The sequence below is a fragment of the Suncus etruscus genome, chromosome 10 (assembly GCF_024139225.1).
Source record: "Suncus etruscus isolate mSunEtr1 chromosome 10, mSunEtr1.pri.cur, whole genome shotgun sequence".
Lineage (NCBI taxonomy): Eukaryota > Metazoa > Chordata > Mammalia > Eulipotyphla > Soricidae > Suncus > Suncus etruscus.
Genome location: NC_064857.1, coordinates 111,492,342 through 111,564,430, shown reverse-complemented (window position 1 = coordinate 111,564,430; position 72,089 = coordinate 111,492,342). Strand labels below are relative to the sequence as shown.

Genomic DNA, 72,089 nt, shown 5'->3' with positions numbered 1-72,089 from the left:
GGCTGGGCTTGGAAGGATTATTGTCTGTGAACTTTGCCCCTGATTTGGTAGGGCCTGTGGGGGAGGCCCTGTGGGTGTTTCCCTGCATCTTGTATGTGTGCCCTTGAGGAGCTGAATTTATAAGGAACCGGTAATTTCTTTTGATATGCCCCTGTTTTCCACAATGGTAGCAGGCGATTTGCCTCCTGGGGATAGTGTTGAAACCTTTACTTAGGTTATTATCAAAAAGGTTTCCAAATCTGCAATCTTTTGCTCAGTGGCGACCCTTTTTGCATTTTGGGCAAAAACCTGGTTTACGAAAAGTGCCCTGTCCCCGAGGGGAGTAAGGCATCATTCCCTTGGTAACTGGGAAGGTTTGTAATGAGTCTAAGTGGGGTGGGGGTTGGGGTTCCCCATAGACATTCCGACAGGCATAAAGGAAATCATTTACATCTGCCTTTTTATTTAATGTATTCAATAGTAATCTACAGGCCAAATTTACATTATGATAAGCCAAAGATTTTAGTAGGAGGTTTCTCATCTCATCTTCAACTTATAACTTCAGAGCATCTTTAATCTTACCTACAAACTCTGCATATGACTCATAAGGGCCTTGGGTAATTTTTTAAAAAGTTTCCTCTACCAATGCTGTTAGAATCAATTTTTTCCCATGATGACAATGCAATATCCCTAATTAAATTTAAGATTTCTTTAGGTAAAGCTGCTTGTGTCTGAATATTTGCAAATTGATTTTCTGCCATCAATAATTCATATGATAGAGTAACACCTGCCACTTGTTTTTTCATATCATCCGGGATATATAATTTGGCTTTTACACCCTCTGAATAGTACATTTCCCATTCAGTTCGCTGTTTAGATGACAGGCATATTTCAGTGATTCTTTTAAAATCATACATAGTCCAAGATGAGTTATGACTCCAAAGTCTTAGTAACTCCACACTGTATGGTGATTTTGGACCATACTCTTCACATGCTTTTTTAAACCAATCTAATTCTTCCATCTGATAGGGTACATAGTTAGAAACATTTACCCTGTGTAAAGGGAATGAGGCCAGATTAGCAAAATTACTCTGAATAGAGCTCTGAGGCCATGCGTGTGGTTCATCATCTGAATCTGCACTGTTGTTCAATTCAATTTTGTGAATAGAATCAGGCCTCACTTGTGGAGTTAACACTGGAGGTTGATCATTGTCTGAGTCACTAGAGTCATGCGATTCGCTAGAATCAGGCTTAACTTTCTGAGTTGTTTTTCTTCCAGCAAAAAAATCCTATATTGTTGATGGTGGGGCTGGATTCATCAGCCTGCAACTTGGTCTGAATTTTTGTCAGAAAGATTTCCTTATTATCCACACTGGTTTTAGCCTCACCATTTCTACACTTCCTATTTCCTAAATACCAGCCAATAACTCTGCTCACAGTAACAATGTGAGCCAACACAGAAATTCCACAAACTATAATGGCTGGAGACAATGTAATTTTCATGTAAAATATAGACCACAACCATCCAACTGCAGTGATTTTCCTTAGATCAAAACCAATTAGTTTTGGGGCCGGGCGGTGGCGCTAAAGGTAAGGTGCCTGCCTTGCCTGCGCTAGCCTTGGACGGACCGCGGTTCGATCCCCCGGTGTCCCATATGGTCCCCCAAGCCAGGAGCAACTTCTGAGCACATAGCCAGGAGTAACCCCTGAGCGTTACCGGGTGTGGCCCAAAAAAAAAAAAAAAACAATTAGTTTTAAACAAAATGGAATAATCCACTTGTATAATAGAGAACCAATGCATAAGCAAAAAGGTGGCAGAATCCACATGACTAACCACAGAAACCATTTAATGGTCAGCAGAGGAAATTTCCAATGAAGTATTTCACTTACAGTTATTGAGGGTCCAGGTTCAGCCTGTCCGGGTGCCATTATGTTGCAAGTCAGCCCCTGAAGAGGTTGACTGATGGAGGGATGGAGGATGAGGTCTTTCCCCTCCAGCTCGGATCACGCATCTGCCACCCTGTTTAGCCGGTGGTTCTGAGGTGAAGCAGTGGGTAAACAGCTTGCAGACAGTCTGGCTTGTGGAAATATTAGCTTTATTCGGTGGACAAGACTGAAGTCCAAAGCCTCAGCATCAGTTCCAGCCAAAAGCCCCTCGCCTTCCACAGACCCCTGTTTTTATTCTCCAGAATCAGGTACCACCCAATAGTGGGGTCAGATACCACCCAATGGTGGAATCAGAATCAGGTACCACCCTATGGTGGAAGCAGAATCAGGTGCCACCCTAGGGTGGGGGCAGAATGCCAGGTCACACCCTAGCGTAGGGCACAATCATGGATCAGGGTAGGGTCAGTAACATAATAATCCCATAAAATGTTTACATACACAACATGTCCTATGTGCATTGGAGAAAATTATTATCTAGTTTTCTGGGTATGAAGAGCTCTATGTATCTTCTTAGCTACTCTCTTCTATTTCTTTCTTCAGAGCCAAAATATATTTGTTAACTTTTAGATTGGTTGACTTATCAATGGGTGTTAAGGTTGTGTTGAAAGCTGTGTTGCTATTGATGTCTTTCTTCAAGTTTATCAACAGTAGTTTTAAGTATTTTACTGGCCCATCATTGGGTGCATATATGTTTAAATTTTTTGTCACACCTGGTGGCACTCAAGGGTTACTCCTGGCTTTGTGCTCAGAAATTGCCCCTGGCTTGGGGGATTATATGGGATGCCAGGTATCAAATCCATATCCATCTTAGGCCAGCCACATGCAAGGCAAACACCTTACCACTGTGCTACTGTTCCGACCCTACATATGTTTAGAACTGTGATTTATTCTTGGTGTACATACCCTTGATTAGTAAGAAATGTCTATCTGTCTTTTATCATTTTTAAGCCTAAATTCTGTGTCATCTGATATTAGTATAGCCATCCAAGCCTCTTTAAAGGAGTTGTTTGCTTTAATGATTGTTCTTTAACCATTAACTTTGAATTTATTTTTTCTCTGACTATTCAGATGTATTTCTTGCAGGCAGAATAATGTTGGGTTCTATTTTTTGATTCGTTTTGCCACTCTATCTCTTAATTGTTTCAATCCACTGATGTTGAGAAAGATGATTGTAGTGGGACATTCTTTATTTAGGAGTGCCGTCTTTATCTAGGAGTTTTGTGTATTTGTAAGGTCTGTCTTGTTTTAAAGTAAACCAGTCAGTTCTTCTTTTGACTTTGTAAAGTTTCTGAGATTTTGTTTATTAGTGAAGCTGTTTCATTCAAACCTGAATGAAAGTTTGACTGGGTGAATTATTATTGGTGGAGCATTTATTTCATTGAGTTTTGTTGCTATATACCACTACAGCCTTAGTACCTTGAGGATTGCTCTGTAAGTCTTAAGGATGCTCATTGTATGCAATTTCCATTTTTGGTCTTGCTGCCCTCAATATTCTATTCCTATTTGTAGTATTCATCATTGTGACTAAGAATACTACAAATAGGGGTAGAATATCTAAAAAGCTATATAAATTTTTGGTACTTGTCGGATCTTCAGAGCTACCATCTTCATTTTCTATGTGATGGAGGCCTGCGTTGTTTCCTCATTGCCATGGTTGCAGTGTGGTGTTTTCTACATCCTGTGCTGTGGTTCATTGACTAGGAGAAGGGCAAGGCCATGGAGTGGAGTGAAGCGATCACACTCAGATTTTGTCCCTCTGGGCAGGGCCTGGCTCACCTTATCAGCGAGGTCCCAAACACTATTTGTTCCTTTTAAAATACATTAAGTTGGGAACAGAGAGATAGTATGGAGGTAAGGCATTTGCCTTGTATGCAGAAGGACAGTGGTTCGAATTCCTGCATTCCATATGGTCCCCCAAACCTGCCAGGAGCTATTTCTGAGTAGAGAGCCAGGAGGAACCCCTGAGCGCTGCTGGGTGTGACCCAAAAACTAATATATATATTGGGGCTGGAGTGATAGCATAGCAGGTAGGGTGTTTGCCTTGCAAGTAACCTATCTGGGTTCAAATCCCAAGTATCCTATTGGTCCCCTGAGCCTGCCAGAAGTGATTTCTGAGTACAGAATCAGGATTAACTCCTGAGCACTGCCAAGTATGACCCAAAAACATACATACAAAAAACATGCATACAAAAACAACAACAACAACAAAAAGTCACCTAACTCTGAGCTAAGGATATAGCTCTGCATACTCATGGCCCAGAGTTAACACTGGCATTGGGTATATCTGAATACTGTTGAGTGTGATTCTGCTGATCATCAAAACAGCACCACTGGGCCTGAATACAGAAGTATAAGGTCTACACCACTGAGAACTCCCTCTCAGAACCCTTAAGCACTGCTAGGGAGTCTGCACACAAAAAATACCTTTCCTCAATTTTTTAGTGACAAATTTAGTACTTTTGATAAATGAGTTAAAAAGAGAAAAAAAAGAAACAGGAACTAGCGATGTATACATCAACTGAGTTTATTAAAATATGCTTAATAAGTAAATAATCATTTACCATCTTTAATAAGTAAATAATCATTTTCTAATTAAAGTAATGCATAACTCAGCACTGATTGGCTCAAGGTCACTACTCGGTGAATATTTATTGCTTATATAAAAACATTTTTTATCTAACAATTGGCAAAGAATTAAAATTTTGAGCTTGCTGTATTGACAAGGGCTCACAAATATAACTGTATACTTCTGTAGAGTGTATGTGTCTGACAAGAAATGAGTTTCAGAAATATTTGAAATGTCCACATAGATTGCACAAGCACTTAATACTTAACTTTTTGATTTAAGGATTAAATTAAGGATGTGTATGAAGTTGTATCTATATTCAGCAGTCTGGGCATCTTAAGCTACAGTTTAAATGTACATGTATAAAATGGATTTCCTGTTTGGTTATAGAAGTTCACTAAGGATTAGAAAAGGGCTTTTTCGTTGTCAAAGGAAACATTCATTTCCGATTGCTGCTACAATAAATTTCCACACACTAGGGGCTTAATACCATGATTTTCTTTTAAATCTTCCAGAAATCAAATTCCAAGAATGGGTCTCACTAGATACTACTAAGGAATCAACAAAGCTGTTTTTTTTTTTTTCTAAAAACCCTAGGAATAAATCCACTCTCTAAAACCTCCCACATGGAATACCAGCATTCCACTTTTCATGGTCTGCAATCTCTTCTTCAGTCTTCAAAGACTGTTACATAGCATCTTTAAATGTCTCTGATTCAGGGGCTACAGAGATAAATGGTATCAGTTGCCTGCTTTGTTTACATCCACCCCTGGCTTAATCTCCAGAACTGCATATTGTTTCCTGCAACACCACCAGGGATCACTCCTGAGCCACCCAGAAGTAACTCCTCAGTACCCAGAGTGTACTAGAAGAAGTTACAATAATAAATAAAATCTAATTCTAATATCATCTCTATCTTCCTCTTCCACTTATAGAGTCATCTCCAGAATTATTTCCTAATTAGGAGGATAGCACTTATTTATGAGTCTTAATTCTTCCTTGCTATAGCATATTTATATATATAAATATATATATGGGAATTAAAATGTTCCCTTTTTTCACCTATCGAAGACAAGATTAAAACTGTAGATTGGGGCCAGAGAGATATTATGATATTATAGATATTTGACTTAAATGCAGCCAACCAGGGTTCAATCCCTAGTGTAATATGTGGATCTGAGCACTATCAGGAGTAATTTCTGAGCACCACCAGTTGTGTCAACAACAACAAAAAAAAAGACAAAGACAAAAACCTGTGATATTATTTCTAAGCAAATAATAATCCTTTCAACCTACAGGGGTCGAGGGTCTTAGAAAAGGGAAACAAACAAGAAACCAGATTTCTCAGCATATTTGAAGATACCTTCAAGATCATTATCAGGGTCATTGAAATCAGATTGCTCACAGATTGCAAATATTAAGCTATGCAAGTGGCCTACCAGAGACTGGTGGATATTTGTTCTTCAAACTCTATGCTACTCTAGTGTGAGAGACCAGAGCTACAGTTTGTAGGAATTCTGAGGAATAAAGTTGAGGGAACAAAATGCAACCCCAACATCTATGCAGCCAAAGTAAGGTGAATGCTGTGAAGCCAAACCTATGGCAGAGATCAAGTCACAACTGGAATGGAGGTAACTCAGAATTTGAACATTCAGCATACTGAGCTCCTGCACTCACTATGTGACTCTTTGATTGTGCTTTCATGATATTTTCAGGTTTCTCTGGAATAAAACAATGGATTTGGCCAATGTTGTATTTCTCAAAGGAGAAATTAAAATCACACCATTGGTTTGCCTTATTTTTATTCTCCTACAAATTGATGAATCTCATTAGCTAGAAGATGGAACTCTGGCCCTCTGCCCAATAGTAATCTTAATGTGGAATAGTATTTGAAGTACTGACTAGGGTTTACTCATAAAACATTTTTGTTGCTTGAGTGCATACAGACTTGAAGTGGATGAAAACACACATCTGAATTCATACCACTCACATTTTCAAGAAATTTTATACTACACTATTTACCCTTTCATCTAGCAATTGTCGTACATTTTCTTTCCTTGAAAAATGGAAGGAAACAGTACTATCAGTGATGCATGAATGTTCCATATTTCCCACTGAATCATAGGAAACAAAAGATTTCTATGTTCTATTATGAAAGCTAATGACCTTTCCTGATTCTGAAAGAATGACTGAATGAGTACAATAAAATAAAATATAGCTAACTTTATACTAAAATACTATCTAAACGCATATCCTGCTTTTTCTTTCAGGACATGATATGAATTACTTCACTATATTTTAAAACAGTGCAAAGGGAGGAAAGCTATCATGCAAGAAAAGAAAACAAATAACAACTTAAGACTTCTTTTAAAAGAATAATGTGAATCCTTTCTACGTGTGTCCTGGCATTCTCCATATCCAATCATTACCATTTCTGCAGGCCAACATCCATATCCATAATTAAGCTCACCATGGTTTAAACCTTGAAACCATGCAGCTCTACTCATCTTTACAAGATGCACATCTAAACAGTCAGGGTGAACACAGGCTCAAAATCAAAGGTTAGCAAACAGTCTGACAAGCAAAACTTCTCTTAGAAAGACCTGGTGATTGTACTTAATATCAGACAACATTGTTTTAAAATATTGATGACTACTAGAAATGGGGATGGTCATTTTTAAGGATCAATAAATAAATACATCAAGAACTCACATATGCACCTAAGGGTGGAAAACAAAGTATTTCCAACTGCCAAAATTAGCCTGAAGAAAGGTATTGACAACAGAATAATATGTATGAAACTTGAACACACCTCTCTCAATGCTGGATAGATTAACTAAGCAAAAATTCATCAAGAAAACTCACCTTAAAGAAGAAAATTGGGATTTTCTGTTTTCCTTCATGAGACAGCCAAGAAAGGCACCAGTGAACATATCTTCAGGGCTCATCACAAGTTAGACTGGCTCCAACCATGAAAGGTAGAGGCTGATTCCTTTCATGTTCTTGGGCACAAAAGGGACAGTATAAAAGGCCACTGCTTTGCTCCCTGCCTAGTTTCCTGCAGCCAAGAAAGGCCCCAGTGAACATAATCTTTTCAGGGCTCATCACAAGGTAGGTTGTCTCTGCCCATGAAGGGTGGAGGGTGATTCCTGCCATGTGCTTGGGCACAAAAGAAACAGATGTCCTTCTTCTCTTCTGGTCCCAGTTTCTTCCTGCATTCCAAACATACCCAGAATGGGCAGTATAAAACATGGGTAATATAAAATTAATAACTAATATAAAATAATGTAATGTATAAAAGTCATGGGTGTGGGTGTACCTATTTTAAACCCTGATTCCCACCCATTTCTGGGAGGGGTCTTGGGAACCGGATAGTAGGTGTAACCTTACCTGCAAAACCCTCCCATTCCTGGGAGGGGTCTGGGAAATGTTAGATAAGGCTTGGACCAAGGGAATTCAGCCCTTTTGGCTTTTTGCCTTTTTGGCTCCTTGCCCTTTCTGCGCTGCTGTGCGCTCTGGCTTCTGGGTTTCTGTGTTCTGGTCTTTGACCAGCATGGAGCCCAAAGGGAAGATGGCTAACAGGAAATAAGATACAGGGCTAGCAAAATATTGCTGTGCTTGAAAGGTTATGAATAGGCCACACACACGTGGTGGCTAGGGCTTGAATAAAGTTGTTGCTTCCTGACGCCTGACTGTGAGTGAGTGATTTCACCTGGGCCTGGGACTCGCCGACTGCATGGAGGTTGCAGAGCCACGTGGACTGAAATGGCATGGAGAGAAATCCACCGCCATCCAGCCCCATCGTTAATTATTTAATGCAACAATGGGTAATGTAAAATAATTCTCAAGGCAATTAAATGTTTAAATTAAAGCAATGTCATATATGTCTCATCCAGGGTTCAAGGTAATAGATGATGAAGCTGGTAGAGTGAACACTCAATTCCTATTTATTGAGTGCTTGAAAAACAATTTTTATCTCTCAAAATGACTCAAACTTTTAAAATTCCCAGAATCATGGGCTGGAGTGATAACACAAAGGTAGGGCATTTGACTTGCATGCTGCTGACCCAGAACATACACAAGTTATATCCCTAACATCCCATACAGTCCCCCAAGCCTACCAGGACTGACTTCTGAGTGAAGAGCCAGGAGTAACTCCTGAGTACGTCCAGGTATGGCACCAAAACAAACAAAACCAAAAAACTTTCCAGAATCAAACCAAATAAAATAATAGTGCTCTCTATACTTTTGCTTTAATTTTGAATTTTTTGAGAATGGCTATATAGTCTCAAAATTTTCCTTATACTATAAGTCAGTAAATTTTCAACCTAAACATTTAGCCAAAGTTTTAGTTTTTGAATCCTGTATGAAACAGGTTGCAACAAGAAGAAATGAGTGTTCTTGTTTATTTGTTATTTCCTAATGTTTAAGAGGAAGAATTTTTTTACTTTTCCCCTTAGGACATTAACATCATGCCTTTGTCCTAGGGCACTGGTTATTAGCACTGGTTGCTTTTAGAGTCATCTAGAATTTGAAAATACAGCCAGATGCTAGCTCCACAAATTCTTCCTATTCTTTTTTACTAGCATTGCCTTTCCACTCCACGTTTCAGGCTCTAGCCAAGCAGAGATCAGCCACCAATTACAAAGTAAGTCAAAGAGATGTAATCAATGGGGCATGTAAAATAAACATGGCATTACAAACTTGAAAGTTGCTAAAGCACAAACAAGCTTATGGCCATTTTACAAAATATACAAAGTTTGAATCATTGCGTTATAAACTTAAAAACTAAAATTATATATATATTACATTTTAATATATATTATTTTGGCTTTTGAGCCACACCTGGTGGCGCTCAGGGGTTACTCCTGGCTACGTGCTCAGAATTTGCTCCTGGCTTGGGTGATCATATGGGACGCTGGGGGATCGAACTGTGGTTCATCCTAGGTTAGCACATGCAAGGTACATGCCCTACCACTTGCATCACCGCTCTGGCTCTTACATTTCAATATTTTAAGAATAATACAATACAAAGAACTAGATTATTTCTTGCAAATTAAATGTTCTAGAGCATCCATTTTGTTTGATTTGGAATACTTTATTAAAAAGATTACTAAAATTCCACATGCCCTGTCGCTAATTCTAATCACCTATGTGGCTCAACTGAAATTCCAGTTAAAAATTGGTGAATGAGATAGTAATAGTGATACAGTCTAAGAACAAAAGAGACACTTCAGCTAAATATTTTTCCCCTAACAAATAATCAAGAAAACAAACGCCAACTTTTCTTTATGAATTCGGTGACAAAATCCTTGAGATTTGAGGCAAGAACCACAAGTTTCTAATAAGCTAAAATAAATGAAGCCAGACAAAAGTATTTTGAGGTTCAATTATTTCTCCCTTCCTATACCTGCAAAATAATCCAGTTAGTAGGAATAATTCTCCTAAATTTGAACACAGGCTAAGGTAAAGAAGAAAAACTTCCTTCCACCTGGCCTCTAGTCCAAAACCCTTGACTATTTGTGGGGGTGAGAATAAAGCTGGCCCTGCATGAAGGAATCACTGTGGAAAAACAAATATTTGATTTCAACAGAAGAAGCCTGCTCTCAAGGCCTAAACACTGCACCACAAGGTATGTAAACCATGTTCTGGAATGCTGGATATGATGCATGCCAGGCTAAGGAAACAACACACACCTCAACGTGGATGGGGCAGATATAGACACAAACATAGGAAGAGAATCTTTCCCCAGAAAGCAAATTTCTGCAAATAAAATCATGTTCAATAAGCCTGCATTTGTTTTATCGATAAAACTTATCCAACTTTGCACCAAGGTACAGAACTTATTCACCTATTCATTTATTATTTTCTACTAAGAAGTAGGCATTTGTAAAGTGCTGTGACTCTGTCTCTCCTGCATAGCTGTTTGTCCAGAACTAGGACTTCCTGATGCCCCACAGGCTGAGGAAGTTCACCTAACACTTACTCTCCAAAGGACATCACAGAGTTGTTTATTCCCAAGCAGTGAAAGTGTCTCTTTTACCACTGAGATGTCTGTTTCCCACATAGACATCTTTCATTTTCTCCCTTTTTACACTCCATTTTCAACACCTCCAATGTGGATGAGAGACTTCACACCCACCTTCACCATTATTCCCACTTCGCCTTTCCTCTGGTAACCACTATAGTTTTACTAGGTCTAGGAATTAGTTTTAATTTTTGTCAGTCTTGCTGTATTTTTGCCTGTTTGTTTTAGACATTTATATTTCATACATTTATATTTCCTGATTCACTTCGTATAATGTCCTCAAGTTCTATCCTTTAGTCTCAAATGACAATTTCATATTTTTAAAGACGAGTAGTATTTCATTGAATACATATATTTACATATACACAATGTATATAAATACATATATATACATATATAACTTCTTTTTAAAAATTGGTTTTGAAGGACACTCAGCAGTGCTCAGGGCTTACTCATAACTCCATGCTTAGGTATCACTCTTGCTCAGGAGACCAAGGTGCTGGGAATCAAACTCAGATCAAACTCAGCTATGTGCAAGGCAAGTGTCTTACCCATTGAACTATATATCAGTCCCTGTAACTTCTTTATCCACCCATGTCAAAGGGCATTTAGAATCTAAAAAAAAAAATTAATATTCTTGAGTTTTTTATTTTGTATTTAATTTTTATTTTGTTTTTTAATAAATTTATTAAAGAAAATGTATCATAGTTGACATAACTGATCATAATACATTTGTTTCAGGATGACAGGAAGCAAAGTTATCAAAAATATAAAAAAATTGCTTCTCGGCCTTTTGGCTAAGATCAAGTGTAGTATCTGTTCTTATCAGTTTAATATCTGATACATCATCTATCGGACGACAATATACTAAATGGATTTTTGGCACTAGGAACTGAAATAGGAGCTTGCTCCATCCACTTCACACATCAATCTGCTATTGCAGTACCTCCAGGAACAGTGCACCCCCAGGGGGAATAAAGAAAAAAATAAAAAAATAAAAATAAGGAAAATAGGTCCATTCCACGCATCGACCTGGTATTGCCTCCAGGAACAGTGCACCCCCCAGGGAGAATAAACAAAAACTAAAATTAAAAAATTAAAAAATAGGAGTTCTAAAATAAAAATTGGAAAAAGAAAAGGAGAGTTCATTAGCAGTTATATTCGTGACAATTATTGTATCACCAATAAAGTCATTAATACAATAGCAGAAGCTTTAGTACGCTCTTTTTTTTTAGGTAGTAGATGGACTAGAAGAAAAGAAAGATGTGGGGGGTGGGCAGTTGTTGTTTGCATATGCACAACAAAATATGGGAGAAATGGGAAGGAGAAACCTTTGGCCTAAAAACAAGGAAACCTCACCCCTGAAGTGTTTTGGCATAAGACCAACTCCAGGTTTCAGGCCTACTAGTTTGTCTGATCCCTTTGACATTCTCTGTGATCCCAGAAACAGTTCTTCACCATCACAGTTGTTGCTGTCAGGTTTCTGTAGTTATAGTTCCTGGTTTCTCTACAGGTCCTATGTTGAAGGATGCGTGGTGTATGGCTTCTTCTGGTTTTGTCTCACCATTAGGTAGCATTGCAGAGAATCCTGCCCTAAAAGCAGACTGTTGCTGTTCTTAGGTTGTCATGGTGTCATAAGTACCATCTTTGGAGTAAGTCAATGCCATGACAATGGAGGAGCCTTCCTTGTTAAGAGTTCTTATTCCTGGTGATGGTGTAGTAAATCACATTTGTTTCCATAGATGGTTTCCACTGTTCAGGGATGAATGGTCAATGTCCGATCAGCTAAAGTCTAAGCCAAGTCACTATGCCAGGAGTTCAGGGTGTAAGGCCCCACTGCAGTTTAAAATGTGCTCTCATCTGTATTAGATAAGAACTCGTTTGCATATGTAACCTTTTCCCATTTTAATGTCCCTATGTAAAAAGGAAGAATGACGCGAGGTATAACTAGTGCATATAGGAGTCGAGGTATCAAGACCAACAATCCCCATAACCTTTTTCTTACATGGCCTCTAGACAAAGACTTGTCTACTAGAATTCTGTACTAAACAGACCCCAAGGATGGGGAAATTGTCGCTACATGAGAAGATATTCGGACATGGTTATGCTTATTGAAGGAATGTAATTAAAGAGATATTCAAAGGAGATTTGTATGTACTTTTTAAGTCTTTTAAAATAGGAAAGGGGTAAGGGAGATTTGTATGTACTTTTTAAGTCTTTTGAAATAGGAAAGGGGTAAGATCCGGAACCCAGCTTCAATCTGTGAGTTGGTTTTGGAGTCTAGGGAAGATGGCTCCCAGCGGTCACATATCAGGGAGTATCCTCAAGCACTGGGCTTCTCAGCCACCGAATCAGTAGCAAGCAAAAGTTGACAATAGCGGGAGGTGAAGGCAGAGGGGCCATCGAGAGAGAGAGTCAATCAATAGTAGCTGAGTGTCAGTTTTTCTCATGTAGGAAATCTATTCACTTTTGGAGTTGGTGACATCTGGCTGGGGTGGGGAGGATGTTCTGCTTTGTGCGGAGTTAAGCAAATGGAGTGTTATCCTGCGGGTCTTGGGCATTTTGTTTCCTTTCTTAGGAATAAACTAAAATTATGAGCATGTGGTTTCATAGTAAAAACACAGTTGTCATGGGCATGCTATTGGGAAATGAGGACTGATGAGAAAGGACCCCAGTGCAAGAAGCTCTGCTGCATAACCCTGTTTATGGCCGTGGGAGGGTCTCCTTGTTCCCTTCCCCCACATTCCCAGGACCGCTGACCAGCCTTGCTCTGAAGGCCTGGCATGGGGTCCCATATCCCTGCTTTAGGGTTCAGTACAGGGGTCCTATTGGCCAGTTCCCCCCATCCCCGCAGAGACTTCCCAGTTACCAGTTGCAAGAGAAATGGTGAAATCCTCTGTATTTAATTTTTATAGGAGTATAATGGATTTATGGATAATAAACATGTTATTGGCATTTTTCTTTTGATTTTGACCAGAAACCGATAATTTAATTAAAAATGAGAAACTGTGTAAGTCAAGAGTGCAGATCAGAAATATCAGGCAAAACAAAAACAATCCAAAATTGACAAGTCCCAACTCCTCCACCAACCTCCAACAGAAAGACCAACAAAATGACCCAGCTCCAAGACTGAAATAAAGTTATTTGAGGAGCTAAATCCTCCCAAGTGAAGTTGGACTACTGGAATTAACTCTGAGAATTGCTTTTGGGGAGGGTATTAGACAGAGCCCACATACAACCGCGCCACTGGAAACCCCAGAAGTCCCAGTCCACAGCTAACATCTTCCAAGCTCTCCACCAAGCTCCAGAAAAAAATAATGGCTGTTGATACTTCCCAGAAAACCCAATCTGGGCTGATTCCTCTGTAGCATTCTCAGAATGCTGGAATACACCCTCTGTCAGAAAAAGTCCAGATTATAAAGCTTCCAAACCACCAAATTTGTTTTAGATCTATAAATCCTGTACAGCATGTGACACACAACACCTCAATATCTTATAGTAGTGTCAACCAGTAGTATCACAGGAAATCTGATGGGAAAGTTACTTAGTAATCTACCAAATTCAGTGGGCCTAAACCACCAAACTCAGAAGGCTCAGATAGCACCAATCCCAGCCTAGTAAATCCTTAGACACTGACTCTACAAACAGTGATATAACAATATGTTATATATATGGATGATATAACATTTCAAACTGACCCTTGTTGATCAAAGTGTTGATAATTCTGTTTGCCTTGTGTTATAATAAACAATATAAAGTATATTTATTTGTGCCTGCAAGGAAGTAGGTTAAAGTAGTGAGCAGGAAATTAAGGGAAGGTGACACTGGTGGTGGAATTGTTTGAACATTTAATGCCTGAAATGACTGTATTGTGGACCACATAGTATTAGGGTAAAAATTAAAAAAAGAAAAAATCCAAAATATGTGTGAGGAGAGATAGTTTGGGATAATGGTTGGAAAATGAAAGATGGAAATAAAATGGAGAATGAAACAAGATATGCGAAGTGGACAGGGTCAGAGACAAAGAGCCTTTATATATTATTATGAGGTATGTAAGCTAATCTATGGTGAAATAAGTTCATTTTTCAATAGCATTTTTGCAGAGTAGTTACAAGTGGCACAAAATAATAAACACTAAAACTGTATTCTACAACTACCTGAAATAGCTGAAGTGTAGAGACAAGCAGGCAGTCTGGGTAAAGAATGTCAAGACCTTGAAACTAGAGTGATGCGGGATGCACTTTGCCTCTTATCATCTCTGGCTAAGGGCAGGACCATGCTGCACTCAGAGTTAACGTAAAAATAAAGAGTCCCCTTTGATACCTTTTTCTCTACACATTTTATATTTTAGACATATCTGCCACTTGCAAGTAGAGTTTCTTTTCCTTTTATAAAAATCCCTTAAATCTTTTTTGGAGGGCTGGTTTAGTAAAGTGGGTTGCTTTAACTATTGTTGTCTGAAAACAATGTCTTCCTTCCTTGATTACTCCTCACATTTGCATAACCAGCTGGACATAGTATTTGTGCTAGGGAATGTTGTGATGCCAGTGACTGAGCCTGGGCTCCCACTTGCAAAACTGCACTCAGTCCTTTGAGCCCTCTCCCTTCACCTGCATAGTATTCGGATTGAAAGTTTTTCCTCACTCAGCATTGTGAATGTCTCATATCACTCTTTTCTAGCCAGTAGTATTTCTGTAGTAGCATCTGTGTTTGATTTTTGCTATTTTAATTATAACATGTCTTGGAGTGCACTTAGATGTGTTAGGGATTATTTTGTATGGAAGTCTATGAGTTCATGTATCTGGCTGTCTAAATCTTTTCTCAATTTGAGGAAGCTCTCACATATTATTTCTTTAAGTAAAAATTCTGCTTTCTTCTCTCCTCCTTCTGGAATTGAGAGGATTTAAATGTTCTCTGGATGATAGCCCATGTAACTCTATTATCTTCATAGCATTCATTTCTTCTTTTTTCTGACCTGTTTGACTCCACTACTTTATTTTTGAACTAGTTGTGTTCACTTTGGTTTCTTCAATTCTGTTACTCCTCTGTCATCACTCTTATTTCAGATACTCTCTTCCATGGCTCTATGATTTCTCTTGGACTTTTCTCTCCTACTCTCTTGTTATTGGTATTCTCTCCCTCTGCTCTCATTTCAGTGAGCATTATTAGGACAATTACTAGTAAGTTTCTTTGGGTAGCTGAGCTAACTCCATTGTCTAGGAATTCCTGCTGGGCTGGTAGCCCCATTCATCAGTGCAGATGACTTTGTCTTCCTCATAATGTCCAGTGCTCTCTGAGTGCCTGGGATAAAAATTTGTAGTCACAATTGCATGCCCTGCCTGAGGCACCAAGTTCAAGTGGGCCTGGTGGTGGCTGGAAGTTAAGATAGAGTAGGAGCAGCATCTGTCTAAGGGTACCGGTGTGCCTAGTTCAAGTGGCCCAGGTGCCCTCTGTCATACTAAGCTGAGTAGTGTCTGGGGACTCCACACATGGGCAGATTTAAGGGGGCTAGAGTTCAGTGGCAGTTGATCACAGAGCCATAGTATGGACATGGGGGAGAGTATGACTGGCAATGGTCTGGCAAGGAAACTATCTGACTAGTCTTTAGAGGAGGTCTAAAGACCTGTATAGGGTGTGCTTGATGGTAGTATCACATATGAACTTGCAAGGGCCATGTCTGTTTAGTCAGCCCCAGATAGCACAGATATTTGTTAATGATAAACAGAGTTCTCCTAGGTATTTTCCCACAGGATAAGTGGGGTTCAATATGATATCTACAAGCACTGTTATTGGCTAGGTTGCAAGAGAGAGTTCAAGATGGCACCTAGTGGCAACTCCAACTCCTATTTATGTCCTCTGGCTGCTTATGTCCCATTCCAATTTATAAGTACAGGATCTTAAGTGTTTATTTTGGTTTAGATGCAACAACCAACTGCTGCCTAAAACAAAACCCTGTGCTTCCTGACTTTAGGTTGTCCACCTTAAGGGCATCATTGTCTCCACTAGGTCTGGGATCTATTATTTTTGTCTCAATGTAGAAGTTTTGTTTATCATGATTTCAAATCGATTTTTGTGTCCTTAAGCCAATATTTTATGTGGCTATGCTGTGATTTCCAGAGGCAATATAACCTCCCTATCTTGACCTTGCCTATCTTCAAACTTAAAATATCTTTACTACTTTTGAGAAACTACTAGAACTGGATTCTCAGGATAAAAACATAGACAAAATAAATGAAAACTCCTCAGTTAATTCAACTAGCATTTCTTAAATTCCCTTTAAAATTGATCCTGTATGCAATACTTGTCTATAAATTTGTCATAGGTAAGTTTATTTTGGGGTCCAATCTATGTTTAAACCACATTAACATCTTACTCACTATGACACCAATTTCTCACCATTTCCATAAAAGAAAAGCAGGCAATAAGGCCTATAAGATCACACAGATACATAGGACTTCATTATTGTCTTACCTTACCAAGTACTCAGTCACTGGGGAATCTTGAAAAGGGATCATAGAAATACAAATGTGATAGGTTGCACAAATCCTGTTGACTTTTTAAGGATACTCTGAAGTAGTCAAATATCAAACTGTATTATTATTTTATTCTAGAATAAATTTCTCAATCCTTTTACAAATCTGTCAATCTGCTTCCAAATCTACCCATGCAGAAATTCTTGTTCAAGAAAATCCTTGGAGGTTTTTGGTTGTAGTGTAATTTATGTGTCCAGTCATAATATCTATCTTGAAAATATTAGAAAAAGTCAATAATATGAAAAGCTCTCCCTTGTATCTTTCTTGAAATTCTTCTCCAGCTTAATCCAATTTCCTAAATTACTTAGAGACCTTTAAACAAAATGAAATACTAATGATGTCTCTGCCATGAATAATTAATTGTTCGCATACAAGCGTCTCAACAAAATCCATTCTCATTTGATTAGAGGTTTCCTCAAGATATGTGAGTTCACTCTGAAGAGATGCAAGCCAAGCCAACTGCTAAAACTTATTGGGCCCAATTTACAGATCCTGGAGTTCCTGGAGTCTGTGACCAAGTACTCAACCAAGCAACACCTCCATATTCCAGGATACTGACAATCCAAAAGAAACACAGAAAACTAGATTAGGAAATTAGTGTAGGCACCAACTAAGCTCAATAAACAAAAAAAATACAGAAGGTTCAATGAGTAACAACTCAGTTTAACTTCAGAAAATAAATGTAATGACTTCATTGTGAGATAAATAATTTTCACAATTTTCTTTTACTAAAATATTTTTAATAACTCAATTAACCATTTTGTTATAACAAGCAATGTAAATAATTTTGTGCCTATTAGGGAACAGGAGTGTGAGATGGGTGGGAAATAGGGAATGGAGAGGTCACACTGGATTGGTGTTGAGACATTGAAAGCCCAAAACAATTGTAGTATGCCCAACTTTGCTCATAAAACCAAGGTGTTTAAATAATTATTTTTAAAAATACATTTTTAAAATAAGATATGTGTTCATTACACATATTTACCTCTTTGGTGTATCTTTGTCTATCTTACTGTCTGTGATCTGAGGTTCCATCACCCTGGCAGTCATCCAACAAGAAAGAGTGGTAATAAAGTATGGTAATCAAAGCTTTTGACAAGTCTTCTTGCTTCCAAACATGAGAGCTTCACAGAGCCAGGAGTATATCTTGGCCACACCTGGGTGTAGTCCAACAAAATAAAATAAAAACACTGGAACTTAACTGAGAGTAAACAAATGATAGTAAAGAACTGAGCTTACCTCCAGAAGGGAGGGTGTTTTGAGTTTTCAGTGGGAGAAGATGCACTTAGATGTTTTAGAAACAAACTTCATCCATGAGTTTTATTTATGAGAAAGGCTCCATGGGAAGAAGAAACATTCTAACAGAACAGCTGGTCACTTCTGTTTTGTGATTTTTTTTATTTATTTATTTTTGTTTTGGGACCACACCTGGCTATACATGAGTTTACTCCTGGCTTTGCACTCAGGAATCACTCCTGGTGGGTTTAGGGGACCTCATGGGACATGGAAGTTCAATCAGGTAAGCTGCTTGCAAGGCAAAATCTCTACTTGTGCTAAAGCTCTGGGCTCTAGTTGGTCACTTTTCATAAGATAAAAAGAAAAAGTTTAGGCACAAAGGGAGAAAAATGTTTAAGGTCATCCCTCATTCATGTGACAGCTGGGTACAGTGGGCTGTTCTAGCCACTGGACAATAACAGACCTTGTCCTTATCCTTTTCACCACCTTTTAATTCTTCTACATCCCTACATACAAATGTGTTCAATTATCCCAACAGCACTACTGATTTGTATCAGAATGTTAAATGTTTAAATTTAAATAACGGTTTCCATAGGGTTGGACCAGGCAGCATTCCTACCAACACCTCTCTGCCAACAGATTGTCCCCAATATTTTTGATATATGCCATCATCACTGGTGTAAAATATCTCATTGTTGTCTTGATTTGGATTTCCCGAATGATAAGTGATGAGCAATTTTTCATGTCTCTGTTGGCCATCTGTTGGTCTTCCTCAGAGAAGTGTCTGTTCATTTTCTCTCCCCATTTTTTGATTTTTTTTTTAGATTTTGTGCAATCAATCTTTGTGAATATTTTATATCCTAGATATCAAGTCTTATCTTATGTATTGAGTGCAAAAGTTTTCTCCCATTTAGTTTAATTTTAATTTGTGTTTCTTTCACCATACAGAAACTTTTTAGTTTGATGTAGTCCCATTTATTCAGATTTGATGCTATTGCCCTTGCCATTGGCATTCTATCACCAAAGATTTCTTTGAAGTCTGAGCCTTGGAGTGTCCTGCCTGTTTTTCTCTATGAATTTTATGGATTTGGGTTTAATATCAAAGTCTATAATCTACTTTGAATTGACTTTTGTGTAAGGTGTGAGATATGGATCAATCTTTAGTTTCTTACACATGGATATTAAGTTATTATAACTCCATTTGTTGAAGAGATTGTCTTTATTCCATTTTCAACTTCTTGGCTCCTTTGTCAAAGATTAATTGACCATATAATAAGGGGGGGTTGTCACAGGATATTCTATTCTGAATAGATCTGAAATATCTGAATATGTTTGAAAGTCTGTCTTTGTTCAAATACCATGCTGCTTTGATCACTTGGCTTTGTAGTAGAGCTTCCAGTTAGGTAATGAGATGCCTCCCAGTTTTTTTTATTCAATATGGATTTGGATATCCAAAATGTTCAACAATGGAGAAGTGGATCATAAAGATGTGGTATATGTCGACAATGGAATACTATACAGCTATAATAAATGATGCAATTTGTCACAACACAGATGGAACTGGAAGATATTATATTAAATGAAACCATAAAGATAAATACAGAATTACATTACATTTATGTGGTATTTGGAATTACTCTATGAAGAAATGCAATGGAGTTGTCACAATCACCCTTGGCCCCAGAGTATAGCGAGGAGGAAAGGAACTGAGTGGAGAAGCAGAAACACAAATATGAAAGAATGAGGGCCAGGGGCCAAGCGGTCTCAGGTCCATTGGTGGAGATAAGAAAAAGGGACAGAACTAGGCCAAGGTCAACAACAAAGGAATCAAAAGACCCAAACTCTAAACATCTAACTGTAAATGAACCTGTTCATTTACATGAACTGGCAGTCTGGAGGGCAAAGGATGGTGGTTGGGATATACTCTGGAAACATGGTGGAGGAAGGACTACATTGATGATGTGATTGGCCCTAATTCATTGAATGACTGAAACCCAACTGTGAAGGGCCCTGTAAATGACAATGGTTTCAATAAAATAAAATTTTAAAAAAAGTTTTTTTTAACTAATCTTGAGGTGAAGTATCTAATACCAAAATAATGATGAATTTACAGAAGCCAGATCTGGGCACAGAAAGACTTTGAGACAGTGGCACCTAAGTCCTTTCTGAACCTCTGGTTTCTCTGCAGCCCCCAGGATCCTGGAGTCACCTGTCTCTCTAAGAATTTTCCAGGTATTTCAAACATTTTGCATTATGTAACAAAATATAAAATTTATGGTCTTTACATTTCTTCTCATTATAATTTAAATTTTGTATTTCAGTCTTGACCAAAAAGTTGTAACAATAGTACAAAGAACTCCTGAGCATATCTTTCCCAGCTTCCCACATAAAACTTTTTTACACATAGTACAATAATCAAAACAAGAGTAACTAAAGCAGCACTATCAACAGGGCTCAAACTATATTGCTTTTATTTCCATTTTTGGATCACCATTCAAGATTGTGAATTTAGGGGCTACAAAATTAGATTTATAACATCTCATCTTCTTGTATCCCCTAGTTTAAGGACGTGTCCCCCCCCCAGTTGTCTTTCATTCCCTTAACACTTCTGAAAAGTACAAATAAAAAGCTAGACTTATCATCTCCCCCAAAAGTGTTAATAGTTTCCAAAACATCAAGGAAGGTCCTTTGTGAGGGTTCCAAAACTCTTGACAAGTCAATAACTTCAAGCAAGTCCCAGAAAAAGCAGTAAAGTGGTGAGTGGACAAGACAGCATCCTACGGGCATGCAAACAAAGATTATCCATCTGGTCTTCTAAGCGTCTTCCAAAGTGCCAAGTACCTAGACACATAGGCACCTCACCTCATTGGAAGTAGAGGGAGACCCCTGGAATTAACAGTGAGCCCAGGAAACTAAGCAAGGATTGGCTGAACCAGTTTTAGGGCCAGGGATGAGAGAGCAAAGCCCAAGCTGTCAGTCAGTTCTTAACATTGCAGATTCCTCCAACCTGAGGAATTTAACATCAAGAACCAGAATGTCAAAACCAAGAGAGATTCCATTCTTCCATGCTATTGGGAAGCAGCATCCTGCCCTTCAGTGCCTCAAAACTCTGAAATGATTTTTTTGCAGGGAGTGAGGGAGGGGTGTCCAGGCTAAAGACATACATGGTGGCACACCACCACCTAGTGCTCGGAAGAATCAAGCACAGTTTCCTGAGTGCCACCACTCAGGCGCGGCTACTTAGGAGACACTTTAGCAGAGGTCAACTCACGTTTTCTTTAAATAAAAAATTTAAATAAAAAAAAAAAGCCCCACGAAATCAATTTGCTTTGATTTGTGTCACAAGATAGTCTGGGTAATAGGGAAGAGGCCAAGGCCAAAAAATATTTCTTGTTCAGTGTGGCTTTTTCAGGCTTTGGATATCTCTGAAACTCATTTTCATTTAAAATGGAACCTATTACTCAAGATTGTTGTCACACTTAAAGAAGTACCAAGTTCCTAATGACACCCAAAAGCTTCTCATTCTCTTCACCACCCCATTTTCCGGGGGATGGGGGCGCAAGTCCCATAATATCCTAATTATCCAAATCAAAAATAGATCATGAAATTATGGTGTTTATCAAAAAAAGTTCAACAGTGAGGTCCAAATGGAAGCAGTGGTCAGAGGAAGAATTTGCTGAAACTGGCTTGCTTTGAATACCAGCATTGCTGAGTTTTACACCCACAAAATAAAAATAAAGATACCTGCCTCCAAGATTTTTATGAGACTATTAATACCTGGCAAAGCACTTAGAACAAGAATATGGTCCCCAGGGCCTGCCAGACACATTTTCTGAGCTTAGAGCCAGGAGTAAACCCTGAGCACCGCCAGGTGTGGCCCAAAAATCAACAACCAAAAAAAAATAAAAGAAACATTTTATTACGTTACTGTGTTATGTTCCATTTCGTCTTTCTCAATTCTACTTCAGAAGTGTTTTTCGCTTACTCTTCCCCATGCACTCACACTCACATGCATGCTCTCTCTGTCTCTGTCTCTGTCTCTGTCTCTCTCTCTCACACACACACACACACACACACACACACACACACACACACACACACACACACACGTTTTCAAATACTTTGTGTTGGACTGTTACCTCTGTGGCAAACAGATGAAGCATGGCTAAGCAGTTTTTCTGATCCTCGGACACCTCAGATGTCTCCACAAGCTGCCTCATCCCAATGAAGTGAACCGGAATATTCTCATTGTGAAATATTCCTCATATCCCAGGACAGCAGTCTTACCTTCAGGTCTGCTTTGGATCAAACCAGTTTCCATTGAAGTAATGGGAATTGTTTTTCCACCTTGTGAATGGAAATCCTTACTTGCAACTTTCTTGTGTTCTTTTATTTAAGATGTGCAGTTTAAAAGTCTCCAAGTATTGAGATTTTGCTCTTTATCCAAGATGACAATAGTCTGAATTCTAACATGTAGGCTATTTATCTCTGATGCTTCTGTTTTCTATTAGTTCCCATCTACCTATGATTTCTTCCTCCTTGCCCCTTTTGGATTTTCTGTTGATGCTCTTTTGAAGACCACACCTGCCAGTGCTCAGGATGGCAATGCTTAGCAGGGGTCTCAAACTCAATTGACCTGGGGGCCACAGGAGGCAAAGTCGGGGTGATCCTTGAGTGCAAAGTCAGTAGTAAGCCTTGAACATTGGGGGTGTGTGATTCGAATAACTAAAACAAAACAAAAAAGATTCCTCTAGGGCAGGGCCACAAAATGTTGTACGGAGGGCCGTTTGCGGTGCGAGTTTGAGACCAATGGCTTAGAGCATCATGAGGGAATCTGGGAAGCCAAAACTGGGTCAGCCAGAGTGCAAGACAAATGCCCTACTTGCTTTACTGTTACTCTAGCCCATCTTTGTTCTTCAGCTTTTTTGTAATCAGATGTGACTTTGTTCTTGAATGTATTTATTTAGATGCTAGAGCTTCCTTGAAAGCATGTTTGGAGGTCCCAGCAGTTCACACAGCTCTTCCACAGCCTCCACGTGTGGTTATTCTATTGTTTGGGGAAGGTGACTTCTTCAACCTGCACAACTTCAGGACCTTACATGAGGGCAGTGAGGGAGGTAGGGGACACACCCCTAGCAATTTCTGACCTTAACTCTAAAGCCATCACTTTCAAAGTCCTGTCTCTTAAATTCAGCTTTAACTTTTTTCAACTCGTTTTTATTTTGTTCCCATTTCTGTTAAAATTTTCCATCATCCTTTAATTCACTTCTTTGAATATTCTGATAATCATTGTAAATTCTCTCATATACCATTATTTAATGTTATCTGAAATTCAGATAACATTTAAAGAATTTTCTGAAGGCCTCTTTTCACTTCCTCAATTTTCATCAAAATTATGTTTTTGTATTCTGAAGTTTTTACTAAGACCTTGAAAAATTATAAATTTTGAGAACTGTAGTTTTGCCTTCAGAAGTGAATTATTTTTGCTCCCAACATCCCAGTATATTGGGGGTAAAACCTGAGTCTTGTGTTAAAATGATTCTGCAGCTGTGCTCAGTCCTTATCTCATGACTACCAGCCCATTAACAATTTCTCCTCCACCGGCCCATGGATTCCCTCATGCTTTTCAATCCTCCTCTTTTGATGACCTTCCTGTGGTCAAAATCTAAGACTTGCTTTCATTTGACTATCAATTCTCTTGGTTGATTTTATTATATCCCACATGAGTGAAACAATCCAGCATTAGTCTTTGTTTTATTTAGCTTAGCACAAACCCCTGCATGTTACAGCGTATGGTTAAGATTTCATTTTAAGGCTGATTAGTCTTCTGTTGTCTATAGACGACATCTTATCACTTGAGTTGCTTCTCTTGACTATTATAAAAGTTGCAATAAACTTAAGTATACATGCATTATTTCAAATTAGTGCTTGAGGGACTAGCGAGACAGAAAAGCCTCCAAAGCCAGTAACAGCCACTTACATTGTACATGCTGACCAAGGTTTAATCCACAGTACTCCAGGTAGTCCCCTGGGCCTTGCCAGGAGAGATCCTTAAGTACAGAGCCAAGAAAGCCCTAAGCACAATCAGCTGTGTCCCTCCCCAAATATCGAATCAAATTACTGTTTTGAGTTCTTCAAATATAAACGATGGCTCATTAATTACTGACACATAACAGTAGTTTTATTTTTAATAGTTCGAGAACTCTCCAAACTATTCCAGAGGCTGGACCAATTTATATTCTCACCAACTACGAAGTTTCCTTTCTTTCCACACTCCTACCAACATTTGTTCTTAACCTTTTTATATAAAGGCCATCCTCACTGATGTGAGGTAGTACTCGTCATTTATATATGCATTTCCCTAGTAATGAGCTATTTTCCTTGTGTTGACTACCTGTATACCTTCTTTTGAGACATAAACCTGTTCATCATTTTTATTGGTCGTTTTCTTTCATTTTATAAATTCTTTATAAATCTTGGTTATATACTCATTATTATTAGCCCTTTGTTCAATGTATGGTGTGGTAATATTCTTTCCCCTCAAGTACAATTGCTTTATTTTAGTAAGTTTCCTTTGGCATACAGAAGCTAGGATTAGATGTAATCCCATTATTTTTGCTTTTATTTCCTCTTTTCTCAGTCAATTCTGGGGGCTGGGGTGTGGTGGAGGTTAATGTTTACATAATAGGCAAATCAATAGGTTTGGTACTGATTTGGGAGTCACATCTAACAAGATTACTCCTTGCAGAGATACGAAATCATATGTGGTATTATGGACTGAACACAGGTCAGCCACATGTAAGACAGGCCCCTAACTGCTGTACTAATACTTTGGCCTTTCAATACTTTTTAAGATCTATTGATTTTTAGGACTTTTTAAGGACTACCTTTTTAATTAGTCCAAGTCTTACATTCAATTTGAGTTGTGAGAGTGATCTATTTTCATCCCTTTAGATGTGGCAATTTAATTTTTTCAACACCATTTAATAAAGAGAGATGTTCTTTTATTTTGTTCTCTTGGTGGGGTGTGACTTTTAGTTGAATTTAAATTTTATCTTTACTTTAAATAGTTTCTCCTTAATAACTGCCTTTAAATTACATCTGTCGAGACATTATAGATATAGCAACCTTTTCCTTTATAGATTCTGCCATAAAGGTATTTTCTCACCCCAATATGAAGTGTGCATAATATTTTCCATTAGCATTTCCAGTTCATTGCTCATATTTAACTATTTCTTGATTGACATCTATTAACAGAAAACAAAATTTACTTTTCAAAGGGTTAACTGTTGTTATACCTTTTAATGTTACCTTCAAATATTTCATTTAGAAAATAACCTAAGGATGGTTTCTTATCTTCTAATAATCACACATTTTGTGGGAGATAAAATAGAAGAGTTTCCATAGAAGTTTCTTCCATGTTCATGTGTTTATTCCGTGTGATACCACTGCCTTCCTCATGAAATACAGAACTGGATTTCACAGGCATTTTTTCTCATATTTTCTGTTTATTACACATAAGAAGACTATATATAGGTATATATATATATAGCAAAGTAGAACAGAAAAGATGACTGAGACATACTTGTTAAATGTATACATTTATGTGCCAACTGCAATTTTAAAAGAACTGCTGAGATCTCAGACTACTTGTAAACTAATACCATTTTGGCTTGAGTTGAAAGAAAACTAGAAGACTTCATCAACCTTTCAAAACAATTACTGATATTTACATCAATTGTTATGTAAAGTATACATTATTAAAGAATTTAAACAAATCTATAAACAATTTTACCATAACTGACCATTTATTTAAAAAATTACAGGGAATGATTTACAACATATCTTATTCTACAAAAGTACTGCTTGTATCAAACATTAACTAATCACTATTAATTCCACTGAAGAGTTGCCCTCCTTTCTTAATGTATTAATTTCAACTGATGAGATGTATGCCTTTCAGTGAAAAAGTTTTCATTATTTGTTCAAAGAAGACTAAAATGAGAAATGTTTATGGCTGGGCAAAATGCTATGAGTATATTTTAGGGAAATACTATTCCTTACTTAAACTATGAAGTTACTGTGTATAACTTTCAGGATAATTCACAGATAGTAGACATATTCAAATTACAGACTGAATGCCAAGGGAAGGGCTATTGACTACAGGTGTTTTTTAATGAAAAGCAGCTCTTTAAAGAAATGGAACATAAAAATAGGGTTGTCTTGGATTAAAACACTTAATTCATTAAACCCAAAGACCAATATGTTATACTATTGTTGTTAGAATTAAAAAAAAAAAATCACAGCAGTTCGTTGTGCTTAAAATATTCATATGCACGTAAAGCCTAAAGAAAAAACACCTCTATACATGATGATGGAAAGAAAGTAATGAATTTTTGAAACTGCACTGTTATTTAAAACACTTTCCTAAAGTCAAACCCTCCCTTTGCAGCTGGCACAGCTTTTTAGGTTTAATTGGCAACCTGGGGAGGTCCCTCTGGTATTAGAGAAGTAAAGAAGGTGGTGATAAAAGACCAAGCTGATGCCATTAGTCCAGGCCTCTGCATTGCACTGGCATCTTCCCCTGCATCTTCTCCGCTGTCATCTTCAAGCCCATCGTCCATGAGTCGTTCCTTTGAAACAAAATGAGAAACATATTCCTAAGTGACCTGAAAAGAGAACATTGGCATAACAGAAAAGGGGTTCAGTTCTTCCTTGTAGAGAAAAGAATGTGGACATATAAAAAGAATGTCTGTTCATTACATACTTTCGGTCTAAAATGAATCAATTCTTCAGTATTCAAATTCAAAAGGGTAAATCCCAATTAATACAAAATTCTCACCATGTGTATCACTTTTTCAGGCTTTTCTAGAAGAAGGTTAATCAAGACTGGAGAGAGCTCAAAGGCTGGCACGGAGTACCTGCCTGGCTAACAAAAGCCCTACGTTAGATCGCTGACACTGTAGTGTCCCCAGTGTTGCTGGAGATGCCCTGATAGTGCTGAGCACCACAGAGCTGAGTTCTAACAAGTGCACACGGCCAGATAAGAGTCACCAAAAATGGCACCAAACACTAACTACTAGGAAGCCACATCCACCACCACCAAAAAAAAAAAAAAAAAGATTTAAGATTAAGTTCTTCCACTTAAATCTATAACTGATTTTTCATTTTTCTCAGTTCTTCCTAATTAAACTACCACAATTTAAATGTTAATTTTCCTTTATGTCCCATTCCACCAATAAATACTCAGAGAACACATCAAGGTTCTATATCAGAGTCCCAAAGAATGTTAGGAACATCTATATTTAAAGGTAACATCTATATTTAAGTATGCAAAACCTCATTAACATACCATTTCTTCAAGTTCTAAATTATTTGCATTTTGCCCATCATTATTAACTTCAGCATTATTGTTAGGAGCCTGCTGTTGACCTCCTTCTTGCCTAAAAGGAAACCATCCAGCTTGGTGCCTATTCGTTAAAATAAAGAAGGAAGAAAAATGTTACCATTCTTATTTGTTAACACTAGAAATCACCAGTGATCTGTTAGAATTAAAATAAATGTAAAAACATATCTCCAACGTTAGGCCAAAGAATGATATTCAAAGCATTATAAAAATAATCAACGTAAGTCTGAAACTCTATCAGCTTTACTGATTTTAGGCTAGATGGATTTATCAGGAATCACATAAAATCTCGTTATTTTTCAAAAAGAAATTCAATTATGTATTTGTACCCTGAGGGAAAAAAGGGTTATAAAAATCATATTAATTTTTTAATCAGATCTATGCCTAAGGGAATTAGTGATGATAATAACTTAAATTAATTTTTGTTTGTTTGTTTGTTTGTTTTATCATACCCAGCAGCACTTAGGGGTTACTCCTGGCTCTGTGCTCAGAAATTGCTCCTGGCTTGGAATATCATATGGGATGCTGGGAATGAAACGACTGTCCATCCTGGGTTGGCCACGTGCAAGGCAAACGCCCTACCATTGTGCTATCTCTCCAGCCACTTAAAAGAAATTCTTGCGCAAAAGTGCAAGGTACATTTCCCACAAGTTCCTGACAGAATAGGTGGAATCACGTTAAACATTTCTAGACAATTCTGATGAACATTCTTACGAATATGACCTGGTTTTATCCATAATACTCCTTTGTTCTTGGTGCCAGATATCTGAATCCACTACTCATATTCCTCCATATTCTGAGTAATATACACCATATCCGATGCTGAAAGGTTTTAGAAATTAAAGAACAGTTAATGACCATCACTCACAAATAGACCAGCAGCATGGCTCCCATGACCATGATGAACCGACTGAAGGAAGAATAGAAGTAGACAATGCTGAGTAGGATGGCAGCTCGTGAGAAAGTGTACATCCAGTCGAGCCAGTCTCGGTTCAAGTCTTCTTCATTCAGCACTGGACCTCCCTGTGCGTTCATCTGAACGTTTTCATTCATGGGTCGATTATCCTGGGCCATGAGATTGGCAGCTGGTGGGGGTTCTTCACCAGGAACACGGGCCAAATGTAGAGGCTGTGAAGCAGCATGCTGGGCTGGGTTGGCATTTGATGTAGCTTGCGCTGAAACTGCAGCTTGACTGAAAAAGCACAACACACACAATTCAAAAAGAAATAGAATTGTAACGTACTGTGTCTTATTTTCAAATGGCTCATGTTTCCATTTAGAAAAAATAGACAAAACGGGTTTTAAGAATATGGCATGAATAATCAAAAAGATAAAGACAAGGATAACAGAATCTAGAAACAAAGAGTATAAAATATTAGTATTAAGATGCTACAAATATTAAATCAGTGCTTTGGAAACCCAAACAATGAAACCCAAGACAATGAAGTCTACTAAACTATACTAAGTCTGTTCCATGCCAATCAGAAACAACAATAACAATACCCTGAGTGATAGGAAAAGATATTTACCGTAATGAGCACACAAATCAATTAAAAGCTTCTCTGACATACTATTTTTTTTTCTATAAAACTTTTTATTCCACTTCTTTCATGTGGAATTTATGCCTTCCATAAAACCTTCTTTTTTTTTTTTTTTTTTTTTTTTTTTGTGGTTTTTGGGTCACACCGGCAGTGCTCAGGAGTTTTTCCTGCCTCCATGCTCAAAAATTGCTCCTGGCAGGCACGGTGGACCATATGGGACATCAGGATTCGAACCAATGACCTTCTGCATGAAAGGTAAACACACCTTACCTCCATGCTATCTCTCCGGTCCCCATAAAACCTTCTTAAGTTTTTTCTTCCTTGAAATAAATGCAATGCTACATTTAATAAAGTATCTAAATCAGGGGTCTCAAACTCGCAGCCACGGGTCGTTTGCGGCCCTCCGTACAACTGTTTGTGGCCCGCAGCTGGCCTTCATATATCACAGTATTTGCGATTATTCGCTTACTGAATAATCACAATAAAAATCACGTTAATAAGAAAAAAATCGCATTAAACATTCGCATACCCCGAGCAGTTCCATTTGGGGTATGCAAATGTTTAATGCGATTTTTTGCAATTTTTTCTTCGATTTTTTATTGCAAATATTCGGTAAAGCGAATAATCACGAATACTTTGTGCCTAGCACAGACGGCATTTCCGCTGCTCCTGCCCCCGCTGTTCCTTGTATTATCGGAGGCCTAAGGGAGAGAAGTTTATTACAGAATTAGATTTTGTCATACCTTCATCATGACTTCATCAAAGCCTGCAGTGAAGAGAAACATTGATGACGAGTACAGACAATTTCAGGAAAAGTGGGAGACGCAGTATTTCTTTGCTGAGCACAGGGGCATCCCCACGTCTTATTTGCTCAGAGCAAGTTGCAGTGCACAAGGAATACAACTTGAAACGCCATTATTCAACTAAACATGCTGAGGAATGTGCAAAATATCAAGAAAATGAGAGAGCCAAGCGGTTGCCAGTCTTAAAGCATGTCGAATAAGGCAAAAAGATTCCTTCAAGAAAGCAACCAAAGAGAATGTTGCATCAGTCGAAGCTAGTTACGTGGTTAGTGAGATGATTGCTAAGGCAGGGAAACCATTCACAGAAGGAGAGTTCGTTAAAAAATGCATGTTACAGGCTGCAAGTATTATCTGTCTGGAAAAGAAAGGTCAGTCTAGCAAAATCAGCCTTTCTGCCAACACTGTGGCAGAGTGCATTTCTGACATGTCAAGTGGCATTTATCATCAACTGTGTGAGAAAGCCAACTGTTTTGATGCATACTCAGTTGCTCTTGACGAGGGCACAGATATAACAGACACTGCGCAGTTCACAATTTATGTCCGCGGTATTGATTGCAATTTTGAATTGACAGAGGAGCTACTCACAATAATTCCAATGCATGGCCAGACCACCACTAATGAGATATTTCGGCATCTGTGTGATGCCATTGAGAATGCAGGTTTGCCATGGAAGAGGTTTGTTGGAATAATAGCCGATGGAGTGCCATCGATAACAGGGAGGAAAAATGGACTGGTGGCACTTTTTCAAAAAAACCTTGAAGAGGAGGGTGTAGAGAAGAGAAGGCCATTGCTCTTCACTGCATTATCCATCAGCAGGCCCTTTGCAGTAAATGCCTGCCGTGTGACAATGTGATGTCTGTTGTTGTGAAGTGCATCAACCAAATCAGATCCAGGGGCTTAAAGCACAGGAGGTTCCGTGGTTTTTTAGAGGAAATGGAGTTAGAATATGGAGATGTGCTCTATTTCACCGAGGTATGTTGGCTCAGCAGGGAAAAAGTCCTGAAAAGATTTTTTGAATTGAGAGAAATGAAAGCCTTTAAGGAGAAGGATGGGAATGCTGTTTCTGAGTTGAGTGATCACAAATGGCTCATGGACTTAGCTTTTCTTGTTGACATCACACATAAGCTGAATGTACTAAACAAGATGTTCCAAGGCCCGGGACAGCTTATCAGTGCTGCCTATGACAATGTGAGAGCATTCTCTACAAAACTTGTGTTATGAAAATCCCAGCTCTCTCAGACAAACCTTTGCCATTTCCCAGCATGCAAGGAACTTGTGGATGCAAGCACACCATTCAGTGGTGAGAAATATGTTAATGCTATTTTTAAGCTAGAGAAGGAATTTGACCACAGATTTGCAGACTTCAAAAACCACAGAGCCACTTTCCAAATTTTTGTGGACCCCTTTTCCTTTGATGGGCAAGATGCCCCTCCTGTGCTTCAAATGGAGCTGCAATGGAACTCTGATCTCAAAGCCAAGTTCAGGGAGATTAGTGGATAAGCAGACATGCATGGGCAATTTTTGAGAGAATTGCCCCCCAGCTTCCCTGAGCTTTCCCGAATGTTCAAGTGCACCATGTGCCTTTTTGGGAGCACATATTTGTGTGAAAAGTTATTCTCCACATTGAACTTCAATAAGTCAAAGTACAGGTCTAGACTTAATGATGATCATCTTCAAGCCATACTGAGGGTCTCAACTGCTTCCTCTCTAAAGCCAAATGTGGTTCCGATTTGTGAGAAGAAGCACTGTCAAGTATCTGGCAGCAAGGAATAGGCAAAAATGCCATGTTCAGAAGAACTGTTCATGATCTTACCCCCAGGTAAATTGAGTTTGAGACCCCTGATCTAAATACTGTCGAGTACAATTACAATAAAGTAGGTTTAGCTGACGTGACCTGTCATAAGTTTTGTTTTAGTCAAATAATTTAGGTATCTGCTGAGATATTTGCAAGCCTTTTCTCAGAATTTCAAAATAACTCATGTGCATCAGTAAGTGAAATTCTCAATCAATTCTAGATAAAGAAGAAAATGAGGCAAATAACACAGCAGGCAAATATACTCCAATTTACTTACTACTGCATATAATACTGCTGAGCATACATCTGTTGCCACCAAAGAATTTGCAGTGGGCTGAAGGCAGGATACATTGGAAATCCAGCTGGAACTGCTTGTCCAGGAAGATGGTTGTCTACATTTCTGCAATAAAGAGGCAAAATCTAAATTTTCTAGAGATGTTTTCTGAAAGATATTATCTGAACGCACTAGTCAAATTTTTCATTTCTAAAGAATCAGGGATTTCTTCTCATATTATTAGTGTACACTTATGTAAAAACTACCTATTTAATTTTTACTCTGTTCCATACTCTAAATCAATTCCCAAGTGTATCATGTGAGATTTATAGAAATTTACCTACATCAATACAACTTGAGTCTAATAAAGAGTGGCTATTTTTTAAAACTTTCCCTTCTTCATATTACTCAAAAAAGTGTTTTTGGTCTACCTAGTCTAGAGTGAGACAAAAACAACGAAGATTCATAAATTTGGGGGCCAGAGCAATATCGCAGCAGTAGGGTCTTTGCCTTGCATGCATCTGACCCAGCATGGACTCGGTTCAATCCTGGCACCCCATGTGGTTCCCCAAGCCAGGAGCAATTTCTGAGCACATAGCCAGGAGTAATCTATCCCTGAGCATCACCAGGTGAGGCACAAAATCCAAAAAAAAAAAAAAAAAAATTCATAAATTTTAATTTTATATTATAAAGAATAACACAATTCTTAGTCTTAATAACTAATTAAAAATTAGAAGAAATGGGCCGGAGAGATAGCATGGGAGGTAAGGCGTTTGCCTTTCATGCAGGAGGTCATCGGTTCGAATCCCGGCGTCCCATATGGTCCCCCGTGCCTGCCAGGAACAATTTCTGAGCCTGGAGCCAGGAATAATCCCTGAGCACTGCCGGGTGTGACCCAAAAACCACCAAAAAAAAAAAAAAATTTAGAAGAAATTAGAAACAATTTTAGAAAAGCTTGGGAGGAAAAATTTTAGCAACAGACAGTAGTTTAGAAAACTTGGTGGTAGCTTCAACTACCAAGACATCAACTCTTCATATTATCTAATTCGTCTTCATCCTTGACCAACTGATGGGAACCAGATATTGGCTCTTCTCTTCAGAAGATCTTTTTTACTACCTCCTTACTATTTACCCCACTCTGCCCAAGTTTTCCTTTCCAGTAAATTAAGAAGGAAAAGCAGAAGTGGAGCCAAAGAGATAATATAGGAGGTAGGGAGTTTGACTTGCACAGGCCAACTGGAGTTCTATCCCCCACAACCTATATGCTCTCCAAAACAACTAGTTTTGGAGAGTACAACTGGGTATGGCCCAAATTAAAATAAAAATAATATTAATAAAAGTGATAATTTCCATTAAGTAAGTTGATATATCTGAGTACATATGAAAAATAGCTAAATGACATTACTAACAACAATGTGGGTCTGTATCTAGGTGTGATTTTAAATTTCCTTAGCATTCCCAAGTAGAAAACCAACCCATTTCATTGAAAGTTTAAGTCCACCACTGGGGCCAGTGAGGTGTCTACCTTGCAAGCGCTAGCCAAGGAAGGACCGCGGTTTGGTCCCCCAGCATCCCACATGGTCCCCCCAAGCCAGGGGCAATTTCTGAGCGCTTAGCCAGGAGTAACCCCTGAGCATCAAATGGGTGTGCCACCCCCCCCAAAAAAAAAAAAAAAAAAAAAACCAGAAAGTTTAAGCCCACCAATTTCTGCCACTAAGGAAGAAAATATTCCTCGTATATGGCCATCACTTCAATTACCAAACAGGAAGGCTAAGCTTTGCAATTGTTGGTAAAACAATTTCTTCAAGGGAAGAAAAGATTACTAGCAACCATTTCAAAAAAAACTACTATAGCTTCCCACCTCATCTCACTGCTATCAAGAACCTAAAATAATCATTAAAAACATACTGTCAAAAAATAATTATACTAAATCTCATCCTCCCCATCAGCTACCTCCTTTCTTCTCTGTTACATTAAACACTACTAGATTACCTAATTGTTAAGATAATGTCCAGGCCAAAACTGGCATACCATAACTTTCCATTGCCAGTTAGATTTTAAGAGTGCCAAAAGTATATTATCTTGTCAGAAGAGTAATTGGCAAAGAAAAGTTATAGTATAATTATTTGGGGTACTACATTATGAAGCTATAACCTTATAATTTAATTACTAAATTAAAAATGATAATGATTTTTGAAGTTCAATTATTTCACCATAAACTGTCATTTAGCCCAGGAATTTCACTTTTAGGTATCTACCCCCACAGCAGAAAAACATTCATTCAAAAGAGTATAAGCACACCATTAAATAATGCATCATTTAGTACAAAATAGCTAAGATCTGGAATCAACTTTGATGTCCAACATCAGGTAAATAGAACGTAAAGGTGGGGTATATATACATGATGAAATACAACACAGCCATAGGCATAATGAAGTCATGCAATTTGCTGAAACAAGGATGGAACTGCAAGATATTCTGTAAAATAATCTAAGTCAGAAGAATAAACAAGATGATGGCATAAAGAATAACTGGATAAATGCAATGATTTAAAGGCAGGATGTCTAGATCATCCTTGGCCCCAGAGTTTAGTGAGGAAAAGTAGAAAAACAAAGGGGAAGAATAGGGGAGAAAAGATAGAGGGGAAGCAAAAAGGGACCTAGGTTAAGGAATCCTTAACACAGTAGTGTTAAGGCGATGACACAGTTAAATTTCCAAACCAGTCAACAACACTGAAATCATGATACCTAAACTTTAAAACCACACTTTAAAAGGTGCCTGTCAATATGGCGGCTGGGGGATGGGATGTAGGAGAGTGAACCTGAAAATATTCATGATGGGAAGTTGACACAGTGATGGAATTAATATGGAACGCTGTATGTCTAAAAGTCTAAAATCCAATACGGAAGAGTGACAGATAGGGTGTTTGCCTTGCATGTGGACGACAAAGTTCAATCCCTAGAACCCTGTATAATGACTTGAGTTCTACCAGGCAAAATTCTCTCTCTTTTTTTTTTTTTTTGGTTGGTTTTGGTTTAGAGCCATACCTGACTATGTTCAGAGGTTTCTCTTAGTTCTACACTCAGCGATCACTCCTGGCAGATTTAGGAGACAAAACGGGATGCTGAAGATTAAACAGCATCAGCTGCTTTCAAAGCAAATGCCAACCCCACCGTGCTATCACTATCACTGTAGGTCCCGGACAAACTCGAGCACAGATATAGGAATAAACCCTGAGCAAAGTATATATTATATAGTTGTGGGGTAACTACAAATGACATGTGGCATAAGACATCACAGAATGAGGCCGGAGAGATAGTACAGCAGTGTTTGCCTTGCAAGCAGCCAACCCAGCATCTAAGGTGGTTGGTTCGAATCCCAGCGCCCCATATGGTCCCCTTTGCCTGCCAGGAGCTATTTCTGAGCAGATAGCCTAACCCCTGAGCACCGTCGTGTGTGGCCCAAAAACCAAAAAAAAAAATAAAATAAAAAAGACATCACAGAAAACAGAAAGCCAGGATCATCACAAACTGACACATGTGACAATACTGGGTGTTAACTCTCAAACTTATACTAAGCCACTCAATTAATCCTGTGGATACCAATCAATGCTTTTCAGAGTTATTAGCTGTTACAGAGTCCAACCGCACAATGCCTACAATCTAGATCCCCGGTAAACTATTGCCCTGCCTAGGGCATTACTCAAAGTTGTCCTGGTGGTCCCTGAGCACTGCAATTTTCATGCCATAGGGGCAATGGCCTACTGGGGATATAACCAGGAACTCATATATACAAGATAAATGTTCTGTCATTCTGAGTTATATTCCCAGATCATAATCATAACATTTTTGAGAGGGGTAGGAAGAAAACTAAACGTTTGGCAATGCTCGGGATTTAACTACTGGTTAAATGCTCAGGAGTCACTTCTGGTAGTGTGAACCAGGAATTCAAGCAAGTGCCTTACATTCTAAACTATCTCTCCAGCCCAATTCAATTTTTCTTTACTAAAATTTTGTAATTAGGGCCCAGAGAGAAAGCACAGCGGCGTTTGCCTTGCAAGCAGCCGATCCAGGACCAAAGGTGGTTGGTTCGAATCCCGGTGTCCCATATGGTCCCCCGTGCCTGCCAGGAGCTATTTCTGAGCAGATAGCCAGGAGTAACCCCTGAGCACCGCCAGGTGTGACACAAAAACCAAAAAAACAAAACAAAACAAAAAAATTTTGTAATTATCTTTAAGAGTCTCCGAACACCTCAAGAACACTCTGACCCGGGAAATCCCCTTCTCTGAATCCATGCTGAATGAGAATTGCTAATATGTAAGTATATCTAAGAATGCTGATTTTGGTAATATTTAGTATGAAAAATTATTTTTTATGATCCCTATCACCACTCCACATGCCAAATGCAGTCCCAGTGGTCTTTTTTGCTTGAGTGTTTGTTTGTTTGTTTATACCGGAATCATTTATACATATAATTATCTTTTAATTAGTAATTTTTATTTTAACCAAAGTAGATTGCAAATCTTTCACAGTAGTATTTTAGGTACATAGTGAATTGAATCACATTGAATCAGGGGCATTCCCACCACCAATGTTGTCCTCCCTTCACCCCTGTTCCCAGCATGCATCCCATATTGCCCCTCCTTTGCCCCCCGGGCTGCTAATATAAGTGGTCCCTTCTGTGTCTAGCTTGTAGACTGCGTATCAATTCTGTTGTAATTGGCTTTGGGTTTGGTGTTTAGGTCTTATCGTTTTTTATTTCTACTCAATGTTCATACGACTGTTTGGTCTTGGTGCCCTCCTTTATTTCCCCCCTCAATTTGTTAGGCAGAACAAGATGGTTCAAGTTATGTGGTAAGAAAAAAAAAGAAAGAAAAAAAGGGGGGAGCAAAAATTCAAACAAGCGAAAAACGAGAGGAGTCCTTCTAGAGACTATAGAAATCAGTTTAAGAGAAGAAAGGGAAAAAGGAAGGAAACCATAAAAACAATACAAAAAAAAACCCCACCCCCCCAAGAAAACAAAAACAAACAAACAAAAAAACCTGAAAGGCACCACAGCAATAAAGACAACAACCAAACACTAACCACGGTCCCAAAATAAAGACGAATCAAAGCACAGGAAAAAAAAGGGAAAAAACAAGCAACAACAATTACAAAAAAAATTTTAATTTGTGTGTGTGTGTGTGTGTGTGTGTGTGTGTGTGTGTGTGTGTGTGTGTGTTTGCATAGGCACAGTAAAAACTGGGGAGATTAGAAAGAAATTCCCCTGGCCTAAGAGATACAGGGTTTCTTCACCCTTGAAATATACTGTAATGGGTTTAACTACAGGCTCCATACATGCTTTTTTACTCTCCCCTAGGTCCTTTTGTGATGTCTGGAAGTTTTCCGCTCTGTTGTGGATGACAAAATCAGGCCTCTATAGCTAGTGATCTTAGTATTTGCACATGTCATAGGATGAAGTCTAGGAAGAAGTCTTTCTTTACAGTTCCAGAACCAGTAGTCTTTTTTATAGTATCTGTGCATATCAATGATTTGTGATTATCTACTTACTATCTTGTTCTAGTTCAAAACCATGAGGACAGGTGTATAAATACATAGGTATGGTATTTCCCAGGTTCAATTGGTTGTTTTCATGCTAGGCTGGCCTTGTATAAATCAAAGAAATTCTGTCCCCGGCAGAAGCCTATTAGGTAGGAGTATTTATGATAAACTAAAGATTCTAGTGTGATTACATAAGGGTTAATCTCCTGTGAAATTTTTAATCAAGGAACTTAAAATAAATATTAAAAATAAAAGCATCCAAGTACTTATATGTAGGACACTCAGGGAACTATTAATGAATGTTTGAGCTTTAGTAACAGGTGCTATTTCTCCTATTGCCAGATCTCCTTTACATAGGCTGTATTTACATGGTCCATGTTTTCTTTTTTTTTTTTTTGGTTTTTGGGCCACACCCAGCGATGCTCAGGGGTTACTCCTGGTCGTCTGCTCAGAAATAGCTCCTGGCAGGCACGGGGGACCATATGGGACACCGGGATTCGAACCAACCACCTTTGGTCCTGGATCGGCTGCTTGCAAGGCAAACGCCGCTGTGCTATCTCTCCGGGCCCGGTCCATGTTTTCTAAAAGGCCTGCTTTTAGACCAATACATGTTACCTCATACTAAATTGTATGTCAAAAGCTAAGTTTTCAAATCTAGCCTGTCCCACTTGTTGACTTTTCCTTACTCTTCGTTCTTCATTCTTTTAAACATGTCACAGGAGATTAGTATGAAAAATTTAAAAACCCAAATATTTATGATACAAGATTGCCCTCTTACTCTTCCTCAACAGGATTAAACATGCACTCTCTGAGCTGCCTTATATGAGCTGATATTGGATTAGAGAGATAACTGCTAGATTCAAGAGTTTAATGAGCCAATCCTTAGCATTTTGAGAGTTCGTATGGAAAGTCTAGTAAAGAGTGAGCCAGCTACACAAAACCCTCAATCAAAGAATGTCTCTCTTCAGGAAAACGTCCCTCTTCCACTCAACTGATACCTTTAGGCAGGACACACATGAAGCAGTGAGTGAGACAGGGAAACTAGCCAGAAAAGTAAAATTAACGCAATGGTTAATTAATGGAGTATTATATCATCTTCACATCCAGCCTGACATTTTGAAACTGGCCATGGTGGTGAAAGTATTCAATACCAGAAAAATCAACAGAAGCTACAAATCATCTTTATTTCTCCCCCAAAAGAAGACAGTTATGACAATTTACAACTTGAAGATTCCTCCCTATCCCAATTTCGTTGAGTGTGGCCAGGTGATTTGTTTTGGCAGTGGAATGTTTGTGAAATGTGACACAATAAGAGATTTTAAATGAACTCACTGTTTACTTCCCTTCTTGTTTTCCTATCATCTGCTACTAAAAGAACATATCCTAGAACATGTGGAATTACTGGTCCTTGAGAATGAAAAGCAAAAAACAGACCTTACCTAAATCTATAATCTGAGGTAGAGCCATCCTGATAACAAAACCAGGAGTAAGAAAACTAGATTGTAACATGCCATTGAGCTTTTGAACCAACAAACAAGATGCACTCCTCAGTAACAAGAGAATGGACCAACTAGGATATCTCCATGACACAGAATCATACAGACTTTAAATACTGTGGTTGCATTTTATTCGATAATATGTCCATGATAAACTGCAGGTTTTTTGCTTGGTTTTGTTTTAAGATGGTTTTGAAGAGGAGGAGAGGTGGTGGAAATGTTTATTTTCAGGTCTTTGATGGTGGGGGTTTAAATACCTGCCAACATTCAGGACTCAACTATTGGTTTTGTGCTCAGGGATCACTTTGGATAGGGCTTAGGAGACCATATGGGGTGCTGGAAATTGAATCCAGACTGGCCCTGATCATTGCAAATGCCCCAACTGCTGTACTATCACTCCAGCCCCTCATTGCTGGCTTTTTTTTTTTTTAAATAAACTCTTGATTAGGCTCCCACAAAGCAGCCACTACCAGTCACAAGCCTCCTACCATCTGGGGCAAAGGTAAGTTGGGCATATCCCCCCATAGGGGGATCACCCCAATTTTGTGGACCCCCCTTTTTTAGTGAACAGGGAAAAAATAGTGTAATATTTCTATTTATAAAAGTATACTTTACAAGATGTTTTGGATATTACAAAAATATCACAATGGTTATTTCTGGGTAGGGGCTATAAACAATTTTTCCTTTGAGAATTCAAGTATTAACAGAAGGTATGGTAAACGAGTACATTTTTGGTTTCATTCTAAAAGGGCTATTATGATTTTTAAAAAAAATTTACACTCCAGCAAATATTGTACATTAAATTAACTAGCAATCTTTGGAATTAAAATAAACAAATGTGAAATCATAGCATACTGTCCAAAAGCAGTCAGGATTTATAAGTGACACATTTTAAACAACCAAAGTGCCTTTCCTTGCAAAAGAATTCCTTTGATTAAGTTGACAGATATTTAAGCTGACAGATCTGAGGACCATTACAAACCTAGTTATTCAAAATCAGAATTTAGCAATTTCAACAAGCTCACTAAAGACTGAAAATACTAATCTACATAGTGAAAAACACATGATGACTAAAGGTATGTGTACTAATGAAATTTGAAAACTGAGTGCAGAGCTTGTATTTGATTAAATTATTCAAGGTCACTAAATTACTGTTCCTATATATTCATTCAGTGCTTAGGTTAAGATTAAATACAATCTAAGACCAAATCATTATTAAAACAAATTGAACAAGAAGAATCTTAATGCTCTTGCATTAAGCCACATTCATTGTTGAACTTCCATGTAAATTGTGTTGTCGTCTCCAAAATATAAAGGTGTATTTATGAGAACCTAACACTGACATTAAATGTCAGTAATCATTCATTATTAACTCAATATACACAGAAATCACAATGCATACCACTGTCTACAGATAATGGGCAAACTGAAGCAAAGTCTGAAAGACTTTATTAATCAGTAATAAAAGTCAAAGGCGATCCAGAAAGAGAGCATGGCATGGAGGTAAGGTGTTTGCCTTGCATGCAGAAGGTTGGTGGCTCGAATCCCAGCATCCCATATGGTCCCCCGAGCCTGCCAGGAGCGATTCCTGAGCCAGGAGGAACCCCTGAGCGCTGCCGGCTATGACCCAAAAGTCAAAACAAACAAAAAAAAAAGTCAAAGGCTTTTTGATACCCCAGGCAAAAGCTATCTCCAGACAAGGTGAAGCCACCAAGCAACACTGCCTTCTTGATTTAAAAGCCAGCATTACTTATTCACAACAGTTCCTAAATGAAGCTTAGTATTTTTAACACTTTTTGTGCATCATCATAGTACTCTTTTAAGAAAAATAAGTACCATTCTAGATTTTCCAAATTTGTTTATTATACTATACTATATAACGACTGTCTCTCACAGTTGATTTCAACACTCTTATTTTAGAAGAAAACATATGCAATCTCAAGAGCTTTATTACAGTAGTCACTGTAAGTATGAGAAGTGACATTATATACTCTTCTAGGTTTATTTTATATACAATATTCCCCATTTCCATCACTGCCACAAAAACATAAGATCATTTTGTAGAAACTGAGATGAACTGAATTTAACTCTGAAAAAAATACAGGAAGTGACTCACTGTCGTAAGATAAAAGTATCTTAAACTACTATATAAACCCTCCGAACATTGCTTTCTACTAATTTCTGTAGTCATCATTTTCTGAAAACAAAAAGAATTCTTAGGCACCTTTATTTTATTTTTGCTTTTTGGGCCACACCCAGTAGTGGTTGGAAGCCTACTCCTGGCTCTGCACTCAGTAATTACTCCTGGCAGTGCACAGGAGACCATATGGGATGACAGGCTAGAACCCAGGCCGGCTGGTGGTGCACTGTCCTTAAGGCTAAATCAAACTCATCTAAATACCAGTTTTGAGAAAGCTTCTTATTTCAGAAATATGACAGAAATGAGTTTTATTTTAATACATACTATTTGTGCTTTCTACATAATTGAATTACAAGTCCTAAGTAAAATGTACCTGCATGTTTATGCTATCCTGTTTCTAACACAATATCCAAAGGCTGCTCTTGGCTACCCCTCCTATACTTCATTCTGGGTGTAGTAGAAATGCCCATGCTTCCAATCTCACCATCACAGATCTGGATCATTGTCGCATACTGCAGTCCCAGAGCTTGATACTCAATGCAGAGTGATTAGAGTTACCTGGTAAGCTTTCTGGTATCAGACATAACTAGGTCCAAACCATTCTGAGATCTTCTCTCAACTCTGAAAGATATGCTATTGGCTGCATTGTCGCAACCTCTGTGTAAGGAACCCTAGCCTAGAGCCCAGGGCACTAGGCTCAAAAAGCCTTGGCCGCCTGTAGCCACAATTGCCATGAGATGCTCAGGGTAAAGGGGATATTGATAGAGGTCATGGCATAAATTCACCCCTCTCATTTGACAGTTTTACTAGCATCCTAAGGACATCTCTCTGAGCCCCTCTGAAGACCACCAAGATTTCTATAAATCAAAACTGTTTCCTAGTTACCAAGCAAATATGCTGAGGCCTGGATATTCCAGGTCTTCTTAATCAGTATAAGGAATGCTATAGGATATAAGACAGTGAAAATTATTGAAGAACCAAAGCCTGAGCCACTTGGTTCTAAAGATAATCTTTGCATCAAAACAAAACCCTATTTAGGTATACAGTAAACAACCACAAAAGACTCCCCCAGAAAAAGAGGAACTGCCAGGAGCAACCCAAGTGCCCCTGGGTGTGGCCCAAAAACCAAAAAAATAAATAAATAAATAAATAAATAAATAAATAAATAAATAAATAAATAAATAAATAAATAAATAATAATAATAAGTTCTGCCCATGAGCTGCAGATGTGTGTCCAGCTTTCCAGCTTTCAAAGGCACTATTCTACTTAACTTTCTCAATTTCAAGCATGATTAACTATATGAGTAAACTCTTAATTATCTCAAAAGAAACATCAATGAAGCAGAATGAACTCATTTTTTAGAAGTCCTCCACCAAATCACATAAACAAGGCTTCTCTCACCCTTGCATTACATACGGGATTTGATGACTCCGTGCTGGATCGGTTGGTGCTTGTGGAAGAGTCCGTTGCCTCAATCCATCGGAGGAAGAAACAGAGGCTAAAGGCAAGTTTTCTTGACCAGGTGATGGAGCTGTTGATCCTGGCTGATCTGAATTCTACAAAATGTAATTAATTTTTCAAAACTGAATTCATTAGAGTCATGATTAGAGTCACTACTAAAATATATGTATGAAATCCTTCAGCAAAACCACTGTGTTTTAAAGCTTCATATTTGAATTTTGTAGCAAGAATAGTATTATCAAAAGTGCCTCATTAAACATCACATTTTTCAATCACATTTCTCAAACTAAAAGTAGTAACTATGTAAACTTAAAAATATCTTACTAAATTATGAGGATTAAAGTAATACATGCATGGGGTCAAGCACTTGCTTTGCACAAAGCTAACCTTACCTAGTCTGATCCTTAGCATCAGCTGTGCATGGCCAGGTGTCATGGCATGCAGCATAGATGTCTCCGTTATAGGGGAAGCAAGCCCACCAGATTTGTCTATTGGCTTTCCTGGAGCAGTGAGCTGATATTTCCCCCAAGAAATATTTTAGTCAGCAGGCGCGTTGGTGGACGTTAATTATACACCCTACGTGGATTACTGGCAATATTTCTGATACTCATGACATGAAAGCGACATTACAATGTCTTTCTTACTATCTGGCACTTTCTCTCCCTTGCAAAAATACAGGCCAAAATTACAGGCCTCAGTCTAAGACTCAGGGAAATTCTCAGCACCAAAGCTCAGCTACTTTCAACCCATGGCCAGATAAATCAGCATTTCTAAAAGTATAGTGGTCAGTGTAAATGCAAACCCCCAGCTAGTTGGTAAACAAACAGTTCCTATCTTTCTTGTTAGTTACTATGGGCTAGTCCCCAAGTTGTAGCAAAACAACTTTCTCATCCTTTATCATAAGAACATCCTTTCTAAACTAGAACACTCCCTTCTCCTCCCTTTTAGTTCGGGATTCTTTTCACCTGTATTGGCTAGTTTTTTGATATGTATATTTTAGGGCTTGCCTTTTGCCAACGTGGAGATGCCTTTCATACTAGATTTGTATATATTTGCCAGCATGAAGAGTAAATTTGTCTCACATCTATTGAAGACGTGGGTCCCCGTACAATTTATTTTGTGTGGTCTCATTATCTCATATTTGACTGCTCATGTACCCGCTTTCCTCTCGTGAAGGATTTTGTCCCCAGTAGAGATGCAAGGTGCCTGCAGCAGCCAGGAGTGACTACTGACTATAAAGCAAGGAGTAAACTGAACATCACCAGGTGTGGGCCAAACACACACACACACACACACACACACACACACACACACACACACACACACACACACGAGACAGTAATGCATGCTTATTACATTGAGAACACTAGTAGATGATACAAATGATTACATATTTTTTGGTTGGTTGGTTTGGAGGCCACACACAGTGGTGCTCAGATGCCAGGGATCGAACCTGGTCCCAGCAAGGCAAGCATCCTACCCTCTGTGCTATTGAGACAGTCACAAATGACTATGTATTTTAAATAGTTTTAATGTGCCTGGGATTGTACAACAATGCTATTGGTTTAAAACATGGAAAGAATATGCTAGAAATTGGGACAAAGACTCCCAAATTTATGTGACCTACCACCTCCTTTTCAGAGAAAAAAAATTATTCAGCACCCCTAAAATCTACCTTTTTTAAGTGAACAAACAGAAAAAGGCACCGACCCTACACCCAAGGACACCACAATCTTCTGGAAGCTGTTCAGTCAAAAACCTGCAACAAAAAACCCTGCAACAAGGGTTGGCGTTGAAATTGGGAGGTACTGCTAACATGGGAAAACACTGATCTAAAATCTGTGCTATGAAGGCATATAATCTTGAAAGTCCACATAAGAAGTCAGCTTTCATATTAAAACAATATATTAAATAAAATTTTCAAGAATCCCTTCTGTTTTAACTAGAATTTTAATTCAGTTCTATTATAGATTTCACCAATAAATATTTTGTGTAGACAGTGTTCTAGTTACTAAAACGATATAAAAAGATAATAATTGAGATTTTTAAAATTTTCCATGCTCAGGTATACCAGTTCTTTACAGAATCAATAACTTTAAACAATACACCCCTTTGAAGATCACCAATTCTCATCCTACTTAAGTCATTTGCCTGTGAAGGGTATGGCTTGGATCACTTGTTGAGTGCTCCCATGTGAGGAACTGGTTTTAACCTCTAACACCCAAATAAAAATATAGAAGCAAAAGAAAGTACCAAATGTTTCCTGTAGAGCTAAAAGCAATTACATCTTGTATAGCTTTCTAACTCTGAAAGTTACACATCCTCCCATACATACTACCAAATTTGCTAAAAAAAAATTTCACCTGCCTTGCTTTCAAACTGACAGAACATGTTCTTGTATGTGTACCTTCCAATGCACTGTTACCTAAAAAGACATAAGTCTTTTGCAAAATTAATCAAAGCTTTCCTTAAAAATGCTATTCTGGGGGCCGGAGCGGTGGTGCAGCAGTAGGACGCCTGCCTTGCACACAGCTGACCTAGGACGGACTGCAGTTCAATCCCCCAGTGTCCCATATGGTCCCCCAAGCCAGGAACAATTTCTGAAAGCATAGCCAGGAGTAACCCCTGAGCACCAAGTATGGCCCAAAAACCAAACAAAAGCTATTCTGGAGCCAGAGCAGTAGCACAGTGGATAGGGCGTTTGCCTTGCACATGGCTAACCCAGATTAGATCCCTGGCATCCCATATGGTCCCCCAATTTCTGAGCACAGAGTCAGGAGTGATCCCTGAGCACTAGCTGGGTGTGATCCAAAAACAAAAAAGTAATTGCTATCTGCATAAAAGAGATAATAAATACCTTAATAGGGAGTCTGATTATTGGAGGGAGACACAAACTATGAAAGACTTTTTTTGGTTTTTGGGTCACACCCGGCAGTGCTCACGGTTTATCCCTTGCTCTATGCTCAGAAATCGCTCCTGGCAGGCTCGGGGGACCAAATGGGATGCCGGGATTTGAACCACTGTCCTTCTGCATGCAGGGCAAATACCCTACCTCCATGCTATCTCTCCAGCCCCTGAAAGACTTCTTTTTGACAAGATTTCTCATTAAATGATTGTGAAAATATGGTGTTAAGGGACAGAGAAACAGTATGGGATTAAAGTACTTATCTTACACCATAGTCAAGACATCAGCAGCACACACAGTTACTTCTTTTTTTTTTTTGGTTTTTGGGCCACACCCTGTGACGCTCAGGGGTTACTCCTGGCTATGCGCTCAGAAGTTGCTCCTGGCTTCTTGGGGGACCATATGGGACGCCGGGGGATCGAACCGCGGTCCGTCCTAGGCTAGCGCAGGCAAGGCAGGCACCTTACCTCCAGCGCCACCGCCCGGCCCCACACAGTTACTTCTGACCATCACCAGGAGTGACCCCTGAGCACAGAGCCTGAAAAAGCCCTTAGTATCACCAGTTATAGCCCCAAATTTGGTACTAATAGCAATAAGTTCATTTACAGGGCTATAAAGATAGAACAGGAGGTAGGATGCTTGCCTTGCATCCAACCACCTGGCACCTTATATCAGGGGTGGCGAACAGGACTTTTACCCTCACTCAAAAAGGCAAAATGCAATATGTGTTTAATATATTATTGTTAAAATTATATGCTTTTGTGTGAGTGTTTGTCTGTTTTGGCAGATCACTGCGTGGTGATTCTCACAGTTTTAAATTTTGGCTCTTTGTGTCGAATTTGTTTGCCACCCCTGCCCTATATGGTCATCCAAGCCCATCAGGAGTGATTCCTGAGATGAGCGCAGAGTCAGGAGTAAACCCTGAGCACTGCCGGGTGTGGAGTGTGGCCCCCAAAACACAAAAACGTAACAAAAAAGTTTCATAACAACATCAGAGAAATGAGATGTTAGACAGTGGTCCTCAAATTATGTTGGGCCATATATTATATCTGTTCTCATTTTGTTCCTTCACTTCAAAATAAGATATATGCAGTATGCATAAGAATTTGTCCACAGTTTTTGTTTTTACTATAGTCTGGCCTTCCAACGGTCTAAGGGACAGTGAACTGGCCCCCTTTTTAAAAAGTTTGAGGACCCCTGTAAGCGAAAAAATGACTAGCCAATTCTGAAAGTGCTTACTAGATTAAGAAAAGAAACATTCTCCTACAATTAGAATATATGTATAAGTCCAGTCATTAAATTCTTGACTAAGAAACCTACTTTAAGAAGGATTAGCATTTATAAAATATGATTAATTTATCCATGAGAAAAACATGCTACATATAAAACAGTTTTTAACTTTACTGGCCCTAGAGCTTTTATTTTACAACTATATCGTAATGTTTCTAAGCATTTTGATCATTTTCTTACAAATATTATATCTACTACTGAACTACCCTAAAAAATTATAAATCATAGAAAGCAGGTTTCAAAAAATAGCAATGTATTTGATCTCTAAGAACGATATTCAAAAATTTAAGCTGAGCTGCTGAAAATTTCCAGCTTGCTCTTTAAGCTCATATTCTATCTTGAACACGTATCTTACTTATGTCTACGTGTCTTTTCTCAACCACGTATTTTCCTCTTACTCTTTCTTCACAGATTTGTCACTTGTTTCAATAAAAACTATCTTGCTTCACAAAAAGGCAACAAACAAAAAACATGCTTTCAAAAGTGAGTAGCTCTGACTGTTGAATCTTACACTTAGATTTTAAGAGAAAAAAAAAGATAATCAGAAATCAAATATTGATTTCTCCCAGAACAACTCACAGAACTGCTGCTGGATGCCAATGGTTCATTTTCTCTATTAGTGCCAGATTCTGAAGAATTCCGAGGAAACCGAGTGGTACATACTAGATGAAACATATGATATTCATCTTGCTGAAATTAAAGATCACATTTAATAGGCAATGCTAGAAAAAATACAGTTCACAGAATAGTTAACTCGAAATATATTTCTTTATAGCAGTCACTTTATTAGTAATGAATTATTTAAATTTGCAAATAAATTTATCATTTTAGTATTTTGGGTACTTTTGAATATGTTTTACAATGAGTATTTATTAGATATAACAATAACAAAAGTTATTATTTATAAGGTTTAATTACTCAATATTTCCTATGTAAAAAATAACAATACTGCTTACTAAGAAACCTTAATGCTATAAATCTATGCCAGTGAATTCTATTATTTCACCAAAAGAACAACAAGTATTTTTGTATCAAAAATGTAATAGTCTGGGGCTGGAGCAGTGGCGCAAGTGGTAGGGCATCTGCCTTGCATGCGCTAGCCTAGGATGGACTGCAGTTCGATTCTGCTGGCATCCCATATGGTCCCCCAAGCCAGGAGCGATTTCTGAGCGCATAGCCAGGAGTAACCCCAACAGGTCACCGGGTGTGGCCCAAAATAACAAAAAAAAAAAAAAAGCCTCAGAGTGAATCCAGCTGAAGTGTATGAGAACAACAGGAGCAGTTGTAAGCAGTGGCCAGAGATTGAAAAGGCACCAGTTGGTGCTCTATCCCAGTTGGAATAGAGTATGTGAACCCAGATGCAGCTTCCTGTGTGTTGTGGGTGAAATTTGGGGGGAGGTGGGGAAGCCTCAGAATGAATCCAGTGGAGGTAAGACCAGTAGGAGCAGTGGTCAGAGACTGAATTTAAAAAAGCGCCAGGTAGAACTGAGCCTCCAGTATGTGAATATAGACAGAGCTGTCTGTCAATTTTGGGCATAATTTGGAGAAATAAAACCCCAGTCTGCATCCAGCTGAGGTGTGTGAGACCAGCAAGAGCCTGCTTCACTCTGCAGCTGCATATTTCTTCCAGTTAAGGAGCTACACCACAACACTTAATAACAGTACCATAAAAAAAGTTTACAAAAGAAAAACTATGCAGAACCCTATAACACACCTTGTGACTGAAGATAGTTCTCAAGACTCAACCAGTACTTGCGACCTACATAAACTCTGATCAGGGCTTTTACAGAGGAAATGTTAAGGATGTTCAAGAACTTAAAAAAATGATGGAGCAGACAGCCCACAAGATTTAAGAAGATATGAGAGTAGAAATGAGAAAACTTCAAGAGAAATATCAGAGCTGAAAAACATGGTAGGCAAAATGAAAACCTCACTGGAAATTCTCACCAGCAGAGTAACAGCAGCAAAGGACAGAATCATCAATGTAGATAAGCTGCAAAAGACCATACAAAAGAAAAAGCTGGAAAAAATCCTCAGAGAAAGCAAACAGACAACACTAGAACTCTGGGATAAACTTAATTGAAACACATAAGAAGCACTGGGGTCCCAGAGACCCAGGAGGAAACCCAGAAAAATAATCAACAGCCAAGGACAACACTGCTGAGAACTTGAGGCCAAAAGGATAGCACAACCTGGCAGGGGTCTCAAACTCAATTTACCTGGGGGCCGAAGAAGGCAAAGTCGGGGTGATCCTTGAGTGCAAAGTCAGTAGTAAGCCTTGAACATTGGGGGGTATGACCCAAACAACTAAAACAAAATAAAACAAAAAAAGATTCATCTAGGGCAGGGCCACAAAATGTTGTACAAAGGGCCGTTTGTGGCCCACTGGCCCTGAGTTTGAGACCCCTGCTAGGGCATTGGCCTTGCAAGTGGCCAACCCGTGTTTGAGCCCCAGCATCCATATGGTCTCCTGAGCCTGCCAGGAACAATTTCTGAGCCAAGACAGGAGTAACCCCTGGACATGGCCAGGTGGGGAGAGAGGGAGAGAGGGAGAGAGGGAGAGAGGGAGAGAGGGAGGGAGAGAGGGAGAGAGAGAGAGAGAGAGAGAGAGAGAGAGAGAGAGAGAGAGAGAGAGAGAGAGAGAGAGAGAGAGAGAGAGAGAGGAGAGAGGGGGTGGGGGGAGAGAAAAGAAGAAAGAGGAAAGAGGAGAGAGGAGAGAGGAGAGAGGGGAGAGGAGAGAGGGAGGAGAGAGAAATTTCCAAAACTAAAGAGTGAATGTAACCAAATCCTAGATAACCCAAGAGTACCAGCTAAAAGAGATCCAAAGGAAAGCAACCCAAGGTACATACATCACAATGATGAAAACTATAGATAAGGATAGAATACTGAAAGTCGACCTATCAAAAAGGGAAATCATATACAGCAGTATCCTTAAGATTGACAAAAAAATTTATCACAGGGGCCAAAGCACAGCAGTAGGGCATTTATTTGCCTTGCAAGTGGCTGACCTAGGAAGGATCCCCCCCGCATCCCATAAGGTCCCCTGAGCCAGGAGCAATTTCTGACCACAGAGCCAGGAGTAATCCTGAGTATCACCGAGTGTGGCCCAAAAACAACAAGAAAAAAATTTATCACAAGCAATTCTGAAGGCCCAAAGACATTTGTGGAATATACTGTCAAAACTCAAGGATACTTCACCCAATCAGACATTCATTCAGAATTGAAGAAAGGATACAGGGGGCCGGGCAGTGGCGCTAAAGGTAAGGTGCCTGCCTTGCCTGCGCTAGCCTTGGACGGACCGCGGTTCGATCCCCCGGTGTCCCATATGGTCCCCCAAGCCAGGATCAACTTCTGAGCGCATAGCCAGGAGTAACCCCTGAGCGTTACCGGGTGTGGCCCCAAAAAAAAAAACCAAAAAAAAAAAAAAAAAAAAAAAAAAAGAAAGGATACAGAACTTCATGGATGAATACTAAAAAAATACTTTAAACTCAAAACCAATCTTAAAAAAAAAAGAGCTGAAGGTTCTACTTTAAGGAAACAGACCCAACAAACACACTACATTCTGACAAAAAGATGGCACCATGCCAATCATCTCTCTCACGTCAATAGACTAAATGCATTAATTAAGAGAAAGAGTGGCAAAAGGAATCAAAATACTGAAGAAACACATCTGAATAGTCAGAGCAAACACAGACTCAAAGTCAAAGGTTGAAAAACAATCACTCAAGTAAACAACTCCCTTAAAAACGCTAGTGTAACCATACTAATATCAGACAACACAAACAAAAGAAGATAAAAACTGTATCAATTCCCTTCTCAGATCATCATGCACTGAAATTAGAAGTGAGTTGCACAGAGAAAGTACCTTAACACCTGAAATCAGACAGCTCACTACAGAACAGCCAGTGAATTAGAGAGAAATTGAAGAAGAAATCAAGATTCCTGGAAACAAAACAAGAATGAAGAGATGAATTATGAGAAATCTAGGGAACAAAGCAAAAACAATATTAGGAAAATTGCAAGCATTCATCAGAAGGAAGAAAGCCTACATAAGGATTTCACCCTTGGTGCAGCTAGCTCATCAGCCAGCCTGCCTTCCTGTGAACTTTCCGGGGACTCTGCCTTCCCGTGAGCCTTCCTTGGAGGTGAGCTGACACGCCCAGAAAGGGAGGAGCCACCGAACTCTGCTGGATCTCAGATGCCAGCACCCTTCTGCCTCTCTACTCTGCTGTCCTGCATTTTCGGCCTGATTTCACCCTTGGTGCGGCCCATCAGCCAGCCTGCTTTCCTGTGAGCTTTCCGGGGAGTCTGCCTTCCCGTGAGCCTTCCGTGGAGGTGAGTCGACACGCCCAGAAAGGGAGGAGCCACTGAACTTCGCTGGATCTCAGATGCCAGCACCCTTCTGCCTCTCTACTCTGCTGTCCTGCATTTTTGGCTTGATTTCATCCTGGGTGCGGCCCATCTGCCAGCCTGCCTTCCTGTGAGCCTTCCGTGGAGGTGAGTCGACACACCCAGAAAGGGAGAAGCCAGAGGAGCACGGTTGCTCCGCTCCCCTTCGCGACGGTGCACAGCATTTAGCCAATGAATACAATCACAACACGTAGAAAAACACGCAGTACTAGTGTGACAATGGGGAAACAACATGGGCCAGTGCCAGACATAGAGAATGAAGATGGCAACTCTGATGACTTGAACATGATCAACCACCTAGTCAGTCTCTCAGATAAGGAGTTTAGAGTTGCAATATGGAACATGTTCAAAGAACTCAAACAAAGTATAGAAGAGAAAACTAAAAAGAATCAGGAGAATATGAAGATAGAAATGAGAAAACTCCAAACGGAAATTTCAGATCAAATAACAGGTCTGAGAAACTCAGTAGATGAATTGAAGAAAAACATGTTTGAGATTTCCCACAGGTTAACAGCAGCTGAGGATAGAATCAGTACACTGGAAGATGAGATACATAACAATTACATACAGCAGAAGAAATTGGAAGAAAGCCTACATAAATAATTTAATGGCACAGCTTAAAAAAACTGGAAAATGATCCGACAAAATGAACAAAAATATGCAGACAAAAGGATATACCGTATTTTCCAGCGTATAAGACGACTGGGCGTATAAGACGACCCCCTAATTTTGCAGTTAAACATAGGTTTAGGCCTATATTCGCTGTATCAGACAGACAGTTCCTGTGCTGCAACTGTATGTACTACAGTGACCCAATCACAACAAGCAAAGGTTCAAAGGTTCTACTGCAATAGACTTCCTCTCTGACTCTGGCCAATCTGAGCAGGGTTTTTATAGTCCAGAACATTGTCTAATTTGCATGCATAAAAAGCCTGGTTGGATTGGCTGAGTTAGAGAGGCAGTCCGAGCAGCCTTGCAGTGATTGGTGCAGAATCGAGTTGGAAAATTCGTTTTGTGGCAATATTCAAACAATTTTCGTTTAGCGGCATATCGAAACATTTTTCGGGATATACTCGGCTTATAAGACGACCCCGATTTTCGGTTGACTTTTTTTTGTTTCAAAAGTCGTCTTATACGCCGGAAAATACGGTAACAAAGCTCAGAGCAGAAATTAATGAACTGGAAACCCAAAAATAATCCAAAAGATCAATGAAAACAAGAGCTGGTTTTTTTTGTTTTTGTTTTTTTTTAAATAAGATAAACCACTAGTAAGACTCACGAAGAAAGAGAAATTTTATGAACCAAATTAGAAATGAAAAGAAGATTACCATAAATACTGCAGAAATTAAAGGGTAATCAGAGAATAATCTGAAACTTTATGCAACAAAACATGAGAACCTGGAAGAAATGGGTAAATTCTTGGACTCTTATAACTGCCCCTAAGCGTCACTGGTATGGCCCAAACCACTTGAAAATGAGCCAAAAGCAGCAGGAAGGAGGAAATAATAAAACTTAAAGGAGAAACGAATAAACTGGACACCCAAAAAAAACAATCCAAAAGGTCAATGAAAACAAGAATTGGTTCTTCGGGAAAAAAAAAAGATTGATATGACTCACAGGAGAGAGAACCCTAATAAACTGAATCAGAAATGAAAGGGGGATGTCAGAACAGACACTACAGAAATTCAAAGGATAATCAGAGATTACTTTGAGAATCTTTATGCCACAAAACAAGAGAACCTAGAAGATATGGATTAATTCTTGAACTCCTATAATCTCCCAAGGTTGAATCAAGATAATGTGGAATACCCGAACAGACCTATCACTATTGAGGAAATTGAAATGGTAAACAGAAGGCTTCCCAAAAACAAAAGCCTAGACCCAGATGGATTCACTAGTAAATTCTTTCAAACTTTAAAAAGGGACCTACTGCCAATCCTTCCCAGGCTCTTCCAGGAAATTGAAGAAGCAGAAATACTCCCAGTGCTATGAAGCTAACTACCCTGATAGCAATACCCTGATACAGACACCACAAAAAGAAAAGAAAAGAAGAGAAGAAAGAAAATTACAGGCTGATATTCTTAATGAACAATGATGAAAATTCCTCAACAAAACACTAAAAAAAATACTACGAAATACAACAAATCATTAAAAAAGGTCATGCATCAAGGCCAAGTAAGATTCATCCTGGGGGTGCAAGGACGGTTTAATATAGTCAAGTCAATCAACATAGTACACCTTACTAATAAAAAAATCATGCAATCATACCAATAGATGCAGAGACAGCATCACAGGGTCCAACATTCATTAAAAAAACTCTCAACAAGGTGGGAATTAAAGAAACTTTCCTCAAAATAGTCAAAATCAGTCACCATAAGTCCACAGCAAACATTATACTCAATTGGGAAAACTAAAAACCTTTCCTCTAAGACCTGGCATAAGACAACATTGTCCACTCTCACGTCTATTCAATAAAATACTGGAAATACTTTCCATAACAATTAAGCAAGAAAAAGATATCAACAGGCATCCAGATAGGAAAGAAAGAAGTCAAACTTTACTATATGCAGACATGATACTATTCATGTCAACATAGCAGGGGAATGCAGTAAAGACATAGAGAATGACAATGATAGTTTAAAATAATCACTCTGGACAAAAACTGATGATGCAGTTTGGATCAGAACAAAAGCACAGCAGGTAGGGCATTTGCCTGGCATGCAGCTGACCTGGGTACAATCCTCAACCTCCTATAAGTTCCCCAGAGCCAAGTCAAGAGTAATCACTGAGTACTACCAGGTATGGCCCCCAGACCAAAACTTTTAAAAATATATAAAAAAGGATATAAAGTGATAGCATGATACCCTTTCAAATACAATACTGCAAACCACAGTATCTAAAAGAAAAATAAAGGGGAGGGGGAGAGAGCGAGAGTGATGGGGGGAATGACTGCCACGGAGGCAGTCAGAGAAAAGGGCATGGGAGGGTGAGAGGGAAACTGGGGACAGAGCCAGGATTATGCAATAAGCACTGCCACTGACTATGGTCCAACACTCCCCCCCTTCTGCCAAAAAAAAAAAATTTTTAAGACAAAGATCTAGGGAAAAACAGAAAATTATGAATCCAATTCTGGCACAACCACAAACAAAAAGCAGCACCTCAAGTGCAGAAAATTTCTAGAAGCATAAACTCCTGATATAAATATAAGATAAAAGCTGCCATGAAATTATCATTCAAGATGCTGCTTTAAAATATCATTATGAATTCTGAGCACCAGCATTCAATGTTTACTCATCAATGGACCAACTGTTTACTTCTTTTTCTGGTCCTGAAATTAAACTCCTCAGCAACATGTAATAAAATGTCTGAGAGGAGATTACTGGCACTTCTCTGGAACTCCAAATGAAATAGTATTTGCCATCTCCTTATACAAAATGGCAAATAAATGTACACAAGCATACTCTGTAAGATTTAACTATCTGATGTATATACAAAACTAAACCAGGGCTAATTTGGTTTAAATAATGCACCATAATGTTCTTTACTTTCTAAATCATTCTCACCTGACTACAATACCCAAAAAGAGCTAATTTTATTAGGCATCTGAAAACCAAACTGGTATCAACTTTAAACATCTCTCCCATTCCAACTGTATCCAGTAACACACAGTGGTGGAAAAGCTTACTTTTCTGAGAATGTCTTTCAGCTTCAGATGATCTGCAAGCAATCTGCCTGAGTACACCAATCTCTGGTCCTTTGACAACTAAGAAATAGGAAAGAAGAAAAGAATTCAACTTTTTTAAATATACAAACTTAAGATTAAGAATAACCTACAATGGGTATGGCTAAGTTCACTTTATATGAAAAAAAGCAGAAATCACACATAATTTAAGAATTTTCCCCAAAATTCCACTTAAAACATTTACGCAATCAGCAAGTGATAGCTTTATGTACTGCAAATAAACATGACACAGGAGAAAAACGGTGGAAGTTTGTCTTGTTAGTCAGTGTGAAACATCCCAGACTTAAAAAGATGGCTAACCTTTCATTAATAGTTGTCTAAGGTTACTAGTCAGAGCTGGAGATAGAGCCGGGCTTAGGACACAGGCCTACCACATAAAGCCACTACCTTCACCTTCCTTCCCACCATAGCCATGTATAATCCTAAAAGCCCTGAATGCTACTGAGTGGACCCTCGTGCTCCCTCACCAAGGGTCCAAGCAGCACCATATCCTCATGTCCTAGTATCCACCAAGTGGTCCCCTGAGCACTTCATGGGGCACATCCTTCCAATAAAAGGTCCCACTGTTGTTCTGCATTGTTTTGTTTGTATTTTTATTCTAAAAGTATACTTAAGATTCTCTTTAAAATATGTGGGGCACATATTTTACATAGGGCACTTGCCTTGCATATGATTTAGATCCCTGGCACTACATGGTCCCTGATTCCACCAGGAGTATTCTTGAGTACAGAGCCAGGAGTTAAGCCCTGAGCACCACCAGGTGTGGCCCTCCACCTAAGAAAAGAAGCAGGTTCCAAATCCTAAATTATTCTATTTCAAATCCTTAAACAAACTATGCATACAATTAAGTGTTGGGGCCGAGAGACAGCACAGGCATTTGCCTTGCATGCAGTCAACCCAGGACGGACGTGGTTCAAATCCAAGCATCCCATATGATCCCCTGTGCCTGCCCGAAGCAATTTCTGAGTAACCCCTGAGTGCCGCCAGGGTTTCAAAAAAGAAAAAGAACAATTCAGAAGTGTCTGAGGCTGAAGAGAATGTAGAGCGGATAAAAAGCACTTGTTTTTGCACACAGCCAACCTGACCAAACCAGGTTTGATCCCTGGCATCCCATTTGGTTCCTAAAGCTCCACAAGAGTGATCCCGGCATTCATAGCCGGGAATAAACCCTTGCCAAGGTAGCCCAAAACAACAGAAAGGAAGAGAGGGAGGGAGGGAGGGGGAGGGGAGGGGAGGGAGGAGGGAGGGAGGGAGGGAGGGAGGGAGGGAGGGAGGGAGGGAGGGAGGGAGAGAGAGAGAGGGAGAGAGAGGGAAAGAAAGAGAAAGAGAGAAAGAAAGAAGGAAGGAAGGAAGGAAGGAAGGAAGGAAGGAAGGAAGGAAGGAAGGAAGGAAGGAAGGAAGGAAGGAAGGAAGGAAGGAAGGAAGGAAGGAAGGAAGGAAGGAAGGAAGGAAGAAAAGAAAGACGTTCACATCTACTTTCAGGTTTTGTTTTTGCAATGCCAAAGAACACATATATGCAAGACGTGTTTCGGCCATGCCAGGGATCGAACCATGGTCAGCTACAAGAAAAGTATGTTACTGCTTAGTAAAACTTTTTCAATATAATGAATCTAGATACCAGTGGCTTTCTACACAGTAATCTACATTTGTCTCATTAAGTTTAATGGCAATAGTCATGTATTTTTGCACAACTATTCCTTCTGAATTTGATGAAATTAGAGAAAAAGGTAATCTTAAACATATACATATGTACACATATATACACCTATGTACATATATATATAAAGTGTTGGCATACAACTTATCGATTCAATACCATATTTTTTGTTTTGTTTTGTATATTATATGGTCATACCTGGTGCCACGTAAGGGAGAGATACTCTGGCAGGCTCAGGGGGCCATTTGGGAAATGCCAGCGATCAAACACAAGTTGGGTAAGTACAAGACAAATGCTCTCTATCCACTGTGCTATCACTCCAGCTCTTCTGTCATAATTTTTAGTGGACAGATTTAAAATAAAATTCTCAGAGCAAAGTAAAAGAGAATTACAGAGTCTTCACAAAAACCAGTAATTGAAAAACTACCATGGCACTCAGTTAGGACAATCACTTAGTTAACAAAATTGAAATCACTGATAATTTTAATATTAAGATAAATATCAAAGATCTTGGGCTGGATAGACAGTGCATTGCTTCAATCCCTGGCACCACATATGGTCCCCTGAGTACCACCAGGAATGACCCCTGAGAACAAAGCCAAGTGTCAGCCCTAAGTACTGCCAGATGTGAACAACAATAACAACAACAAAAAAAAAAATCAAAGATTTTTAAGGAATAGTCCTCAAACTAGTCTCAAACTAGACCCAGACTAAAAAACACTATGATCATTAAGACTTTACATTAATAGATCCAAACCTATTTGACATATAATACAATTGACTAAAATAGCATTGCCAGCATAACCCAGAATTGTTCATTGCTTCAGTCCTATTGTTTAAAAGGTCTTTCTCAGGAAACAGAAAAGCGTAGTAACACTTAGCAGCAGGATAAGCAAAAGACCCAGTGGCACTCAGCAACAGGTTATGATATTTGCAGACAAGACTGACGGCATTCATCATTTGTACCTCCTCAAGAAAAGGAATCAGGGTTTAGAAAATCTTGAGTCCTGTGTACATTTCATTCAGATCACTGTCTTTGTCCCCACAAGAGGCCTTTGTCAAATAAATTTCTATTCCATTATATAAGTTAGTTTTCTTAAGCTAAATTTCAAATGTAATACTACCCAATTCCTCATGCTTCTCAGACCCAGATCTATCTATCTATCTATCTATCTATCTATCTATCTATCTATCTAAATTCAACTGTTTAGTATGCATTGCATACCTTCAGATGTCTTAATAAAATCAGAATGAAAAACCTGCAATGAAAAGAAACTCAGGTTAAAATAAAATAACACCCTATTGAATAGGGAAAAAATCTGCATACTCTACCTCAGATAAAGAGCTAATATCTAATATCTAAGCTAAAGCTTTCACAAAGTTCAACAACAAAGAAACCAGTAAATCCATCAAAAAGTAGACAGAAAAGAAATTAAATATTTTCAAAGAGGACAGTCAACAGGTTTTATGAAAAAAGTATTCATCATCGGCACTTATTAGCAAGGAAATACAAATCAAAATGAGTGTGCTATCAACTCAAACCAGTGAGAAAACAATCAGAGTTAATGGGGTTGTGGTAAAAAAGGAATTATCTTTTACTTTGGGTCGAAGGTCAACTGGTTCAGCCTAGATGGAAAACAGGAGGTTTCTCTAAGAAAAAAATTAGAGATTTCACCTAAGCAGCAATTCCTTCTTGGCATCTATCCTCAAAACACAAAAAAATATTAAGTGATAAAAGATATATATGCACACCTGCATTTCTTCACAGTGCAAAGTGAAATGTTCAGGATATGGAAATAACCCAAATGTCCAACAAACCATAAATGAATAGAAATGTGGTTATAGATAGATATAGACACAGTGGAATACTACGCAACTGTTAGAAATGATGAAACCTTATAGTTAAAAGGGGGGGATAGAGCAGTGGTGCAAGCAGTAAGGCATCTGCCTTGCCCGAGCTAGCCTAGGACGGACCTTGGTTCAATCCCCCGGCGTTCCATATGGTCCCCCAAGCCAGGAGCGATTTCTAAGCACATAGCCGGGAATAACCCTGAGTGTCACCGGGTATGCCCCTCCCCCCAAAAAAATAAAATAGAAAGAAACCTTATAGTTCACAGAAAGGTGGATAGAAATAGAGTATTCTTTTTAGTAAAATACGAAAAATGACAAATATCAGATGATATCCTCATACATAATAAACAGAGCCATAAAATAAGGGAACAGACCATATTACACACTGACATTGCCTTGACCTCAGAGAAAACTAAGCTTACCAAAAATTAGAGGAAATGACTTAAAAGTAGCACAAGCGTAGTGGTAGAGCATTTCGAGCTTTGGAGGTGGTGAAAGTGAAATAACCAGCCACGTCCATCAAAAACATGAAGACTAACCCCACTGTAACCATGTTTCCCAAACTAAATGGCATAAGAATGCCATGGTTCTCAATTCCCAGTTAGACAAACCTTTCCTTCAGTAGCAAAGATTCCTACTGCCTTCCCTAAAACTACCAGTTATTCCCAAAACACTGGGGGGAATTTTCCTCATATTTTCTTCTTTTTTTTTTTCTTGCTTAGCCTTCCAATCTAACAGTAGCACTCCTCTAAACTGTATCAAAAAGTACCTCTTAGATCAGTCCATTTCATTCCATCTCCATTGTCACTCAATATAAATCAGCAACTTTCAGACTTTTTATGCTCATCAACTAACAAGTTAGTTCACATCACTAAAATAAAAAAGTTTCCTTCTCTACCCCTCACGTTTTTTCAGAAATGATTTTTAACAACTCTCTACGGGGTGAGGGGGTGAATCATGCAGGGCCTCCCACAGGCAAAGTATATGCTCAGCCAGTGAGCTGTCTCTTCAGCCTGGTTATCTATTTAAAAAAGATGATAAAACACTGATATAAACCATCATATCTTTGCAATCACTTCTTTTGTTTTTCACTAAAAATATTTGTGTTAGAGAAGAAATGTTATCATAAAATAACCACAATCCACATGCTAATAATCTCTCTAAAAAAAAATCTATGTTAAGTGGTATTCCCTTTCAACTTGTAAACAAATCCTGTCACTCTCTAAATTCCAGCACCCTGTTTTAACTGTAATTCCTAACCAAAATCAGACTGTCCTAGGAAATCTTGGATTTCTGGATTTCTGTGTACGTATGTGTATATATATATTTCCTTTCCACACTCCCCACTGGAACTGACACTCACTTAGATCCCCAAATATACCATATTCTTTCCCAACTTCAACTTACCAGCAATGGTTTCTTTCCAACTCTTACAAAGAAAGCTCATGATCTCCTGTTAGGTCTCAAATACTTTTTGGTTTGGTTTAGTTTGGTGTATTTTGTTTTGGGGTCACATTTAGCAGTGTTCAGGGCTCACTCCTGGTTCTGTGCTCAAGGATCAATCTTGGTGGTAATCAGGAAACTGTGTGGGACACCAGAGATCAAACCTGGGTAAGTAGAATGCAGGGTAAGTGCTCTCTTCCTGCTGTACTCTCTCTCCAACCCTTACGTCTCAGTTTTAAAATAACTGTTCATACTGTTTCCTTCAGAAAATAAATGAAAGCCTGTCAGTATGTTCATGTTAGTTTCTTTGGTGTAATGTGATGGTCAAATGTGCACAGAGCCCATATGTGAACCATTAGCTGCGTTCCCAGACCTTCACATTGATCCAGATATAGGGTAAGAAAAAAATTAATTAAAAGGAAATACTATGGGGGCCGAGCAATAGCACAGTGGTAGGGCATTTGCCTTGCATGTGACTGACCCAGGAGGAACCTCAGTTCGATCCCCGGCATCCTATTTGGTCCCCAAAGTCAGGCGCGATTTCTGAGCCTGTAGCCAGGAGCAAACCTCTGAGTGTCAGAGGGTGTGGCCCAAAAAGAAGAAGAAAAAAAAAAAGAAATACTATGATCGAAAACGAGGAAGTTAAGAAATTGAAACTTGGGCCCGGAGAGATAGCACAGCAGTGTTAGCCTTGCAAGCAGCCGACCCAGGACCTAAGGTGGTTGGTTCGAATCCCGGTGTCCCATATGGTCCCCTGTGCCTGCCAGGAGCTATTTCTGAGCAGACAGCCAGGAGTAATCCCTGAGCACCGCCGGGTGTGGCCCAAAAACCAAAAAAAAAAAAAAAAAAATAAGAAGAAGAAAGGAAAGGAAAGGAAAGGAAAGGAAAGGAAAGGAAAGGAAAGGAAAGGAAAGGAAAGGAAAGGAAAGGAAAGGAAAGGAAAGGAAAGGAAAGGAAAGGAAAGGAATTGAAACTTAGGGCTGGAGAGATAGCATGGAGGTAAGGCATTTGCTTTTATGCAGAAGGTCATAGGTTCAAATCTCAGCATCCCATACTGTCCCCCGTGTCTGCCAAGAGCAATTTCTGAGCATGGACCCAGGAGTAACCCCTGAGCATTGCCGGGTATGACTCAAAAAAAAAAAAAAAATCTGAAACTCTTATACACTGCTGGTGTGAATATAAAATGCAAAAGTTGCTGTGGAAAAGTTGGGCAATTTCTCAGAAAGTTAAACACAGAGTTAACTCTATAACTCAGATCATACTCAATTCATAGCTAAGTTTCTAGAGAATAAAAACATATGCCTAAACAAAATTGGCCAGAGATAATTATATCTTCATTCATAATCGCCACCAAAGATGGATTAACTTCTGAAAGTACACAAGACATACACATACACAGTACTGTTCATACATGAAAAGTATTCACAGGCCTCCTAGAGAGGTATTACAGTGAGCAGGGATCTTGCCTTGCATGCTTCCAAGCCAGGTTCCATTTTCCGCCATCACTTATGATCCCCCCATGCTCCCCAAGGAGTCCTGAGTGCAGATCCAAGAGTAATGTTCCTGTGAACCTTTTCTTTCAACAGCAATACAACATACCGTGATTCCAGAGCTGATCATACATCCCAAGCCCCTGCAGGACATCGTACTTGTTGAACACTAGTCACATAATACTTTCAGGTCTGTATTTGCCAGGCCACAGAGTTATCACAGCCAGCAGATAGGATGCTTGACCTGCAGGCTGCCAATCCAGGTTCTATCCTCAGTACCACATTTGGTTCCCCTGAACCCTGCCAGGAATAAACCCTTAGCAGAGTCAGCTGTGCCCCCCATAATAAAAAGAGCAAAGGATTAACCACCTCATCTCCTTCGGTAGTATATAAACATTCAAATACTAGGTCTCTAAAATCTAATTCAATAAATGGAAGCCCCCAAAAGTATACCAGGAACCGGAGAGGTTCCTGGGACAAGCAGGGGCTTACTGGCTGTAGATCTAAGTAGAGGCAGCTGAATATAAAATATGGATGTGCCAATTATCTATAATCAAACCAGTATCTGAGTATAAACATAAGATGTACACAGTTGTAAGTTTAGGCAAAAAAAAAAAAAAAAAAACCCATTAGCAGCATAATGAAGGCCCAATTCTTATAGAGCTCTTTCTTAGGACAATTTTAAATCCCCTTTCTTCTCCCTCCAGCACTTCCCATTCGTTTTCCACTAAGTCACTATCCATCCCTGTCTCATCAGATCCAATTAGATGTTCTGACCAGAGCCATCAGCAGTCCTCATTTTTCCTGAGGAAACCTGCTGCTTCCCAGCTGTACTTAAGCTACACTCTCCCACTCTACTCACCCTACCAGCATAAATGCAGGTAAGAAATGGTCTGTTAAACTCCAAAGAGCACTTGACATCCCTGAACACAGAACCAATCCTTAGTCACTACAGGTGGTCCAAGAACTTAAACTCCCCCGTATGGTGTGAATGTTGCTAAATGCTCTGTTCTAAACAATAACTTTAAACTTCTAGCACTCCAATTTTGATGTTGGGGATTAAGTGGTTTATTAGTAGGATTAAATGGTTAATCTGTTGAACAAAAGTGCCACTTCAATTCCTATACATAAATGATAAATAAGTTAGGACAAAAGCTTATCAAATCTAATAAGGTTTTTAGTAAAGTTCTAAGAAACTAAACTGACCCTAATCTAACACTCTCATTAGCCTAGAAATAAACCAGATATAAGAAACTTGGAAAAGACTTGAAGAAAAGCCATGCCTACACCAGGTTATGTAAGTCATAAAATGCAGATTGAGTCAGCTTCCAAGTGTCTCCAGTGTGTATAAGTAGCAGAAGTGACACAGTGGGAAGGTAAAGAAGTTTCAAACAGGTCTGGTAAAAAGAGTTGATTGACCCCTATGGGAAACAACAGACCTCCAGCAAAGAAGATGTGGTGAGAACTCTTGCAGAAAAAGCAAAAGTAGATAAGAGAGACAGATACTTTTTTAAAAAGGAAAATTTTAGAACAGGAATAAAGCAGGGCAGAGGAGATAGTACAGCAGAAAAGGCATTTTCTTTGAGCACAGCAGACCCAGATATGGTCCCCCAAGCACCATCAGGAGTAAGCTCTGAGCACAGCCAGGTGTGGGCACCACCCATCAAAAATTATTTCCCTGCAAACAATATTTATATCATGAGGACAAAACCCAGCTGATATCGTTTTCTAAATCTAAATGGGGTATAAATAAATGTCCAGTTTCTTGTAGATAATCTGTAAATCTCAAGGCCTAACTAAATTTTTTTTTTTTTTTTTTGGTTCTTTGGGTCACACCCGGCTGTACTCAGGGGTCACTCCTGGCTGTCTGCTCAGAAGTAGCTCCTGGCAGGCACGGGGGACCCTATGGGACGCCGGGATTCGAACCAACCACCTTGGGTCCTGGATCGGCTGCTTGCAAGGCAAATGCCGCTGTGCTATCTCTCCGGGCCCAGGCCTATCTAAATTTAATAGACAACACTAAAGCAAGCCTGTAAAAAGAAAAAGAGGTATGAACGTCTGCATATTTGTCAGAGACATTCTCCTTTCTTACCTGCACTACGCTGTTAAGCCTAGAAAGCAATCATCTTCCACCAGATTCCGGTGAAATATTTCACAGCCTGAAATCCAAACCTGTTTGTTAAAAGGTTTACTAATCCCTGCCCACTGATCATTCCGAGTGCCGCGAAATAAAGACCGTGAAAGCTTCATTTTCATCTACTCTATTCACTGCAGTTCCAAATTAAGCCTTAATGACCCATCCCCTGTGTGTTTGCCAGTCTGCCTCTGGACACACAGATAGCCCCATCGCTACTCCTGGTGGATCGAGCGTCTTTGCAATGGACCCAGCTTCCGCCGCAGAGGGACAAGCAGGCAGCACAATGTCATGTGTTGGTGAAAGGTCCCCGGAAAAAAAAACAAAACAAAACAAACAACAGCATCAGATTGTGAGATGGAGTGCAATCGGTTCCTCTGCGAGAGAAAAGTAGGAGGGCGAAGGGGAAGTGAAAGAAAGGAATGGGTGCGACCGGGTCTTTGTCGAGAAGTCAGCGGATGGGGCTGGAGAGCGCGCGGAGGGCGGGCCTGTGCCTCGCATGCAGGACGGCGAAGTTGGCATCGCGGCATCCCGTAGGGTCCCCTGTGCCCGCCGGGAGTGGTGTGCGAGTGCAGCGCCAGGAGGAGGCCCTGAGCGCCGCGGGTGGGACCCGAACCCGAACACAAACAGGCACAGCGAAAGGGCGAGGCCCTCGGTCAAGAATCTTGTCCCGGGGCCGGAGCGAGAGCGCGCGGAGGGAGGGCGCGCGGCAGGGCGGCGAAGCGGGCGTGGCGGCGCCGCAGAGGGTCCGGCCCCCCTCGGGCCTGCTGGGGAGGAGCCCGACGAAGCGGCCCTCGGGAGGCCGGAGAGCGGGAGGGAGGGCGCGCGGGGTCGGGCGTCCGCGGCGGGCGGCGACTTACGGGCCTCGCGGGCGAGACGCGCGCCAGGTGCGCCTTGAGGCGCCCCACGGTCCAGTCGAGGCCGCAGCGCACCGTCAGGTCGCGGAACTTGCGGTTGGGCGAGCGGATCAGCAGCGTCGCGGCGGCGCGCGGCGGCTCCATGGCGGGGGGCGGTGGAGGGCGGGCGGGCGGCCGGGCGGCCGGGCCGAGGGGCGGCGGCGGGGCCGGGCGGGCTAGGCGGGCGCGGCGCGGGCCATGGCGGGCGGGAGGCCGCGGGGCCGCGGGGGCGGCGAGGGCGGCGGCGGCGGCGGCGGCGGCGGCGGGGCGAGCGGCGGACACGCAACAAGGCCCGCGACGCCGGCCCCGGCCCCGCCGCCCGCCCGCCGCCCGCGCGCGCGCGCTCCCTCGCTCCCTCGCTCCCTCGCTCGCTCGCTCGCGGCCCGGCGGGCACAGGGAGGCAGGCGGCCGGGCGGGAGCGGCGCTCCGAGGCGCGGCGAGGCGCGGCGAGGCGAGGCGAGGCGAGGCGAGGCGAGGCGAGGCGAGGCGGCGGCGGGCGGCGGGCGGCGGCCGGAGGGCGGGCGGCCACCTGAGGCGAGGCCGGGCGAGTCTCTCGGAGCCGCCCGGAAGCCGGAAGCCGCCGGCCGGAAGCGCGTCACGCGCGGGACCCGACGGCCCCTTGCGGCCGCCGCCCCGCCCCGCCCCGCCCCGCCTCGCCTCGCCTCGCCTCGCCTCGCCTCGCGCGGACGAAGCTGCCGCGCGGCCGGCCCCGAGAGCCGAGCGTGCGTGCCTGAGTCCGGGTTCCGGAAAGGGAAGCATTCCGAAGTGCGTGTGCGCGAGTGTCCGTGTCCAGGCTCCGGACACGGAGCTGAGCGGAGGGCGGACGGCCGGCGTGTGTGTGCGTCCTCGCGCGGCCACAGGCCTCCCTCGTCCGGAGCCTCAGCCGGCCTGCCTCAGCCTCAGCCTGCCGCGGACGCGACGGACACCGCGCGCGTGTCCCGCCCGCGCTGCCGAGCGCCGAGCGCGTCCCTGCGTCGTTGCGCACCCCAGCTCAGTCCGCAGCCCGCCTCTCCTGCCCGCCCCCCGCCCCGTCTCCCCGGCCGCTCCCCGAGTTCGCCTCACGCCTGTCCGTGAACGCCTCAGAACAGCCACAAGGGACCCACGCGACTCCGGCTCAGACACACAGAGATGAACCAAATGACAAGAGTCCAGGGAACACAATTTGGGCAGCGTTTGTGGCAGAGGTGTTTATTGTTCAACACGACACAGGTCTTCAACAGCCATGCCTTTTTTCTTTTTGCCAAGCCAGATGAAAATATTTTGCTCACAGCACCGCTGCCCCTCCTCCCCCCCAGGCACGACTCGTGGAAAGAAGTGATCTGCGAGTGAGGGGAGTGCCCAGGAGCTGACCTGTGCCACAATGGGTGATAGTGAGTGACAGAATGCCAATGAAGGAAGTCACGGGCCGGCCAAGCCAGGCTGCAAGCGTGTTGGATGTAACTGATCAGTGACTGCAAAATTGTAACCCGAGAGACAAGACAAAGGGAGGGTCCGGCTACCACCACTTAGGCAGACTGCCCCAAGGGAGAACACACACAGACGTGACCCCAAGTCCAACTATCAGACCTCACACCCTCCAGCCTACTGCACTTTCTTCCCCCAGTGTTCCTACTGTCAAAATACACTGGACCCAGACCAGCGACATCACAACTACAGCTTCTTCCCTGAACCCCAGCAGCGACGGACCCTTCCAGAGATACCACATCACAGCAGGACAATTGGTGAATGGACCCATGTAATATTCTATTAGACCTGAGGTTTAGGCGATGTACGATAAATACCAAATAATAAAGATACGATTTGCATTATAAAATCTGCCCGGTCGTTGTGTCAGCTCTCACCACCAATTCCATCCAGTCCTGGTCTTGAACAGGCCGCTATTCTGCAGCATCTGCATCACCGTCGAGGGTTACTGAGCACTCACTGATTCAGCAGGATAAGGACCATTTACATATCTAGACCTTCCCTTTCTCTCCTAACAGCTCAGACCTGACCACCTGTGGGTTGCATTCGACCTCAGTGGGCAGTTTTAGCCATGAGAGTGGTAGATTGTGAGTCGTGTATGATGTTGGGTTACTGATCCTACCCTAATCAATATTCATACTCGACACTAGGGTGTCATCTGGTGATGGGATGTTGTATTATTCCCTACTTGGTATTCCTCTCCTCCCCCCCCCCCCCCACTAATAAAGGCAGGGACCAGAGGAAGGCAGAGGCTCATTCTTCCATCTTCTTCCTCTGGGCTGTGTTCCTTCTTAGGAGCAGAAACCTTGAGTGGTTGAATTCCTGGCTTGAGTGCTGGATTTCCTGAAACCATTCTTGTACTTCTTCACTGTGTGGACTATTTCCTGCGCAGACGTTTGCATCCATCCCTGTCACCAGATCCTCATTTTGAATCCTTAGGTTCCACTAACAATGCATGGCTCCAGGCTTGCAGCCTCGGATGAAGGTGAAGACCTGTCAGAGGACTTCTGAGAACTTCTAGCTCTCTCAGCTTCCAAAGAGCAATCACCACTGGACTCAAGACCAAAGGGAAAGGGAAAGCCCTTTCCCATCAGGCACTCAGCTAACAGGGACAGCTACCAACCTGTTCATGCTCTTAGCGAAATCCTCTTTAAGAACTAGTGCTGAACCTGTCCAACCTAGTGCCACCAAAATACAGGATTCGGGGACTCTATATGGTGGCCATCTAGGTGGCCATCTGATTCCCCTTTAGGTGAGCTGATTACTTGTTTTGTGGGGTTTGCGTTGTCAGACAAAGTAAATAATACAGCAGATACCAGACTACTAACAGTTTTTAGTATGGCGCAGGGAATGCATGAAGGAAATTGTGTCATCCGGGAAGAAAAAGAAATTGTGCCTCCCCTCCTCCACCCCCACCCACCCCCTATGACAGTAAGGTGGGTAGGGTGCTGCTTGCCTTACATGATGCTCAACTGGTTTCAAACTGCAGTCATATATGATCAACCTCAACTCTGCCAAGAATAATCACTGAACACAACAAATTGTGACCAATAAAAGTAGGGCTGGAAGTACGACGTTTGCCTTGCATGCATCTGACCCAGGCTCCTTCCCTGGGTCACAAGTAAGCCCTGAGCAATCCTGCCTGTGACCCAAGGAGAAAAACAAGAAGGAAAACATTCCTACAAAGAAACTGCTCCTGGAAGGTTCTGGGCTCCCTGTTAAAATTGCTATTGACCTCTTGCAGCTTATAAAGATCGGTAACACAGACAAGCACCAGTGCTTGATGGCTGTTCACGCCAAAAGCCAGAAGCTAGCCATTTTGCACTGTAACACTATTAAGAATTAACTTAATTCATCATAATTCGTAGAGAACCCCTTGCACTGAGAAGTAGCCTTTGGCAAGGAGAGGGATGGTGAAGTTGCTGAGATCATCAGGGTGTCTTAGGCTCTGCAGAGCAGAGCCCATCCTTGCTCCACAGTCACTTCCTTCCTGGAGGAGAATCATCAGTGATGCCTGAAATAGCAACAGTTCTGGTTTAGTGATGAAGCAGTGTTTAGGTGAATCAGGATGGCAAAGCAGAAACATGGAGAGAGGACCTTTGAGGTCATTGTTATGCACATCGAGTCCATGTTATCGGCCCTGAGATATTTTGTTCAATTCCTGTTTGAGCCCTGAAGTGTACAGGACCACCACCACCACCCAATTCTGAAACTTGTGTCAGACTTAACCTGGTGACTCTTACTTTCAGCACACTTTTAATTGTGTTCGCGTCATGTGGCACTGTGAATGTAAATTACTGATATAAGAAATTCTAATATTAAGACAATTTGCATGTCACTGTATTAAGAACCTTAAAAAAGAATTCTTCAAAGATTCACAAGCATACAGAAAAACATTTAAAATGTAATCTCACTTAAATTTATACAGTTAATAAAAGAAATTCATAGTTATAAAGAAAAAATAGTGTTACCAAATAACTAAGTTCAACCCCATGGACGGAGCTCCTTTTCCTTCTCCTTGACTTTTTTTTTTTTTTTTTTTTTTTTTTTTTTTTTTGGTTTTTGGGCCACACCCGGCGGTGCTCAGGGGTTACTCCTGGCTATCTGCTCAGAACTAGCTCCTGGCAGGCACGGGGGACCATATGGGATGCTGGGATTCAAACCAACCACCTTCGGTCCTGGATTGGCTGCTTGCAAGGCAAAAGCCACTGTACTATCTCTCCAGCCCCTCTCCTTGACTTTTTAAAAAAAAAATTTTTTCTACCTTCTCAAAAAAAAAATTCTTCCTCTAAGTTTTCTTTTTTTCTTCAAATAGATTTTTTTGCATATATTATTCAGCTAGAATAAAAAAAAAAAAACATGATGGCTGCTGACTTTTCCTTGGTAGAGTGGTCCAGGCTGATAACTGGACCCTTCTGGAAACAGGGTCAAGCATAACTTGTCCCTTTATGAAGGCACAACAGTCTACAGCCTGATATCCCCGACAGAAACAGCCCTGTTTTGTGATTTAAACTTATTAAATGGCCAAAACACCAATTTTTTTTCCAGATCTAGAGATTCTGAAGCAAATGGCTGCATGAAACCTCAAAATTTCATGGTAGTGTCAGCTCACTGTGATCGCAGAAAATCTGATGGGAATGTTGCATAGAAGTCCACCAAGTTCAGTGATCCTAAACTGTAATATAAAACTCAGTACCAACCAAAGCCCAGTAAATCCTTAGACACTGACTTTAGTAGTGCCATTGAAAGAGATGATTATTCCAAATTTATCCTTTAGAGGTCAAAGTTTTGATAATTCCATTTGTCTTTCTGTTTTAACAAGCAATATGAAGTAGATTTGAGGCGAATTAGGGTGGTGGGTGGGAAACTGGGGACACTGGTGGAGGGAAAATCACACTGGTGGTGGGATTGGTGTTGGAATATTTCATACCTGAAACAACTATATAATGAACAACTTGGTAAATCAGTGTTTAAATTTTAAAAAATAAATATTCTTCAAACAGATATTAGTATAACTGTCTATAAATATTAGACGCTCCTCAAGTAAACTGCCCATCAATTTCTGTGCACATGCATGTTCATGTTTGTTGCTTTTTTCTGGCATAAGTAGCAATATTTAGGTGTGGTCTCCAGGCAGAGTTTATACAATTTATTTCCCTATCTATCCACTATCCTATCTTTCTGGGCTATAATTATAGATTCACAAGATGAATTGTCTATTTTCATATAAATATCAGCTATATTCAAATGGAAAATTTTTAACTAAAATAATAATGGTTGTTATTTATACATTTATTCACTACCAATATGGCAGTAATAATATAATTGTATATACAATATTATAATGTGCATCATAATATATTGTAACTATAAAACAAAATATTGTAGTATTGGAAATACAGTACAGCGGGTAGGGAGGGCATTTGCCTTATACCAGTTGAGCCAGGTTCGGTTCCCAGCATCCCAAGTGGTTCCTCGAGCCCACCAAGAGAAACCACCACTAAGAGTGAACCAAAAACCAAAAAAAAAAAAAAAATTCTTTCTGCTCCTTGCTAACCATCTCTTTATCATCTCAATTCCAATTTTAATTAATGCTTTAACCTGTCTATTCAAAATCATTGTTTGATTTCTGTTTCTTGGTTGGATTATGACTGGCAGAGTACCAGCATTACTGTCAGTCTCAAGAAATAGATTATAAAACTGCAAATTACTTTAGTCATGCTCTTGAGCTAGCCTCATCCTTAGTAGAAAGTGAAATGAGGGCATTATAGAAGGTCCTTTAACTTAGGCATTTGAATCTGAGCATCATTTTTTTCAGTGTAGTTTCATTATAACATCGTTGAGAAAGGCTGATAAAAAAAAATGGGGTTGGAATGATAGCACAGCAATGGGGCGTTTGCCTTGCACACGGCCAACACAGACAGACTCCAGTTCAAGTCCCAGCATTGCATATGGTCCCCGAGCCTGCCAGGAATGATTTCTGAGCACAGAGCCAGGATGAACCCCTGAGCGGTGCCAGGTGTGACCTAGAAACAAAACAAAACAACACTGTATTCAAACATATACTTTCCATTCCAGTTGATTTGAAAAAGCAGTTTCCAAAAGCCTATCAATAATGTTAAATGAGGACTTAGAGTGTGATTGATGAAGCTTTCATTTATGGTTTATTGTGATGACATTCAATATAAGAAAGGTCTTGTGCAGTGGTTACTATCCTCAAACAAAGGACATAAGATGAATATGAGGTAGGCCACAGGGGACAACAGATCCTTCCGAGTGCAACTTAGCATGTACAAAAGAAATCAAGCTACTATCTTTGAGCTCTCAGTCAAACCATACCCTAAGACTAGAAGGTTTTCACAACAGCTATTAAAAAAGCTTCTAGTCCTTGCAGGGATTTGGAGTAATCTTGCTGACTGTCAAGTACAAATTTTTATGGTATAGGTTGATAATACTTTCAAAGCTTTCAAAAGGAACTACTACCAATCCGGGTGAGGCTCTTTTATGAAACTGAAAAATGGGAACACTTCAAAATAGCTTTTATGAAGCTAACATCACCTTCATACCAAAACCAGAGATGCTGCCAAAAGAGAAAATTACAGACCAATATCCCTGATGAATACAGATGCAAAGATCCTCAACAAAATCCTGGCAAATAGGATCCGACGCCTGACTGAAACCCAAACACAATCATGTATGTAATAAAGTTGTTTAAATAAAATATTAAAAGAAATAAAAAAAAAATAAAAATGTTTTTACTATATAGAAAAAAAGAAGATCATTCACTATTATCAAGTAGGTTTCATTCCAGGAATGCAGGGATGGTTTAACATCCATAAATCTATCAACATAATACTCAACATCAACAAGAAAAATAAAAATCACATGACCATATCAATAGATGCAGAGAAAGCATTTGATAAGGTCCAACACCCATTCTTGATCAAAACTCTCAGCAAGATGGGACTAAAAGGAACCTTTCTCAATGTAGTAAACACCATCTACCACAAGCCAATGGCAAATATTATCCTCAATGGAGAAAAACTAAAAGCCTTCCTTCTAAATTCTGGTTCAAGACAAAGCTGTCTGCTCTCACCACTCCTATTCAGCATAGTACTAGAAGTACTTGCCTATAGTGATTAAGAAAGAAAAAGGTATTAAGGAAATCCAGATAGGAAAGGAAGAAGTCAAGCTCTCACTGTTTGCAGATCATACTATACTTAGAAAACCCTAAAGACTCTACCAAAAAGCTTCTAGAAATAAATAGACTCATATAGTTCGGCTCCCCACATATAGCCATTTGGCAGGCTATAAAATTAACACACAGAAATCAATGGCCTTTTTATACAGCAATAAAGATAGGGAAGAAATGGACACTAAGAAAACAGCCCCATTTATATTAGTGTCACTCAAACTCAAATATCTTGGAGTGAACTTGACTAAAGACATGAAGGACCTATACAAAGAAAACTATAAAGCCCTGCTCCAAGAAATAAGAGAGGACACACGGAAATGGAAACAATACCCTACTCATAGTTTGGCAGGATTAACATCATAAAAA

The 72,089-nt window shown here is 40.0% G+C and overlaps 1 protein-coding gene and 1 non-coding gene across 2 annotated transcripts; one reads left to right on the top strand and one right to left on the bottom strand.

Annotated features, from left to right (window-relative positions):
• Nucleotides 1–11,297: 11,297 nt before the first annotated feature.
• LOC126021341 (U2 spliceosomal RNA) lies at nt 11,298–11,488 on the top strand. The gene has a single exon (XR_007499886.1). It is a non-coding gene; the product is annotated as a U2 spliceosomal RNA (small nuclear RNA).
• A 15,042-nt stretch (nt 11,489–26,530) lies between these two features.
• HERPUD2 (HERPUD family member 2) lies at nt 26,531–64,669 on the bottom strand. The gene is made up of 8 exons (XM_049781737.1): nt 64,529–64,669; nt 55,037–55,114; nt 47,521–47,631; nt 42,687–42,841; nt 32,112–32,234; nt 28,564–28,887; nt 27,642–27,759; nt 26,531–26,922 (listed from the first exon to the last, which is right to left on the bottom strand). The coding sequence occupies exons 1-8, from the start codon at nt 64,667–64,669 to the stop codon at nt 26,761–26,763; spliced, it is 1,212 nt and encodes a 403-aa protein (XP_049637694.1). The 3' UTR covers nt 26,531–26,760.
• Nucleotides 64,670–72,089: the final 7,420 nt, after the last annotated feature.

Bases quoted from the DNA above. Each gene is read 5' to 3' on its own strand.
- HERPUD2 (XM_049781737.1), bottom strand. From the start codon at position 64,669: ATGGAGCCGCCGCGCGCCGCCGCGACGCTGCTGATCCGCTCGCCCAAC. The intron at 42,842-47,520 runs GTGAGTTGTTCT...TACATTTTGTAG, and splicing joins TGGCATCCAGCAGCAGTTCT to AATTCAGATCAGCCAGGATC. The intron at 32,235-42,686 runs GTGAGAGAAGCC...TCTTTATTGCAG, and splicing joins ATCCCGTATGTAATGCAAGG to AAATGTAGACAACCATCTTC.